The sequence below is a fragment of the Peromyscus eremicus genome, chromosome 5, assembly GCF_949786415.1.
Source record: "Peromyscus eremicus chromosome 5, PerEre_H2_v1, whole genome shotgun sequence".
NCBI lineage: Eukaryota > Metazoa > Chordata > Mammalia > Rodentia > Cricetidae > Peromyscus > Peromyscus eremicus.
This window is the reverse complement of record NC_081420.1, coordinates 24,692,013-24,764,101: the sequence shown is the minus strand read 5'-3', so window position 1 is coordinate 24,764,101 and position 72,089 is coordinate 24,692,013. Positions and strand designations below refer to the sequence as shown.

Genomic DNA, 72,089 nt, shown 5'->3' with positions numbered 1-72,089 from the left:
CCGCTGAAATTGTAAGCCAGCGCCAATGAAATGTTTTCCTTAGAAGAGTTGCCTAGGTCATGGTGTCTCCTCAGAGCAGTAAATCCTTAACTAAGACAGAAGCTGATACCAGGGACTGAGGTATTGTTGTGATAGGCCTGGCCATGCTTGTGCCTGGAGGAATTTGGACTTTGGATTAGAGAAGCAGTTGAACACTTTAAGAGGGGCTTTTTGGACTGTCCTAGTAGGAATATGGAAGACGGTGGTGTTGAGGGGGATTTGAACTGTGGGGGCCTGGCTCAGGAGGTTTTAAGGCAGAAGAATGTTAGTAGGTGGCCTAGAGATTGTTCTTGGGATATTTTGGCAAAGAATGTGACTGCTTTTTGCCTTTGTGCAAAAAGTTTGCCTGAGGCTAAACTGAAGAGTTTGGGATTAATTTCCTTGGCAGAGGAAATCTCAAAATAGTCCAGTATTGACTCTCATGTGCTTATTAGTGTTCACTCTTATGAAGATCTATAATGACAAAGAGGAAAAATACAAAATGTCTAACTTGAGGAGAAAAGGAGTACCAGGAAGTGGAATGGAGCTAAATCCTGTATTCAAGGAGATAAATAGATTCAAGAAATGTCTGATGTTAAATGGAATAAAGGAAGTAGTGACCTCAGGGCAAGATTCCACCAGCTAAGCTTCCAATTTGTGAAAAGGGATTAAAGAAAAGCTCGGAGCCATGTGTGATAGTGCATACCTTTAATCCCAGCGCTCTAGAGGAAGAGGCAGGAGGATCTCTGAGTTCAAGGCCAGCATGGCTTACAGAGCAAGTTCCCAGACAGTCAAGCTTAGGAACCAGCCCAAGAAAAAGACAAAGGGAGTTGAAAATCTGAAGAGCGATTTGACATTAGACATGGGGATGCAGAGTTTGGAGTTGGCCCAGCTGGTTTCCAGTCTTGCTTTGGTCCAGTTATTCCTCACTATGCCCCTTTCCTCCATTTTGGAATGGCAATGTATATCCTGTGCCATTGATTGGTGGAAGTATGTGATCTACTTTTTGATTTTGATTTTATAGGGGATTACAGTTAAGAGATTGCGTGAATCTCAGAAGAGACTTTGTACTTTTAAACAGGGTTGAGACTGTGACAGACTATAGGGACTTTCGAAGTTGGACTGAATGCATTTCTGCATCATGTTATGTCTACACGCCTATGGGGGCCAGGGAGTGCAATGTGGTGATTTGCGTATGATTGCCCCCCCCCATAGACTTATGTGTTTGAATGCTTGACCCACAGGGAGTGGCATTATTAGGAGGTGTGGCCTTGTCACTGTGGGGGTAGGCTTTGAGGTTTCATGTACTCAAGCTAAATCCAGTGTGGCACACAGTGTCCTTCTGCTGCCTGCAGATCAAGATGTAGAGCTCTCAGCTCCTTCTCCAGCACCAGGTCTGCCTGCATGCCACCATGCTTCCTGCCATGATGATAATGGACTGAACCTCTGAAATTGTAAGCCAGCCCCAATTAAATATTCCCTTTGTAAGAGTTGCTGTGGTCATGATGTCTCTTCACTGCAATAGAAACCCAGACTAAGACTTACTAAGCTGTTAAGGAAAAATAGGATCAAAAGCAAGACTAAAACCCAGCAAAAAAGACAGTAAATCCTACAGGTCCATATCTGAAATCTGGGCATCATGATGGAATCATCTAGGCTTCAACAGCTTTGGGAAGCCCCATCCTTCTAGTTTTCCAGGGGTTAGCACATAGAGCCTCTCTCTTAGGCTGACTCATCTCCATGCCTGCAGCTTGCCTTTCTGGGTGTTCTATGGTCCTGTTGTCTCCAACCTCCTGGTGTTTTTACTGTAACGTGGGCTGCACATCCTCAGTGGCATACGACGGTCTCTCAGGACCTCCTTGTAAGGAGTACAACCCTGTCACCTATCGTCTGGCTTCAGGACCTTCCGGAGCCTCGCTGGAAGTTCCTGTGAGCACCTGCCTCACTCTTTTACATCTTTCATGCCTACAAAACCAATCTACATGAAGGACACTGCCAATTCTCCTGTCACTTTGAGAGGTAGCCTTGCCCTTTTGGGTCACAGTTGCAGTTGTCTTTGTGAGGCTTTGAGGCCAACCCTGGGAAAACAAGTCCCCAGGGGGTAGTTTTGCCAGTGGGGTATCCCTGCAGCAGCCTTCTCCGCAGTGACTCCCCTCTTTCAAATGAATTTACATTTTCACTGGTTGGAGCCTTTGATGGATGGATCTCGCCCCGAGGGCACCTTTCCTATTGTTCCAGCACAGAACACTAGGTTTCCCTTTAATGGGGATAATCTATTTAACAATTACAGCTGCCTTTCCACAGTCTTGTCTGTAACTTTAACTTATTCATGCTATGTCTTTCTGCTCTTACAGAAGACCCGAAGGAGAGCAGCGAACAATAGCCCTATCATAGCCTGAATGCTGTGTTGTCTTGAAAATTTCCCAACTTAGTCCATTATTTTTGAAGTCATCCTCACTCAAGTTCTCAAGACACTAGCAGAATACAGCCAGACCTTTGGTCAAAATATCACAGGAATGACACTAGCCTGCTTCCCACTAGTGTCCTCCCCTAAAACCTCAGGAGACAGTCTCTACTTTCTGTTTCTTTTGCTAGTCTACATACCAACTCTCTTTCTCTTCGTTTCTCACTCTTCTCTCTCTGATTTATTTATTTTGAGATAGAGTCTCTCTGTGTAGTCCAGACTGTCCTGGAACTTGCTGTGCAAATCAGGCTGGCCTCCAACCCATAGAGAACCACCTGCCTCTGCTTCCTGACTACTGGGATTAAAGGTGTGCGCCAGCATGCCGGGCTCATACCAGTTCACATTTTTTTAAAAAATCATTTATTTTTTATTCATCATTTATTTATTTATTTATCTATCTATCTATCTATCTATCTATCTATCTATCTATTTATTTATTTATTTATTTGTCATTTACTGTGAGGAAATACTTGACCAAAACAACTTAAGGGAACAGAGTTTATTTTAGCTTACAGTTTAAAGAGACACCTTATTGTGGTGGAGAAGGAATGTGAGGCGGCAGGTCCCACCACATCTGCAGTCAGTGAGCAGAGAGGTGATTTCTGCCACTCAGTTCATTTTCTCCTTTTTAATCAACACGAGATCCTAGTCCACTGGATGGTACCACCACAGTTGCCCACTTAATGATAGTTAAGCCAGTCTAAGCTTACAGAGATCTTCTTGGATACTTGGACATTCCTGTGACTTCTAGGGCCATCCAGCAAGGATCTCATTTAGGGCAATTCCTGACTAAGAAGGACCAGGAAAGAAAGAAGTAGCCATGTAGACAGAAGGGACATGGGACTGCCTACTGTCCCCAAGGCTTTTTTTCCCCCCTGCTCCCCTGGGAAGCAAGTTTGAAATTCTTGGTCTTGGGCTCTTCTGTAGAAATCAGTGTTCTGGTAATAAATCTGCCCTCTACCTCTCAAAGCCACTTAAAACTAAGCTACTTAAATGTGACTTTGGCGCCACAATTCCTTATCTGCATATTTTAGCTCAGCCAACCATTCTGAAATTTAGTCAATTTTAACTTTTTAGGTGTTTTTTTGTTTGTTTGTTTTTCCAGCCAGCATCCCTTCATCTGCTCCCTGTCCAAAGCAAATCTGTATAATTCACTCAAATAATTAGCAATATGTGCAAATCTGGCCAAGTCTGACTATAGATTGAACTTTAATGAATGTCTAACCTCAGCAAATGATCTGGCTCAATTTCCAACATGTGTGGTTGGTTAAAAACGAAGGGCTGGTTCAGAACACACATTTCACTGCAAATCCATCACCAGAAATCTAATTAAAATGCTGAGTGAGTACCGGCTGGTCATGTCTGTGGGGGGAGTGAATCGGTTATTTGTCACATCTGTTGAATAATTTATACCCACAAATGCCTAACAGTGATTCCCAAACCTCACTGAGGGCCAGGGAAGCTTTGTAAACACAGATTCCTAGGCCCATTCCAGAGCTGTGGGTAAAGAACCTGCTTGAGATGAGGTCTGAAAATCAGTAAATAATTCTTCAGGTAATGCTGAAGACCAGCTTTGAAGACCATTATTTTAGAATTCATATAATATCCAGTGGAAATTTTATAATTGAAAATGAGTCCAATGAGTGTAGGAAAAATCGTATTTCCATATACCCACAGTGCACACTGAGAAACTGAAGTTAGTAGGAAGTATAACTACAACAGATTCCAAAGCCACAGCTGGGTCTAAATCTAACGACACACAATACACACACGATGAAAGCAAAGAAATGCTCATGAAATTGAAGGAGGCGCAAATATGTGGAGAGACAGACAATGGCGAGTAAAATAAATTCAATAGTGTTAAGGAGACTATGTTCCTTAAAATTTCCACTCAGTCCCAATCGAAATCAAAGCAGCATTTTTTTAGGATAGAAACTGAAGAGATAATTCTATAATTCATATAGAAAGACAAACTCAAATACCCTGAAAACCTCAGGAGAAGCAGAGTGGATGTACAGGATCTACCAGGTTATTTTAGGACTTACAAAGCTATGTGACAGCACTGATTTACACATAGATACGTGGATGGAAGAGAAACAGTACAGAGGTGGATCCATGTATAGACCACTGGGAAGTTTAATAGAGAAAAGGATATCTTTCCAGCAAATGATGCTGGAACAGTTGAATATGGACGTGAACATCAATGAAGTTTGAGCCATACTTTATGTCGTATGGAATTATTAACTGCCCAAATATAATAGAACTAATCCTAAAGCCTAGAACTAAAACAAAATTCTAAAATTCATAGAAGAAATTTGGGTGACCAAAAATAAGGCCGGTATGTTTTAGAACTCACCAAACCAAGTTTCACAAAAGAAAAAAAAGGTAATTCAGATTTCATAAACATGAAAGGCTCCTGCTATTTGAAAGGCACAAAGAAAATGAAATCAGTGGCCAGAGATATAACTCAATGGTGGTAGAACCCTTGTCTGCAATTTACAATGTACAAATACACACACACACACACACACACACACACACACACACACACCACAAACACAAACACACACAGAGGCCACATACAGGGATAAAATATTTACAAAACAAATACACGTTTGTTCAAGAAGGAAACTACTCAATGAAAACTTAGCAAAAGATTTGAACACAGGTTGGAGAGATGGCTCAGCAATTAAAAGAATGTGTTGCTCTTGAAGAGGGCCTGGGTTCAATTCCCAACACCACCATGTTGGCTCACAAACACCCTTAACTCTAGTTTCAGGGGATCTAATGCCCTCTTCTAATCTCTGCTAGCTCCAGGCATGCACATGGCACACAGACATATGCAGGCAAAACATTCACACATATAAATAAAAAAATAAACATCTGAACAAACACTAAGAAGATATACGGATGGAAATTAACCTCATGAAAAGCTACTCAACATCACAACTATTAGGGATGTGTATATTTAAAACTGCACTGAGACACCCCGCACACCGATTAGAAAAGCACATTTTATGAATCTTACATTGTCAAGTGTTGGTGAGAATGCAAAGCTACTAGAATGCTCACACATTGTGGCTGGAAATGGGATGTTTGGAAAGCAATTTGGAAGATTACTGTAAAGTAAAAATATATAAAAAACAACACACTAAGTATTTCAGAAAAATAAAACATGTTCACATAAAACATTGTCTAAGAGATACTTAGAATAACTTAGTGCACAATTTCGAATATTAGAAACGCCTCTCATGTTTATCAACATGTGACATGAGATAATAAACTATGGTACAGCAATCTAATGGAAAGTTACTGAGCACTGGAAAGGGACACTATTGCATACACCATCAGTATGTGAATTTCAAATGCATTATGTCTATTTATATAATAACATTCTTGAAAAGATAAAACTGTAGAAGCAAAATAATGTGTCGGTTCCTTTGCAGGAGCTGACAAGACAAAGGGGCTGAATGCAAAGGACTTAGGATAATGCATGATCCATTCCTTTATAGTTGGTAGGGGCCAGGCTGGTCCAGGATTTTTCCCAGGGGCCCTGATAGATGAAGGTTAATTGTGATGAGGCTATACATTACACTACTGTTTGCCACAATTTATGGAATTATATACAAAAAAATGTATTCCACAAAATCTGTCTAAAAAGAGAACTACAATGTCTTAGTCACTCTTCTTCCACTGTGAAGAGGCACCATGACCAAGGCAAGTCTTTTAAAGAAAGTCTTTAATTGGGGGCTTGCTCATAGTTATAGGTGGTTAGTCCATGATTATCATGGGAAGAAGCAGATGAGTATGGCACTGCAAAAGAAGCTGAGAGCTTTACATTCTGATCTGCAGGCAGCAGGCAGAGAGGGAGGGAGGGAGGGAGGGAGGGAGGGAGGGAGGGAGGGAGAGAGAGAGAGAGCGAGAGAGAGCAAGAGAGAGCGAGCAAGAGAGTGGGCCAGGTATGGGCTTTCAAAACCTCAAAGCTGACCCCTGGTTACATACCTCCTCCAACAAGACCACACCTCCTAATCCTTCCCAAATAGTTCCATTAACTAGAGACCAGATATTCAAATATATGAGCCTATGGAAGCCATTATCACTCATACCACCACAATATGTATATCCATATCCAAATACATATTTAATAACAATGAAAAGGAGCTCATGAATTTGAAAGAGAGCTGGGAGAGGGTATATAGGAGGGCTTTGAGGGAAGAAAGGGGAAGGGAAAATGTCATAATTAAATTATAACCTCAAAAAATAGAAGTAATTAAAATGAGTTGGGAGAAAAAAATAATAATTATGCTTTCTTACCAAACATTGAGAAATATTTTGCTGATTTCTGGACAATATATAAAATCAGATTATATCATTGCATATGGTATACATGTGTCAAGTTTTCAAATTATTTATGAATGTCATAAACTTATATACTTAATAATAAAGGAGGAAAGATCATAATAACAATTTTATATTTAATTTAAATGCAAGGTCTATAAGCACCTTCTTGAAGTTGTTATAGTTTGGATCCTTCAAGAAAAACGTCCATCATACCTTTAAATCAAGTAAAACTTTAAGTTAATGAAGAAAAAAAATACCAAGCTACATTCCAACGACTTCACTTTAAGTGGTGCTGGGAGGTCCTCAGCCAACTGTCTTCTGCACACATCTGTGTCAGAACCTTGATGAGAAAGGAGGGGCCTGTGTGCTGCCTGTCATCAGGCATTGAGGTAATATATTAGCTAATCTCACAACTATCAACAAACTTTCCAGTGTGGAGGTTTTCAGTGACTACAAGACAACATTGAGAATATTACTGAATTATTAAGACTTATATACACTTACTGTATTTAATTCCAGAATTCTCCATCACCCTGAAGGATCTAAGAAAAAACTGAACAACTTTTCCACAACTAGTAAGCAGCAGGGATTGTACTTAGACTCCAGGAACCTCTGCCTTGCTTAAAGAAGAACAAAAACAGGTCATTTTCTTACACGGTGCACTTTGCATTTTCTCCTTCCAGGAATGCACAGTAAATACATCTCTCATTAAGGGATGTGTGGGCCAATGAATGACCTTGGAAAACACATTCAAGTTCTGACAGACACAGAAATGCCCAGGGAAGATAGATGCCTGTTGTCAATCACCAGTTCTAAATAGTAGCAATGCTGACGTAGTGTTATATTTCCTACAGCTGGACATTATAAAATCTCCATGGCCCAAACTTTCTGTGTTTTGCTGTTGGGAGTTCTCCAGCATTTTAGACTGCAGACCCAGCACAAAATAATGCCTTATCTTGTTTGTGATGTATGACATCACCGATACCAAGGAGTTAGCGGCTTATTTATCACTATTTGTTTGGAATAAATCATTGTAATATCAGTTTAATCAGGTGTCCAAGACCCAGATGATCACAACTGTCAACACACCACAACTCACAGACCAGGAGCAGTGGCATATTGAGAACAGTTGAATGGAAAATAAACTTAAGGGGATAGGATCCAAGTCCATGTGGAGATACAGTTAAAGTGAAAAGAGAAATTCCATTTAAATTGATGAAAGTAGGATACTTCTCTTTGACAGGTAACAAAAAAGGGAGGTGCCTGTGTTCCAGTGAATGGTGCCAAGGGCTGTGGTTGGGGTGGGTATGGTCAGACAAAAGTCCTTATAGGATGGCATTCATATAGCAGTGTTTTAAGGTGCTGAGAATCTGTTGTTGAGAGCAACAGACCTGAGAGATTGGAAAGATGCCTTGGTGGCTTCCTCCAGCTCCACTACAGTGCAATGCTTGAAAGCCTACTCATTCTCTGAGCCACAATTAGTGGAAGGATTTGTAGTTCTGGGACCATTTCAGTCTCAGTGGAGAGGGGGTTTGCACGTGCATTTTCTATAACTAAGGCTGATTCCCATTAGGGTAGAAAATCAAGTGTATGATTCATAATAAGAGATTGCTGCCTTTGAAATCACTTCTCGGCCACTTCATTACAATGGTAATTAGAAAGGAAAGAACCAGAAATGGCCATTTGAAGGGAAATGAGTGCTTAATTTCCAAGACTGTTTTGTTTCAATGGATTGCCACTCTGGCAAGATTTCACACTTAAGTTGCAAACCCAAGGATGAAGGGCTGGTGCTTCCAATCTGTCTTCTAAATGGACAGCATTTAATGCAGCCCGCAATGATGCCGGAGTCTCTGATGCGCTGCGCATCGGGTAAAGTCACACGGACTGTGAAGGAAGGGTTTAAAAGGAAGATCTCTGCGTAGTTATATAACCAGTCACGGCTGTCATTAACCAAAGGACAACTGCCTTAGCATACACCAAGTTCTCTAGGCTCACCATTTGCTTCCCGAGGGCCTTGCAAATTCTCTCCCACATGTTACATCGATGGGTGCTATGAGGAAGATGCTGACTGTTTTCTCAGTGCTGACTGTTGCTGTAGTTTAGGTCCCTGGATTGTCACTGTTCTCAATCGTCAGTTAAGATGGGACCACTCATCTGAGTGGACTTGTGTCACAGGGCTAAAATAAAGCCATTCGACTTCAGAGCCACTTCATCCAAATAGTCATACAGATCTGAAAGATGACAAACCATAACAATACTGAAACTTTTTGCCTAGAAACAGAATCATGTAATTTGGCTTTTGAATATCATAATTTTAAATGAACAGGACTATCATAAAAAAATTGCTTTATGGGACTATATATATATATATATATATATATATATATATATATATATATACGATTTATAATTTTTTAAAATTTGTGTGTGTGCTTGTGTGTGTGTGTGTGTTTGTGTGTGCATGCACGTGTATGCATGTGGGTGCTGGTGCCCATAGAGGCTAGAAGGCATCAGATCCTCTGGAGATGGAGTTACAAGTGGTTGTTAGTTGCTTTGGTGTAGGTGCTAGGAACCAAACTCAGGTGCTCTGGAACAGAAGCAAGAGCCCTTAGCCTCTGAGCCATCTCTAGCCCCGAAGCCTTTAGTTTTAATCATCTCTTTTGCAACATGGTAGACGAATCACATGTGGCAGTTTGTGGTAACTCCTATTCCATTACTGACAACAAATCAGATTCACGATTTATTATGGCAACAACGTTGGTAGGTTTCAGGAGAGTCACATGATATCACTAAGTATAACTTCCAGCCTGTCTCTCTCACCCCCAATCTTTAATTTGTTCCTAGTGTTCTTTTATTCCTGCCCTCTTGTTAGCCTTAGTCTCACTGGGGTCCCCTGCTGAGAGGATAACTTTTGTCTTGGAACTTTGAGTTTAGCAAGCCAGACCCCCTCATCCCTTCTCTGACCATGGAGCCTGTGTTCTCTGTCTGTGATTATGCATCTGCCTCTTTATTTCCAGTGGTGTCTCCTGTCCTGAAACCTGCCATGGTACCATGCCCAGTGCCTTCCATCATGTGGAGGTTCAGATATAGACTGGTCCTTTGACTCCATCCCTTCTCCCAGTATCCTTAAGCACCTCTCCAAGCTTGACCTACCATTAGGCTTCTCAAGGTGCCTGCCTGAAACACAGACCACCCCCTCTCATACAGGTGGACCTGGCTGTTTGAAGATAGATGGGAGGAAGTCATCCCTCCATTAGTGTTGTGTCTATCTCACAGGGCTTGCTGAAGAGACCAATTCTTTTGATTGGGAATTGTCTACAAGTCCCTGGAAAGAGTCTCACCCAGTTTAAGTGGTCCAGAGAAGACACCCGGTGTTAAGGCCTCTTGGAGAACAAGTAACTTGAAGGTGTCAGTCCTAACTTGTGTATAGTGTTGGGAAAGGGATCCTGTATACAGGGTTGTCAGATCCCGGTTCAAAAAATTCAGGCCCTGCATTAGTTATCTTTCTGTTGCTGTGAAAAATTAACATGACCCAAAGCAACTTTCAGATGAAAACATTTACTTTAGCTTAAGGTAAAAGTCCACCATGGTGAGAAGTCCTGGCAGCAAATGGTAGGAACAGGAAGCTGAGAGATCATATATCAACCACAAACAAGGAGCGGTGGGAACTGGAAGTGGGGTGAGATTTCAAACCTTCAAAGCCTTAAACCCCCTCCACCCAAGTGACATACTTCCTTCTGCAAGGCTCCACCTTCTAAAGGTTCCATAACCTCTCCAAACAGCGCCACCAAAACTTGGGGACCAAGTTTTCAAATACATGAGCCTATGAGGGACATTTTCCACTTAGAGTACCTCAGTTCTCTTCTGTCACTCACCTTCTGCCAGTCTTTTGTGCTTCTCTGCCGGAGGCCCATTACTAATATCTGAAAACCACAGATGATTTCTCGGCTGCCTGTTTAACTAGACCTCGTTCCATCGATTTACAGCAAGTTTGTGGACTCCTACAAGGTGTATGGATTTGAAATTATCAGAGCTTTATGATAAGAAACATTTTCTAAACTCTACCAATTAGGGCTCTATACTAAAACAATCTTCCCTAATTAGCTAAAAATATGAATATCAACTTCTTTTAGGAGAGAATAGCTCATATTTCTATCACCCAATTTTTCTCTCAGTTTTGAAATCTTTATTCAAATCACAAACATTAAAACGCTGCTTACATCTAAATCCTACCAAATTACATTGGCAAATGAATCTGCATCTCTGAAATAAACTGAAGCAAGAGAGCAGCCAAGAAGCTCCCTCGTTTATATGTATCAGGATGGGAAACCTGAAAATCACGAGTGTAAATCCTTGAGACGAAGATTCAGGAGAAGTTCTAGTTCCAAGAACCACCCAGAGAAACTAAGACAGAGGGAGAGAGGAGAGGAGGAGGCCTGGTGAGAGGGACAGCAGAAGAGGAGGAGAGGGAGTGTGAGAAATGGAGACAGGAGACAGGAAACAGGGCAGCGAGGGAGAGTGGTAGAGGGGGGAGAGGTTTTAGTTCAGTTCCTGTAGCTGTGAGAAAACTCAAGGGCAACTTGAGCTGGAAAGGGTTAACCTGGCGCACATGTCCTGATCACAGTCCAGCACTGAGGGAAGCCGAGGAAGGGACTCAAGCAGGCAGGAATGATCTTCCTGGTTTGTTGTTCATGGCTTGCTCAGCTTGCTTTTGTATACAACCTAGGACCACTTGCCCAGGGGTGGCAGCACCACTGTGGGCTGGGCATGCCTACATCTATCATTCAAGAAAATACCTCCCCCAGATGTGCCCCCAGGCCAATCTGATGGAGCCAATTCCTCAGTTGGTGTTTCCCCATTCAGGTAACACTAATTGGTGTCAAGTTGACAAAGATCAACCAGCACAGAGAGAATCAGGGAAAATGGAGTATAGGAGGAAGGCTAGGAAAGTTCAGAGACAGACACATCAGTATATTCCAGGACAAACTAAGACAATACTACTGAGAGGTCCTGGAGAGAGCAGGCTGACCTGCATGATCTGCCAGAGACATTGAGGAAAAGACTGGAGGGAAGCTGCCAATGGTTATGCTAAGGTGGATAATTACTAGAGAACACAACTAATTGGACAAAAAAATCTGCCACTGGAAGCAGAATGATTGAAGCAAACCAGGAATTTAAAATAACCCTAAACTCAAGGACTTAGGTAAAAATGCTGGTGACATGAAACATGTAGAGGAAATCAATTAAAAAGTCCATGTGGAAATATGAGACGAATGTTTAGCAGTGGGGGTGTCGGAATCAGCTGCATGGGGAATGGGTGCACAATGGGGGTGTCGGAATCAGCTGCATGAGGAATGGGTGCAATGGGGGTGTCAAAATCAGCTGCATGGGGAATGGGTGCAATGGGGGTGTCAAAATCAGCTGCATGGGGAATGGGTGCAATGGGGGTGTCAAAATCAGCTGCATGGGGAAATGGGTGCACAGTGGGGGGTCGGAATCAGCTGCATGGGGAATGGGTGCACACTGCGCTGCACAGATGTAGAACAAAGTAGGCTGACAGAATGGACTAAAGTACTCTCTCCACATCACCAAGGAGCATCAGGGTGGGAACAGCCGAAAGACAGCCCAGAATCAGAAGACAGGGCTGCCAAGATGCAGAGGTAGAGAGAAAACTGTTAAATGTCTTTAGGAACTTTGTAAATAGACGAGTCTTTGGAGTCATAACAAATATATGAAACAACAACAACAACAACAACAACAGCAACAGCTATGTGCATTTCTGAGTGCCAAGCTGCTAAGAAATGGGTGTGTAATTCCATGGGTGATAGGAAGGCTAAGAGGCAGAATTTCAGTGTGTAGCTTTTACCGCCTTCCCTCCCTTACTAGGAACCTAGCTGGGTCCGAACCACGCTCGCTGGGCTGCTGTGCAGCACTATTCCCATCATGCTTTTCTTGAATCCATCGATAACTTCTACTAAACAAGACAGACCTGTCTATGCCACTGAATTGTCTTCCATGGCTGAATGACAGGTGCCCAAACACCCAAGTGGTCCCGAGACTTCATAGGCTTGTCTTGCTCAGCACAGATGTTGTAGGCCAGCATGATCAGGTAACACAATTAGAAGCCAAAGATGATTACTTACTCTTATGAATTTCTCTCATCACATGCAAAAATAAATTTCACACTTAGGATATAGATAGATCAACAATGAATTTTTCCAGAAAATATGAAAAATTCATTTGCAAAATGCTTAAGTAAATTTCTACATATTATATATTGCTGAGACAGGAAGGAAATAGTCTTGATCAATAACTGTATTAGGAGAGAGAGAAGAAATCCAGACTGTGATCTATGATAGTCAGGACTCCGGTCTCATGGTCATTATCCATTGTGATATTATCCACACTTGTTTCTTTATTTAAATCTTATGTTAAAAACAATTAAAATGACCTACAATGTTTTAGAGCCTGGAAGTATTTTAGGATTGAGATGTTTAATTAAACGTATTTTGTGACTGACATTCAGAGGTCCCCTTCCCTTGTCCCTGTAACACACAGTGCACTCCGCAAGAGCAGCAAACCATCCAAGTGAGCATTTTCTTTATGTCACCACAACAAAAACTTATTTTAACTGCCTGCCATGGAAGTAAAGCAATATACCACAACTGGGAGGGGATCCAGGATTTATCTTACTCTGATAAAGATTGGAAAACAGTCATCTTCACGGGGATGTAATGAACATTAACCTCTCAAACGTCTACCATGATCAAGGAACCTTTTACCCCCACCAGAAGCTAACTTATTATTTTTACTTCCAACAGAGATTCTGAAAGAATTTATATAGAACTGAGCCAGGGGAGGTTTGGAAAGCAAATAGAAGATCAGGTGAGAATTATTCAAATAACTTAAGGTATTCAGCCACCGGAAATCATCTGAAGCTGGGGCCTGCAATCTCAGGTAGTCTGAGGCCAGCCTGTTCTACAGAGTGTGTTCCAGGACAGCCAGGGCTACACAGAGAAACCCTGTCTTGAAAAACAAAAATCAAAACAAAACAAAATAGACAATCTCCTAATGCAAAGACATCAACCCAGTTTCCATGATGAGCAATTCTTCCCAAGACTGGTAAGAATGGGGTTCTTCAGAGTAGGGGTGCTCTCCCCTGACCCCTTTACCCTGAATCTTGAAAATCTAGAAGAACCAATACCCGGCTCATCTTTCCCCAGTCAAAGAATCGGTGAACAAATGATATCATGAAATAAAGCAGTTATGCGAGAGACATTACAGTTAACACAGGTAAAGAGATGGCTGGTGCAAGGGTAAGCGTCTTTAATCTAGAAATAGACCACAGAAATGACAAGCATTAGATCACTGCCCAAAGGATGCTAAGGGCGATTTCACAGCTGTTGACTAGCATGGAGTCTGCAGCACAAATCTGACCTCACTCCCTTTCATGAGAGCAGTTCCACAGACACTGGCAAGCTTCAGCCTTCCCAGGCCCCTCACAAGTTCAGGGGTTCTGATGTTCAAATCACTAAAGAGTTCTCAGAACTCCAGAGAGTATTGCACTTCCCCTCAATTTCCTTATAAAAGGCACACATTCAGACCAGCCAAAAAAAGCCTATAGGTAGATTTGGGAGGGTTGTGAGGCACTCTTATTATTTAGGAAATTTCAAGGATTTAGAGGCTCCCTGCCAGGCACTGAGGATAATGGCCAATCCAATTTCTTATTATACAAGGCCTTAATGAGAATTCTGACCTGTTAAATCTTACTAACATAATTTACAGTTCTTGGAAAGATTCTGCTGTTATTCTTCTATATTAAGCCAAAAGAAGAGCAATGTAACAACCAAGGTCTCAATTTCCCAGTATGTCTTTGGTTAACTGAAACGTATTTATTGACTGCCTATGTAAGACAAGGGCATAATGTGAACACAGCTGTAGAAATAGTCTATCTACATCTGGCGTAAAACAGATAGATCTACATGGAAATGTCACAAATGATCCTGACATATTTGTTGCATACATTTTTTACTTAATACTTCATCAGTTACTGTCTTTATCAGATCAGGCTATCATGAAACTTCTCTCAGTTCTGGAGGCTCAAGTCCAAGGTCTGCTGAAGGCCTTCTTCTGGGCTTCAGATGGTCAGTTTATTGCACCTTCATGGGCTGAAATAAGGGAAAGTTTTCTGAGGTCTCTTAACAAGGACAACAGTCCCATTCACGAGTGTTGTTGCTATAGTTTAACACTTTCCCAAAGGTTCCACCTCATAGACCACTGCTTCGGAGGCCAGGATTCAACATATTAATTTGGGAGAGGGCAAACTTCAGCCATAGCATTCATCATATCAACGTGGGTACTTAAACATTCATAGCAGAGCACAATGGACTGAAAATGCTCTGGAGAATGAAAACAGGCTCTGAAACCCACTCAAGGCACTGCAGTAGTGTGATCTAGAGCTACTGAGTACTAGGTCAGCCTTTGTGGCTGTGAAAGGTGACACAAGACAGACCAGAGTCTAGGACCAGACTGCTTCAAAGGCAGCTCCTGTTACACGAGCTAGCCACATTGAGGAGCATCGATCACTCCCGCACATCTTCCTTACTTGTAGGATGATACTTAACCTCAGTGACGCAGTCAGGATAAAACAAGCCATCACATGTAATAGTCCCTGGCACCCGACACACACTGAAACATCTACAATTATATTTTTAATTCCTTATCTCAGTGGTTGGAATAAAATAATAAAAGATATTAGAAAACTTGGCTCAAAATATACATTCCAGATCGTCTTCTTAACAAACTTTGTTCTGTTACTTTAGACTGTTCATTCATATAAATGAGGTGAAGTTTATCTTCATCTGATGGGGAAGAAGGGGAGGCAGCACAATGGCTGCAAGTGACAAGTGGTGACTTTAAATAATGCTGAACTCTGAAAATCAAGGCTGGGACGCTAAGCCGGCAGCAGGCAAAGGGTACTATCTAAGGGGAGTCGGAGGGCAGAAGGAGGCTTGAATAAGCCAGGGTGACTTTTACTCGGGACTGGAAAAGCCAACGAGCCTGAAGCACAAATGCTACCATCTCAGCAGCTCAGGACAGCACAATGAAGCACAGACCCACATTCAGGAGGAGAGAACTATAAAACCACCACCACCACCACCACCACCACCACCACCACCACCACCACCACCACCACCACCACCACAGTATTTGATGAATAAAATCCAAGCACAGCTCCTTAGCTGAGCCACTCCCATGATTGCAGGTTCTGTGCTTGTGGGTCCGGCAGAGCCTGCAATTCAAGAGTAATCCTAACAAAATAGGACGTCACCTATAGCATAAACACTAAGGGTTTTAATCATATTGATTATGCTGAAAATGAAGAGTAACAGCTTCTATACACACATGCACTCGTGTGAATGTGTGTGCATGTACACACACACACAAGTGAGCAGATGCATATAACAATTACAAAAATCAATGTTGAAAGGCACCAAATCTGACTCAAAACTACCCAAGTAATATGGCCATGGTCTGAATGTTTATGTACCCTATCTATAGTCGCCTGTAAAAATCCTATCTCCCTAGTGGCAGCCTTAGGAGACTGAGTCACAAAAGACCCCATGATGGGATTAGAATGGAACACTGGAGGACACAGCGAGAAGATGACATCTAGAAAGTAGGAGGCAGCCTTGTAGGTTTGCTGGCACCTTAAGTGTGGACTTCGTAGCATCCAGAACTGCTGGGAAGAAACCTCAGTATGTCTAAACTATCCAGACCATGAGATTTTACTAGTCTCAGAAGCAATGCTGTCCACGTCTGCCAGATCTACCCAGGCTTCTTAAATGCACCCCACTTCATCTCAACCCTTCAAATCAAATTTCATCATTATAGGAAGAATTAGGATAATTTTTTTAACTTAAGATGTTAACTTCTGCCCTTCAATTAAGAAATTCAAATTAAAGCCAAACATCATGGCACACTAGAACTCTAGCATATTTCTCTTAAGCACTTCACCCTGTGCATACAGACAAGGATGCTTTAAAAATATTTTTACATTGTGAGTGAAAAATCCAAGTTTTAAAGTGCACGTTAAGCCTTCCCATCTCCATTTCCTTCAGTAACAAATTTTATTAAAACATCATTTAAAAAAAAAATCACAAGATAATTTTATTTATAAATGAATTCTATTTTCTCTAGACTTTAAATCATCGGTTCACTCTTATAACAGAGAAGCAATTTAAATAACACCACCAAAACGGAACGGAGACGAAACAGTGTGCTACTACACAGCACCGCGCTGCATGTGGGAAGGATTTCCAATCAGTCTTGCACCACGGTCCATTTCCAGTGAAATGTTCAGGACACTGCTAAGAAGTGCTTTCCTTCACACTGACTGTACTGAAACAAGTCCTAGGTGTGGCTCTTGACTGCTTCGGAGCTGGTCAAGCACGTGCTCTGCAGAGGCTGACGCCACAAAGTGCTGCTCACACAACAGCACCCTTCAGATCCTTTGGTTTTGATCACAAGCCTTTGGAAAGTGGACTGATTAATGACTGTCCCCTTAGAGTTCCATTTTAAATAGGCTACCTCAGTGCCTACACAGTCTCTGCCAACGTCCTTGACTTTTTCATGTCCATGGCTTTGTTCATCAGATTGTACACTGATGGCAATCTTACTTTATCCATATTTTTGCTGTAAACATTGAGAAATATGCCAAGGACAACTAGCAAGCCAGACCATACATACCTAAAAGAAAGAAATGAAAAAGTAGATATTAAAATTCACAAGTTAAAACTTCACTATTAATTATGACATGTGGTGGTAGTCAGTCCACAATAACTTCAACCAAATAAAAACTTGCTGTTAGCTGGGCAGTGGTGGTGCAGGCCTTTAATCCCAGTACTTGGGAGACAGAGGCAGGTGGATCTCTGAATTCGAGGTAAGCCTGCTCTACAGAGGGAGTTCCAGGACATCCAGGACTACACAGATAAGCCCTGTCTCGGGGGAAAAACAACGACGACAAAAAAAAAAAAAAAAAAAAAAAACAAAAACAAAAAAAAAACCTCAACCAAGCAAGCAAGCAAGCAAGCAAACCTCGCTATCTCGCTATTAGAGGTCTAAAATAATAGCACTAGAATCATATGTTGAATGGAGTGTGGGGGGCGGGGGGCTCACAAAGCCTGTTCCAGTTTGCTTTCCATTGCTATGGTATAAAAAGCAACTTGAGGTAGAATGGTTTTCTTTGGCTTACACATCCTGAGTCCCATTCAACAGAGGGAAGCCAAGGGAGAAACACTCAAGGCAGGACTGAAGCAGAGAGCACCGAGGAACACTGCTTACCTGCTTGCTCCTCCTGGCTTGCAGTTTGCTTTCTCCTACACCCCAGGACTATTTGTCCAGGGATGGCATTGCCCAGTGAGCTGGGCCCTCACACATCAACCATCAGTCAAGAAAACGCCCCACAGGCTTGCCTACGGGCCAATCTGATGGAGGCATTTCTCAATTTAAATTTCCTCTTTTAAGCTGACTCCAGATTGTGTCCACTTGTCAAAAAACATAAGCAATCAAAAGCCCCACCTAGCTAAGGTATTGGCCACTGAAGGATGCTAAGGGAGGGAGTGTCCATTTTCTTCAGAGATACAGTCCCAGGTAGGATGCTTATTTTCCCTCATGGATGGCCCTATACCCATGTACACACTAGCAGCACCAAGTAGACTCAGTGATTAACAGAAGGGAGTACATGAAGTTGGGACAGAAATGGGGAGGGGGCTAGGAGATGTATTTGCTCAAAACACATTGTTCACATGTATAAAGTCTCAAAAAGTTTATGCTGAATATATACAGAAGAAAGTTACACAAAGTGAGAGTAATTTAAACTTCAGGGCTACCAGCACATTCAAAGTCTAACCCTTAGGAAGAGACTTAAGATTATACTTAAAATGCCAGATTCCTATTTACTAAAGTAAACATTATACATTCAACCCAGCACTCCACCTGGTTGTCCCAGTAAGTAGAACATAGATGATAATCAGGGACACATTCTGCAGGAAGCAGAAGATCATTATAATTTAACTGCTATAATATATTATCACATGCATAAAGAAAAGTAACCTATGGACACAAATGACCTGTAATACATGGATGGAAATTTAAAATTTTATTTAAAATTATGTATTTGTAAACTAGGTTTGGAATCCTAATTACTGGCCCATAATGTTTAAACAAACTGCTTTCACACATATAATAGATAGCAAAAAGACTGCCCAACACCTTCTCAAAAAGCCACAAACTAAATCATTAGGATCTAATTTACAGAATACTTTTCTATTGTTTATTGTTGTGGAAAGAGTCCATAAATAAAGGTTTTACAAGAATGAATTTTAAACATATAATTTATACATTTGTATGTGAGAAAGAAAAAAACCTTTACTTAACACATGCACTCCACTCGTACTCACTCCCATCAGAAACACGCACTAATAGAAAGTCACACTGGTACACACACTCCACTCATTCATTCTGTCACACCGGCACACACACATCACCAATAGCCAGTCACACCAGCACACACACTCCACTAACAGCCAGTCACACCGGAACACACACTCCACTAACAGCCAGTCACACCAGCACACACACTCCACTAACAGCCGTTCACACTGGAACACATTCCACTAACAGCCAGTCACACTGGCACACCGGAACACACTCCACCAATAGCCAGTCACACTGGAACACACTCCACTAACAGCCAGTCACACCGGCACACACTCCACTAACAGCCAGTCACAATGGCATGTACACTTACCTCACAATCAGTTATTTTGTACCATATATTCCTTTCTCACACAGACACACTGCAACAAGACCACATTTCCACTGGGCTTTAGCTGGGCAATTTAAATATACAAAATGACATTCAAAGTAACAAATTATAAAGATTCTTAAAATAGCAGAAAACATTTAATAGATAAGAGATTAGGATGAAAAGGATTCTATGTAGAGGACAAAAGGCTAATACACATTAACATGTAAGTTAACACAAAGTAAAAGTTAGAAAATAATGCTGTTTAAGATAAAACATGAAATGGAGTATCTAAATTTTGAGAAACTTGTTGAATTAAGAAGTACTTACTGAAATGTGAATGGCTTGGCAAAGAATATAAATGAAAGGACTATGGTCATTGCTTTTCTTCCTGTTGTCACTGTGGGGGAAAGATAAAGATGCACCTTACTATCTTGGCAATATCCGTAAATCATTTATTCCACAAGTATTTATAGCTCTGTAGACGCCAGAACCTCTAAGGTGCCAGCGACAACACAACCGACTGCCCAACAGCCAACCAAGTTCATGCTGCTCATGGTTTCACAGAGAACTGGCACTGGTCCAATTCCATGTCTAAGTACAGCGGCAGTCAGTGTTCATCAGCGGTCACGGCATGCTGGGGCCACAACGAAAGGCTTTCCTGTGAGAGAAATGATTAGGCAGAGCAAGGCTAGCCTTTAAAAACAGCGAGAGGTTCACTAGTGTCCGGGTGGTTGGCTGTTTGGAGACAGGTCTTGCCATGTCTTGCCCATCCTGCTCTGAGATTCCAGGCATGCCCCCCACACGGGCTCCCAGGATTTAGTCATGGTGACCTCTGGGAATGAGATGGCAATTCCGACAGCTCTGCTCTCTGCACATCTGTCTTAACACTTCCTCCCGCTCTGGGTATTAGACTTTGACCTCCTTTGTGTTATAAGGCCTGAGACTGTCCCAACCCAGCCCAAGCAGCAGAGCAGCCACACACTTCTCCTTTCGGGTCTCCACCCTCACACAGCTTCTCTCAGTTCTCACTAGTCTCCCGAGTCTCACTAGACTGCCCTTGTAGCACTTACCATTCAAGTGTGAGTGAGTAACTCAAGAACTTGCTCTGGAAACACAAGTCGGGGCCTGCTCTGCAATGACTGCTTTTAGGATACCTATTTGAGTTGGGCCTATGCTCCTGCCTCCCCTACACTTAGGTGTGGTCCTATGCGCCGGGATCTGGCCAGAAAAATGTGGGTAGATGTGTTGTTTCGAGCAGTACAGCATCTGAGAAAGTTTCCACCAGAGGGTGTTACGTCTTTCATCTTCTCAGACTCCATCCTGCTGCCCAGCACAGCAGGATGCCATGGTAGGGAGGGTACTGAGGACCTTGGAGTCTCTCTCTCACCATGCCATCCAAGGAGGCACAGTAAAGACAACAGGTGTGGAGGCAGACAGCTCTGCCTGGAATCCTGAGTCCAGCAGGTTGTCACCCAAGTCAATAACCTTCCCAAGTTTATCTGAGTATAAATAAGAAAAACAACAGTGCCAGCTGGTGAGGACTGAGGTGAGACTTACATCCAGAATGACTGGATACCCTGTGACTAGTACACAAGAAGGGCTCTGTGTTAGCTACTTCTGCCTTTTATTTGACAGGGAAAACATTTCTGCCTGCATCATGGAGGCAGGTTTGCATTTACAGCTCTGGAAAGTGATGCCCTACACACAGTCCCTGGCTCCCCTCACTCTCCTGCCATTTCTCCAAACACATCAAATGCAACCTTTGGTTCTCTACAGTGTCAGGCATGGATACACTTATCACTGGTGAAGAGAGAAACCGTTTTGGGGCTGGTGTTAAGAAATATCCAAGTGAAAGGTTTGCAAACTATAAAATGCACCTGCCATGTTTTAAGTTCAAGAAGACTGGAATTTCAGTAATCAATTAAAAGTATACGAAGGTAGTGCTTTCCCTGAAGGGGTTTCATTCCATCATAGTTTTATAGCAAATTTTTTCTAATGTATTTAATGTTTTTCATGAAAACGTATATATTTGACATAAAAATGAAGCCTTCAGGGCTGGGGATGCAGCTCAGTGGTAGGGTGCGTGCCCAGCATGTTGAGGGCCAAGGTCTATCCTCAGCACTGCACAAAGGGAAAAAAGGAAATCTTCGAAACAAGAAATTAAGATCAAACACCATTTCCTTTAGAACTCAAAACAAAACAAGCTACCAAAGCGTAAGCTGGAGACGAGTACCTTTTTAGAGAAGAGGTCCTACTCTCCCGTTTGTAAAACAGCATCGGAAGGAAACACTGTTAGCACTTCCTTCCTAAGCTGAGCAAGTCTCCTACCTGTCACAGCAAGCAGCGCACCAAAGATTTTAATCAGGGCTAGAACGAAGGAGATCCCAAAGTATCCAGTGAGGGAAAAGAGGAAGGCGTAGCCATAGGTGCGAACAGGGTTCTGCAAGGAGTAAAATGGCCTGTTAGAAAAACACAAAGCAAGCCCTGAGGTAGCCCATGAAATCAAGCCACAGCTCTGAATCAGCCTCTTGAGCAAAATTAAGTCACTCCACAATGCAGTCAAGCAAACAATATTTAGTTTTTATTAATGGGAAAATATTGATGAAATGAAAAACCCTTGATTTGTACATTATGAACTTCTCAAAAATTAACTTACAGAGTAGAGAATGGATAAAAAAATTAAATATCAATCATTTCTGAGATCTTTCATTTCTAATCTGTAATGCTGTATTAGAAGAATTACCAAATTGTACCAACAATAGCCTTTTTTGAACTTGGCAAAAACTGTACAGAGAAAATTATCAAATGTAAGATGTTTATTTTTAAGAATGTGATTAATGCTTACCTTTGAACAAAATGCCACAGCAGGGCCTAGCCCACTAGTGCACGACAGTCCCAACAAGATGTACACAAAACCGATGGAGTAGGAATACAAAACCTGGGGGAGGCAGAAGTAAAGCAGAAAAATGACTGTCACACCAAAAGGGGAAACTGAACGGTTTGAATACATGCAATTAATCTACTCATTCAGTGCTGCAAAACAAAACATTTTCAAAGCAACTTTATCACTGCCCTATGGCTGATGTTTCTAGAAATAATGGCCAATTCTAGTGGCCTATGAATATATACAGTATTACATAACAAAAATCCATGGTCTATGTGGTGATATACTGTGTAACCTAATAAATTTGCCTGAAGATCAGAGGACAGAACAAGCCATTAGATTAAACATAGATGCCAGGCAGTGGTGGCACACACCTTTAATCTCAGTACTTGGGAGTCACATGGCTTTAATCCCAGCATTAGGAAAATTGAGACAAGAAATGATTTGGGTGGGCGGAGAAAGGTATATATGGTGTGAGGAGACAGGAACTAGAGGCTTTTCAGGCTGAGGAGTCCTAGAGGTAAGATGTGGCAGTGGCTTGTTCCTTTGTTTCTCTGATCTTTCAGCCTTTACCCCAATATCTGGCTCAGAGTTTTTTTTATTAAAAGACCATTTAGCAATTGGTGTTACAGGCCTATGGAACCTTCCATATATGTTTATATTTTACTCACTGATAATTGCTAAATTTAAGCAGATTTTAATTTTATCATTCTAAAAGCATAAATATGACAAAATCCTTGGAGCTACTTACAAAACATGAAAAGCATCCTGAACATTGGAGTTTGCAAAAGATACAAAAATCACCACTGTTTAATTTCCCTGCTCACTTTTGACTCCAGTTTACTAGTTCCTCACCCAGGGTACCTCCAGCTTCTAACAGAAACGCCTGTTGCAGGTTAGCTACACTTAGCTACACTACCCCTTATGTGGGCTACTCCCCTGGCTCTCACAGCTAACCCAATCTTAATCCCACATTCATTACCCAGCTATCAAAGACACTGACGCCTGAGGGTGTAATTTGCCCCACAGGAGAGCTACAGAGTAACCTAGGATACAACCTGAGGCTTCAGTTTAAAGCCTGCAGTCCTATGTGCTACCTTGAGTTTCTAGGTGACCTGCACGGTCTTAATTCTAAGGCCATCTTTACCCTAGCCATGAAGAGTAGCTACACTGACCAAGCAAAGATCTACTAAGATTCAAGTTCCTGTTACCGAGATGTCAATGCCCCATGCTGTGGCAGACAGCAACAGGAAACATACTCCTTTATATCTTCAATGCAGTGTGTTCTATCTGAACAGCAAAGCAAGTGTGCTCTCAATGTCTCTGTCTCTCTCTCTCTCTCTCTCTCTCTCTCACACACACCCCTATATAAAAACAAAAGCAAAGGATACTTTATCTGAAGAATACTTTTAAATCTAGTGGACATTTAAAAGGAAAACTTGGGGAGACTGGAGAGAGCTCAGGAATTAAGAAGGTGGATTGCAAGTTAGGGTCTCAGCACTCATGGTAGGTGGCTCACAACTGTCTGTAACTCCAGCTCCAGGGGAATCTTGGCCTCTACTAGTACCTATACTCATATACTCAGACATGCACACACACACACTAATATTACACAATCAAAAATAAAATAAAAATATTATAAAAAGACACTTGAAGAAAAGGAAAGTCATACCTTGATCTTAGATTGAAAGAATCAATATACAGATGCCATGCCCCTAAACTAACCTATAATTCAACTCTACCCCAGTCCCAGTCCCAGGGGGGTTTCTAGTCTATGTGAGGGTATAAGCGCCCAGGAGTAACTGCTGGTAGTCTTGGAAAGGAACAAGGTGGCTAGTGCTAATGATGAGGAATGAGTGCAGCTCTTCAAGTTTCTGTGGGCTGAGGCAGAAATCAATTTTAGAGAATTCTGACCCCTGTGCGAGGATGGGAGATACAGAAGGCATCAAAAAAAGTGGGGAGGAAGGGGTGTTTAGTAAACAGAAGTGGGGTTTAGCAGGATTTATTTAATAAAAATGGAAATAATAAAACTACTAGGCAACATGGGTGAAAAGCCTTTTGACACATAGCTAGAAGCCATCAACAAATAGAGAAGTTGGATTAATAAGAATTACAAATTTCCACACTGAGAGTAACACATAAAGAAATACAAACAGAAGGAAAACAATGTCACAAAGAGGTTTCTTTTAACAGATAAAAGACTACAGAAATCAATGAGGAAAATATTGATCAGTTATACAAGCTGTTAGCAGTGACAGGTCTCCTTCCAACCTTCCACAATATTGTTAGCACTGTGTTCACGAAAAAGACACAGTGGACTGAAATGCACATTTGGTCTTTGAGCCTGTAGCTATTTCATGAAATCAGCCACGCATCTTACAGACACCAGGGAAGCACTGGGTGCTCACCATCTCAGAGTTGGAAGCATTGTGCAGTTTCATAGCTTTCTCCTGAACATTCCCAATGACAGCATCTGCACACAGCGCCAGTGAGATAAGCATCACACCTTCAAGGAAGAAGAGAATGATCCTCTTTAAGCATATTAACTGTAAGCAAGGTTGACCAGAAGTTTAACTGAGCTAAAAGTCAAAAGCAGATTGTCAATCCCATTTGGCTGGAATGCTGAATATGCTGATCTATAACTCATTTTGGTAAGCACATAGGTAATGATATTAATGTAAAAAAGACAGACACTAATAAACTAATGCTACCATCAGAATCATACTTCAGCATCATGTCAAATAAAGTTCTACTTCTAACCTGGACTGTATGATGGAAGGAACAAGTATAGAAACTCCTAGAAGATCTATTGGGATTGGTGGTGACACAAAATATTTGAGAGGAAAAACAAAAAACAAACATTTAGAGAAAAATCATATACACAAAATGTCTTCTAAAAGGTTCATTTTAAAAGGAACACATGGGCCGGGCGGTGGTGGCGCACGCCTTTAATCCCAGCACTCGGGAGGCAGAGGCAGACGGATCTCTGTGAGTTTGAGGCCAGCCTGGTCTACAAAGTGAGATCCAGGAAAGGCGCAAAGCTACACAGAGAAACCCTGTCTCGAAAAACCAAAAAAAAAGGGAACACATGGGCATTGCCAAGGTCATTTCTATGGCACTGCTTCTGATTAGAACTCTACACATTCTCCTCTATCAACCACTCATTTTCAGTCTCCACACTTTCCAGGTAGTGTCTGTTGAGAAGTACAGCTACAACTTACAATTCTGGGAAACAATTGGAGTGTCCAACCCGTTTATAGTTTTACAACCCTCAATTCCATACTGTCTCAGACACACCTAATTCAATGGTGATTTTGTTAGCTTGCCAGACAAACTGTCTCAGTGACTGTTCACATAAGCAAGCCTCCCTTTCACATCCATGAGGATAACATGAACAATATTAAGTTGTCACATGCTGTAGTGACAGGTCCAATGGCATCGGGTCTGGGTGAAACCACTCACTCCTGGGAAGCAGCAGGCAGGTGTGCATGAAACAGGCCTGGCTGCCTCTGAGCTTCACATACAGAGGAAAAGTAGTCATGGTTCTATCTGTGGGTTTCATGGGCTTGCAGGCCTTCTTGTCTCAACCTTCTCAATATTAGGACCCTTTAATACAGTTCCTCATGTGTGACTCCCAATCATAAAATTATTTCATTGCTAATGTTATGAAATGTATGTAAATATCCAATATGCAGGATATCTGATATGTGACCCCTCTGAGAGGGTCATTAGTCCCAAAGGGGTCGTGACCCCTAGGTTGAGAACCTCTGCTCTAAAACCAAAGTGGGGACTGGTATTCACCAGTTTCTCTCACAAAGAATGTCTGGGTTCTAATTCTTTCAAAATGTGCCCACAGAACTCAGGAAGAGAGAAGACCCAGGTGCCCTGGGGTACACCTTCCCTGGCTGTCTCGTCTCTCTCTTGTCCCCTTTGCTGCACGTGGGTGTTCTCAGGTGACACCACATAAAGTAAGACAAAAAACAACTAACCCTTGGTGCCCTTTACCCAAGAGTGGGCCTGATTCATTCTGGAGAGTTCTGATCTCCTCTTTCCAACAAAGACCATCTTTCCCACTTACTAAACAGCACAACAGATAGGGCATTGAGAAGGGTGAGGAGGGTTGTCTTACTCTTTCACAGAGTCTCCTGAAGGAGACACTGCTTTTCTGACCCTACCGACTTGGAGCAGCACACACAGCCACTCCCAGATGTCATCATTCTACACCTGAGTGCTGCTTTCAACACCTTGCTATTTCCAGAGAATCGTCTGAGGTGTACTACATGCAGTGAGGTTTCCACGAAGCCGAGGCAGCAAGTTCCCTCAGGGACGTCTGTGGCTGTGAGAGGGCTGCCCCAAGAGGTCCAACTGCTTATATTTAAACACAGTAATTCAGGCTGGTTAACTAGGGCCAGTAAGACTGGCTGATAACTGGTCTGACTCTTGAGAACCATTGTGAAGCTAATGTAACCAATATTTTCATTGTAGAAATGGTTATTTTACACTTGTGCTTGCTGGTTTCCAATACTGCTTTTCCCTGTTCTCTTAGGTGTTTTCTTGTTTTTGTTTTTCTGATCTAGAAACTTTAAATGCTATTTTAGTGAAGATAAATGATGGGATGACACTGTGTTCTTAGTAAAATTCTTCTAGTAGCTAAAGGAAAATACTATATGTATATAGTAAATGCCCCAAATACCCCAAAACAATTTATCTCAGTGGTTCTCATCCTTCCCAAGGCTGTGACCCTTTAAAAATACAGCTCCTCATGTCATGGGAACTGCAACCGTAAAATTATTTTTGTTGCTACTTCATTACTGTAATTTTGCTAATGTTATGAATCATATTGTAAATATGATATGCCAGATATCTGATATGTGACTTCTGTGAAAGGGTTGTTTGATCCCCTAAAGGGATCATGACCCACAGGTTGAGAATTTGATTCATCTGCATGGTCATGAAAATAAACACAGGATTCTAATGCTTATTCTTATCCCTGGACACATTGTAATACTTACCTGGCTTTTGAAAACTCTAAATTTAATTGACAAAAAGCATAGAGCACAATGGAGGAAACTAAGTCACAGAGTTACAGCTCTATTCATGTTACCACCGTGACTTCCCCACATCCGCTGTGTGCATGGACAGGTCAGCACACACATGTGTGCTCTTGTCTTTGACAGTTAACCGGGAGCCTTTTGTCATGTACTCCAACACTGGTGCATCTCTAGAGCACTGACACTTTTCTATAGATTGAAAAGTCTGAAAGCCTTGTTAGGTATGGGACTCATCGACATCATAGCATCATTTAAAATCCTCGTGAAAACTTACAAATTCTTATTCAAAATAAAATGCTTATACAATTTAGGAATACAAATACATTCCTCACCTGTCAGGTTGAAGTTTGGTGCAACTGTACTGTCAGCCAGGGTAAACCAGATCAGGCCAAGGCTCATGCACACTGCTGCAGACACATCTGCAAGGTTGTACCGCTTTCCTATGTGAGACAAAGGGAAGCTGGCCTCATTATGCAAATATTTACCCAGCCTACTGTCAGATCATGGGGGCTTCACTAAGCAGAACAGGGATGTGCTATTCACATCTAATGCTCAAATCATGAAGAACACTCAGATCAAGGCACACAGCAATCCCAGGTTTAAGATTAAAGCAGGCACCACATGATCTTGTTAGATAGAAATGAGATCTTATTTTATCTATTATGACAAAAAACAAAACAAACAAAATCACACACATGCACTACTTGATGGTGAGGATATGCCCTGAAAATGCACCTGAGGGGGATCTTGTTGTCTGACGTCATCAGGACACATACACAGACTGAGATGGCTATGATGTCACTGGGTAATAATATCTCATGGGAGCATTTGCATACACAGTCTACTGGTGACTAAAGCTGCCTTACACAATGTATGACTACAATTTTGTGAAAACTGACAAAAGTAAAAGGTATACTCCCCAATTTTCACTATTTGTAAAAATGAGTATGTCTTTTATCTTACATATAATAAAAGGCTACAGATTTTCCTTTAGCTTGTAAGTTTACAAAGGGAAGAGAGTAATGATTCTGGCTATATAATACCATTTCAGCTTATAAATACTATGTGAAGACCATTAGGCAGGGGAGAATTCACTCATTTTCCTCTGCCTAATGTATTCTAACTTTCGGTAAAGATTCTAAGGAAATACACACGCCTAATCAGAATTTTTAATAGAGACTGAGGTAATTTTTCCACATGAACGACTATCCTGAAGTGTCCAATGAGGTAGCTGACACATTTCCACTATAAAAGGTCAACCCCAGGAAGGCAGCTTGATGCACACACTGAGAGCAGGCTGCACAACCCCTTCAGTGATGGGAACAGCCTCAAGACAGGGACCAAGCAACAGCTTGTTCCAAGGCTTGCTGCTCCAGCTGCGTCCTCTTTCCATACGGCTCCACGCAGCTTGGCTCTAAAGCATCAGAGCCGGTGCAGTCAGGGAAGACGTGGGTCCACTCAGACGGGCTTCATTATGTGAATATGGCACTGTGGGGGGGCATTAAATTTCAAAATAAAATAATAAAACAAAACACTGGCTTTCCTCTCTTTTGTCCAAATTATGAACCTCAAAATACTATAGTATGTTAGAGAATATCAGTGTTTTTATGACGCCCTATTTTTACCAGATACGATACTATCACAATGTCTAGAGTGCTCAAGAACAGTGTTGTGGACATTGACTGTTTTTCCTAATGCCAGATGCCACAACATAGCTGTGCGCTTCAAACAGTATAAAATGTCATTACTGTACCTTGAATAAAAACTCCTCCTAGCATAACAGGAATCAGTTTGCAGCACTTGAAGATGACTTGGGTGGGGTAATTCAGGTAGCCCAAGGAAGTGTTTGATAAGCCCATAGTACCCACAGTTAGAAAAGCTATTATCATGTAGGTTTTTCCTGGTATTCTGGAAGAGACAATTTTTAAAACCTTCATTGTGGGACCCAGTTTCATAGTACTTTAAAGATGATGGCTTACAATGTGCTTCCCTATTTCTGGTTAATGTTTCTGGAAATATACATTAAAAAAATCATTCTTTTCAAGTTGTAACACTGTTTACTTGTACATTGATAAAAATCATAATATACTTTTACTGAATCTTCAATGAGGAATCTCAACTGTGTGTTATAATAGCAAGAGACTTACTGAGATTCTAACTGATGTATAAATGGTGATCAAAGATTTTCTTACAGTAGTTCTAGGTATAGACTAAAAACTATCTTAATTTTCATAAAAAAGAGATGATTAAAAAAATACGGGCCTCTACTGGGGTAAAAAGGCACCAATTACTAATGTTGGAAATTAACTTTTAAATTGCTTTTGCTTCCTAATGTTTCCATTCAGCATTAGGAAAAAAACGAAACTACCAGAACAGGCAAAGAACTTCTCTAGAGAAAGCTCATGAGCTTTACAACTCCAAGCATGATTGTTACGACAATATTTTATAAACCACCTCTCTATTTCCCATGTTATAATAATAATCAGCTTCAGGTAAAGTTTCTGATGCTGTCTTTGTAACCTCTAAACTTTTAACTTAAAGTCACCAGTATGGGTATATGCTCACTCTGAGTAGTTACTAATGGTTTAAAATAATAATCTGACATACTGTATGATAGACAAAAAAAATTAGTCACATAATTTGATTATGCTGTGTACTTAGATGTAACCTACCTACATTTAGGCATTTGAATTGGTATTTAAATCAGGCACAAAGGCACACAATTCTTCCAATTTTTTTTTCTTCCTTCCTCTTTCTTTTCTTTTTATTTTTTTCTTTTGGAGACAGGATCTTTAGCCCAGGCTGGCCTTAAAGTTCCTACATAACGGAGGAAAACCTCGAGTTTCTTTCTGATCAGTATACGACCTGAGTGCTGAGATGACAAGCATGTGCCACCAAGCCTGATGGATGTGGTACTAGTGATTGAACCCATGGCCTTATGCATGCTCGGCAAAGACTCTACCAGATGAGCTATATCCCCAACTCTCTACATCTTTTATATGGGTATTTACACACTAAAACAATTTGTTGGAAAAATTCTATTGAAATGCATTATTTACCCTTTCAACTTTGAGGTTTTCCTACTTAAGTACTAATGTAGGAGTCAACATTTAAAACCCACTGACAAGAACTGGCCTGCCCATGGGGTGTCCTTCAATTACCACAATGTATTTCCTCAGTGTCCCTGGAGTCTGAGCAATCATTGCCCTTGTCAGCGAAAGAGGGAACATCACTTTCCTAGCTTAGGATAAAAACCAGTCATCAACTTTCCTCAAAGATAAACTGTAAACAATGGTGGCCAGAAAGGAACAATTCCAGTCAGCAAACTTATGAGGAATGGTTACGGCAGCAGGATACAGGCAGGCAGGAGTTGTCCTGAGGCTCAAGCCCCAAAGGAACTTGCTACATGACCTTATAAAAAGGTCAGCCCTCCTCCTGGTCCTGTTTCCTTATGGGTGAGGAGGAAGCTGCATTTCATCAGCCTGCCTCCCGGATTCCTGGTGTTTCTATTTTATTTAATTCTCCAATAGTTTCTCAAAGACGGTGGGGAAAATGCAATTGAAAAGGAATCCTTCAATTGCACAATCATCTACTTCCTATGCCCAAACGCAGACAATGGCTAAAAAGTTGTTACTCGGCGAGGGATGGCAGCACCGTGGTTCAAGCATGGGAGCTGTGATGTTACTCCTCAAACACACCGTCAACAAGCCCAGAGTTCAGAGACTCCCCAGGGCTTGACAGAGCCAGTGAGGGGCAGTGCCCAGACCCATGATCTTTACATTCTAAATCCGGTGCTTGTGCATCAGCATCACTTACACAGACCCAAGCAGAGGAAACAACTAAGCAGAGGCTAAAAGGAGTGGCAGTCAAGGAGATTCAGAAGTCAAGTCCACTCAGGACAAGGAGTCCTGGGGCTGGATGAAGCTCTCAACGCTTCAAGACAACGTCCCTTGTAAAGAAAAGGCTTCCATTCACAGCTACTCATTTTAAGTCTAGAAATTCATCTTTCAAAATCAAATGTTTAAATCAAATGCAAGTTATTTTATTTTCAAATATTTTATGGTCACATGGCTAGAAAGCTGAGATACTCTAGCCTGTACCACATCTCATCTGGTTGGCTGATACAGGGAGACGCTTCCTCCTCAAACTCAACTTCAGGAGCAGTACCCTGACTTCTATGCTGAAGCAGCGGTTTCCAAGAGATAATGGATCGTCAGCCCCTCACTATTAGTCTTGGCAATGATATTTACTTACTTTCTAGTCTATCACCCATGTTTTATCTTGGAGTTTTAGAGCATGAAAAAACAATAGAGATGATATTCTCACACTTGAGTACTTAACTATAACTGTTGTAAAAAATTACCAGCAATAGAATTCGGGAAGTAAAATTAAATCTATAAAGACATTTGTTAGATTCTTCCAGTAAAAATCTGTGTAAATGGATTTGAATGTTTAAAATTGAATAGTTACCTATGTATACACTTCAAAACAATTATGTAGAAAAGTAACAAGCTGTGATTTTTTCAGGCATTAAACATTTATACAAAAGATAGAATGTCAGTATTGTCTTTATTATCTTTTAACTGTCCCACAGTACATGACTATAGCCATCCTAGATGGGATAAAGGATAAACATGTTTCATTTACCCCCACTGCATGCCCACATTCCTAACTATCTTCTGTTTATGGTCACAGTATTACTGTATTTTGTTTTATATGCCATTAAAGATAAACCAAAGTATTTTTTCAAATCTATATGGTTACTAATTTAAAAGACTTTGAAATAAGTGTTCTGGATTTAACAAAAAGAAATGTGTTCCTCCAATATTTAGGAACATAGATTTCCAAACCAAGACTAGAATGTGGGAGATGGACTTGTAAGGAAGAAGGGAAGCTCACAGGCTGGGAGAGAGATGAGGAAGGGTGGGGTGAGAGAGTGTATACACACACACACACACACTGTGGAAACTGCCAAACAACAAACTGTATCAATTACAAGAGAGAAACCTTGGACTCCCAGGTAAAGCAGCTGCCTCTACATGCCTTGGTGAAGAAACAGGTGTATGAAAGGACTTTGCTTTAAGACAGTGGATACACCAGCAAGAATGGAGCTAAGTCAAACAGTTCTGGCTGCTGTCTGGTGGGGGTGGGGGTGGAGGAAAAGCCTCATCCAAAAGGGAAGTCAGTCCTAGCGTAGACACAGGCAGCTCTACCCTCAGGACAAAGCCAGAAAGAGCCTCCAATTTAGCGGTGGGTTTTGGTGAGACTGATGTCTCAGGTAGATGGGTCAGTGCTGGAGAGGAATCCCACTCTGAGGGCAGTGGCTGGGTACCAACCTGATGGAACTGACTGTTTAAAACTTATCTACCTGGGGTGGCCTAAAGACAGGGAACAACGACGACGAGCCAGAGAGTCTGCCGTAGGACCTGAGAACTCTGACGGCCCAGGAGGCTGCTTGACAGCCACAGCTGCATCCCTCCAAGAGGGTGAGGAGCACTCAGGTGGGCTACAAAGGACAGACAGGTGCTTCGTCTGCAGATGGCTCAGTGCCGTGTGTGCCACACTCCCAGCACACGTGTTAGCCCCTTCCAAGCAGAACTTCAGTGACACCAGGGGATACTATGTAAAGAGTCACAGGAGGGTGAGGGTTGTAGAGATTCTGCTACATAGACAAGCTTCTAAACTGAACACAGATACTTGTTCACCACCACACAAACCACAGCAAAGACAGGAGGCCACAAGGCCACTTGCCTCTGCTAGCAAGAAACTGGCAGGACTCACAGGGAGATGGCCATAGTTGCATCCTTCATCCCCCAAATTTCTCTTTCTTGGGCACATTTAGTAGTATTTTTACTTTATTGTATTAAAAACTTATTAATGTTTTTACTTTTCTCCTTCATACATTCATCTAATGCTGCTTACCCATGTTTCTTCATCACTAGGCAAGCATTTCTCTTTTCTTTTTTTTCTCTTTATGCCTCTTGTGTCTTTCCTCCATTTCTTTTAGCAACACTCTAACTTATTTTATTTTTTTTGGTGTTTTGAGACGGAGTTTCTCTGTGTAACAGTCCTGGCTGCTCTGGGACTTGCTTTGTGACCAAGACTGGCCTTGAACTTACAGAGATCCACCTGCCTCTGCATCCCAACTGCTGGGATTAAAGGCGTGTTCCATCATGCCTGGCTTGACCTTATTTTAGAAAACAAACAAACCCATCCTTTTATTTTTTTAATTCCCTTTCCTAACATATGTCTAAATTTGTTTTTGAACTTTCTCATTACTGGAAAATTGTGTTTACTGTTATTTCTTCTCTTAATTTTTTTTGTTTTTTTCTTTCCCTTTGTAACACTCTCATCTATTCTTCTCTTCTCTATCACTCCTCCTTCCCACGCCTCTTCCATCGCATTTCATTCGCTATTTCCAAATCTAGCACAGTCAACCTACATTAGCTTCTGCCATTTTTTGTTGTATCATAGGTGATGTGTAAGCTGCATTCACTTTTAAGTGTATTCTATATCCTCTTTGATATTGCTGCTGTCATAGCTTTTTGTTGTTATCTTTTTGTTTGTTTGTTTGTTTTAACCTTTTTGAATTGTACTGGGGATTGAGCCTTCAAGAAAAGGCTGCCCAATAAGTTGAACTCCAGATGGAATTGGAAGGGATACCCAAACCAAGAGATGTGTAAATAGCTACAAGGAAAACACACACACACACACACACACACACACACACACACACACACACACACAGAGAGAGAGAGAGAGAGAGAGAGAGAGAGAGAGAGAGAGAGAGCGCAACGTGACTTCACAAGATCCTAACTCAATTATTGAACTCAATGATACTACTGAAATGGTAAAATGCCGAAGAGACATCCAGTGTGTATTAGTAAGAATGATAAGTGACCTTAGAGAGCATCTATACAAGCAGCAGGACAAAATCCAGGACTTAAAGTCAGCAACATAGAAAAGGTTAAAATAAAAAAAAAATAGGGGGGCGGGAATGAGAAACTCTGCAATATGGATGAGAAGTTGGGCAAGGGGGGAAATCATCAAGGAAATTGAGATTTTGGGGAAACAAAGTTGGAAACAAAAAAATTCAATGAATCAAATAAAAACACAATGGAAAGCATCGCCAAGAGACTTGACCCAGCAGGAAAAAAGGTGTTTCAGGGATGGAAGGCACAGGAGACAAACGCTACATAAAACTGATAAAGAAAACAATGAAGGGTATAAAGCCCCAGAACTCGGGGGCCAAACAAGGGTAGACGCCGAGTTAAGAAGGGCAGACACACAGCCTGGAAAACCACAGCAGCATATTTCACAAACCTAGAGAAAGAAACGGGCGTCCAGACACCAAAGGGCCAAGTCCCAAACAGACATGACCAGAGAAGAATGTCTCCATGGCACACAGAAATACAAAAAAACAAGATTAAAAGCTGAAAGAGGGAGACACGAGCTCGCCTATAGAGATACACACCTCAGAGTAACATCAGATCTCTCTCTCATCAGCAATTTTAACCCAGGAAATCATGGAATGATACAGTTCAAGCCTGCTGACCAATTTGCTATATTCAGTAGCATTATCTTTGAAAAATGATTAAAAAATGCAAATATTTGAAGATAAGCACAAATTAAGGCAGTTCATGATCACCAATTTAGCATTCCAGGAGATACTTATAGGAATACTATACACAGAGAAAGATGGAAAAACAGTCTCAATCACAAGATAATAATAAAGCACAACTTTCATGAGAGGAACAGACAACAAAGGAGAACTCAGAAAGAATTCATCAGGTCCAATGCAGTAAGCCAGCAAACCCTTAACAGGAGGGAGAAAGAACAAACAATAATCTAAGCAAAGGTATTACGGTAATTAGTAAACAATTTCCAAAGATAAATGACCTCAAATGTAGATGACTTCAACCCACCAATAAAGAGAAGCAGACTGGCTGACATATTAAAATCTAAATCTAGCTAATGTTGTCAAGAAACATTTCTCTGGAAGATACCCACAGACTGAGAGCCACAGGATAGAAGTGTGAACCTACCAAGCAAATGGAAACCGAATACAGACTGATATAGCTTTTTGGTAGCTGATAACGTGAAACCAAACTAAGACCTAAGTAAAAGAAGGTCGGCATATAGTAATGAAGGGAACAACTGAGCAGCAGCTATAACTACTGTAAATAAATATGCACCACACACTGTGGCTCATGATTTCACTGAATATTAACAGACATAAAAATCACTTCAGTGTGAGTCCAATAGAGTGGGATTTTATAGCCAATTCTCATCTTTAGACAGGTCATTCAAACTAAAAATCTACATGGAAACTTTATAACATTGGTCAATGGATTTAACAGATATACCAGCTTCAGTTGACTCCATATACACAAATCAATGTAACACACCACATCAACACTCTTAAGGACAGAAATCACAAGATCGTCTCGATAGGTGTAGAAAAGATCACAGGCAAAGTTCTATACCCCTTCATGGTTAAAACTTATAAGAAACTAGGATCAGAAGACATCCACATCAAGAAATTCAAGGCTCTAGATAGCAAAAGTTATACTCAAAAGCGCTCAAAATCTTAGCTAGAGGGCCAGCAAGATGGCCCGCAGTAAGGAGTGACAGACAGGGCGCACAGTGTAGGCAGAGAACTGACTCCTGCAAGGTGTTCTCAGACCTCCTCACACATGCCCACACACATGACACTCGAGCTTTCTCCTCCTTCCTCCCACCGTTTCACATACACAATGCAATCTGAAAAATTAAAAGAGCATATTCTCTATGTTAGAGCATAAAGAGAAGAGGAAGAAATAAAAGGTACACAAATAGGAAAGAAAAAAGTCAAATCATCCTTGTTTGTATCCAGTACAACCCTATTAAAGAACTTAAAAACTCTACCAGAAGATTCATCTGATTAATTTTATATACCAAAACCAAGTTTGCTAAGGAAGAAATGAGGAAAATCCCACTTATAATTGTTTAAAACAAAACCAAAACAAAACACACAACTAACCAAGGAATAAATGTAACCAAAAAATCGTGAAAGACTGCTCTAATGACACTTGCAGCCACCAAAGAAACTGGAAACACTGGATTATATAACACTGTGAAATAGCTGTATTATTAAAAGTCATCTATAGATTCAACACAATCCCATCATGACTCTAATGCAGTTTTTACACTAGATGAGACAATCCTAAAAATCATAAGCACAAAGGACCCCAAAGAACTCCTAATAGCAAGTACAGTGCTGGAGTTATCACAGTGAATTCTACTATAGAGCCATATTGATAGCCCCACCAGACAGAGACCAACAGAACAGAAGATCTAGAGAGAAACTCCCACAGCTACGTACAACTCATTTTTGACAAAGGTGTCAAAACATACAATGGGAAAAGACAGTCCCTCTCAACAAACAGTGCTGGCAAACTGGATACTCATGTAGAACCAGATCCGTATCTCACCCTGCATAAAAATGAATTAAAAATAGATCAAGACCTCAATAGAAGACTTAATGTTCTCAAACTCTTGGGGGAAAGCACTTCAAGACACAGGCATAGGCAGTGACGTTATGAAAGGTGCTCCAGAAGTGCAGGAGAATCCCAAGAACAGACAAACTGTATCACATAAAATCAAAAACCTTTTGCTCAGCAAAGAAAACAGACTGAAGAGGCAGCCTACAGAATGGGGCTAAAGTCTGTGCTAACTATACACAAGATGGGGATTAATATTGAGAATATATTACCCTCCCCCACATTAAACACCATAACACAAACCACGCAGTCAAGAAATGGGCTAAGAAACTGAACACACAATGCTAAAGAGTAAATGTAAATGGCCAGAAGATATTCGGACACCTGGGCAACATCCTTAGCCATCAAGGAAATGCAAATTACGGCAATACATCGTTTCTGAAGAGGATGTGGGGAGAGAGGAATGTTTGAACCCTGCTGGTGGGAATATAAACTGGTGCCACCCAATGGAAACTAGTACGGGGTTTTTTAAAAACTAAAGAACATGTCATAGCACAGGGCCCAGCTATGCCACTCCTCATCTAGAAAGGATGAAGTGCACAGAAGTGTCTGCACATCCCCGTCTACCGCTTTATTATTCTCAAGAGCCAGAGAAGAGAGCTAGCCTAGACATCTAACAACCTACGACAGATGGAGAAAACAAGGTGTGGAGCTTTATTTAGCCATGAAGAGAAATGCAATCAGGACACCTGCAAGGAAATGGATGGAGCTGGAATTCATTATGTTAAATGCGCTAAGGGAGAAACAGAGATACAGCCATATGTCCCCCAACATAAGGTACCTAAACTTACATATATGAAACTTACCAGGAAGTACCTGAAATTAGAAAGGGACAAGAGGGAAGAAGGAAGAGAGGGAGGAAACGGACAGGGTATCAAACTCCTGTGACATGAAAGCAGGGAAGGGGACCACCTGTGGGAAGGGAGCAGCAAGGGTGGGGGCAGGTAAATGTAGGGTGCAGTGTGGGAGGGGATGAACTAGAACATCCTACGATGACACGCACATGAGAATGCCAAAGTAAAACCCTTATTATCAACTCATTAAAAAAAATAAAGAATCCAGATCTCAACTACCAGACACTGTAACAACGTCAGGGGATACAGCCCACAAAACATTAACTTGACACTTCAAAAACTATTAGAAAACTTGCCACTAGCCTTTCGCTTACCCACTGTGATGTTGGCGCATTTTAAATCTTTCACTAGGCATGCCTTGGTCAACTCATGGAAATGTGTATCTGAGCTCTCTGAGAGAGTGTGCTTAACCATAAACTGACTCATGATCTATTTCATTTTTGTGACACTGTATTAAAAGTGCACAAAGGAAATAAATAGATTTATTATTTTAAGCAAGAGGTTCACACTGATAAAAAACTCATGATCAGATGTTAGCAGGAAATGTAGAATCATGCACAGTCAGCATGCTGACTTTATTTTTTCATATCCAACTGATGCAGTAACCACACCACATACCTTCTCCTTTTGTCCTGAATGAGCTGAAGTTCTATTAGGCCAAATATGGAGTAAAATGCAAACTGCATTAAAGTAAGGTACCAGCCATAGGGCTTAAAGCCTTCCATTGAAAATATCAACTCCTGTAAAAAGACAAGGAATGCTGTTAAATTCAAGGCAGAGACTGACTTTCAGTCAACTGTTCTAAGCACATTTTAAAAGCAAGCAAGCCATACTCCATCCAACTCCACCCCACTCCTGCCAAATCACTAGACTTCCTAAGACAATTTAGGCATGAAAATCAACAGAGAAGTAACTAAAATGCAACATCTTCTTACGCTTCTTCATCAGAAACCATGTAAGTATTCACAAAGTCAAAGCTACAATCTGGCTGGGCGGTGGTGGCGCATGTCTTTAATCCTAGCACTTGGGAGGCAGAGGCAGGCGGATCTTTGTGAGTTCGAGACCAGGCTGTCTACAGAGTGAGATCCAGGAAAGGCGCAAAGCTACACAGAGAAACCCTGTCTTAAATCTGAAGGTTTTATGCAACTAAAAGCCTTGCACATTTTGTTTTGGATGGAAATCTGGTAATTATTCAAATAGAAAAAACATAGCTAGTAACATTTATAGACTGTGTAGCAAGAGCATGAAGTCCTAAGTCAATGCGTATTGCTGAGATAGACAAGGCCATGCCAAATACCCCTATACCTCAACCGCATAGGAGTGCCATGATTATGGTCTGAAGCCTGCTCCCCTACAGAGAATGCTTCTACCAACACTAGCTAAACCTGCCTTCCTGTTCAGCAGTATATTGTAAACCCAGCCTCCTTGTCCAAGCTGTAATAACCCCGCCTCCCTGTTCAACTGTATATAATAAACACGCTGAACTTCTGGGGCTGTGGCTTCTTGATCTGAGAGCCCAGTCCACCCAACCCCAGCTTTTCTGTGTCCATGTGGCTGTCATTTCTTCATGCCCTCACTACTTCAGTCGGTAAGTCCCTGGAGCCTTGCAAAGCATTGCAAGGTGGCTGCATTACTTTCCTTTGCAGTGGCTACCTGTCCCCCCAGGTCATTTGGTTTTTTTTTTTTTTTTTTGAGACAGGGTTTCTCTGTGTAGTTTTGATGCCTGTCCTGGATCTCACTCTGTAGACCAGGCTGGCCTCAAACTCACAGAGATCCATCTGCCTCTGCCTCCCGAGTGTGCCACCACCACCCGGCTGCCCCAAGTGATTTGTAACAGAGGCATTTTGAAGGGAAGAAAATAATGCTTCATAACAAGAAAGATTCTACTCCTATTTCTAACTGCTGTGTGATGTGATACCTTGCTTTTTTTTTTTTAATCACCCTCCAGCTAGGACTCAAGTTACAAATCATATTCTACAGTATTTTTACATAATGTTCTTCAGGACATTCTCTAGGATAACTAAAAAAAGAAAGTCAAAATTTTACTTATATGTAAAAAGATGTAATGCATCTCTATAAGATAAATGGACAATAAGATGTTTTATGAGATTTTTATGCATAAGTAAAGTCACCCAAATGTGGTGCTAATGAACAGCAATAGTTTATGTCCCCTCTTAAATTACTGAGGTTCTCAGGTATGATGTAGTTGAATTAAAAACTAAGTTGCTAATGGTTAAAAATATGTATCAAGTCAATGCACATTAATAACACTGGGTGCCATTCAAACATGCATGCTCACAATGGACTGCACCTTCACCCATCCAGCCATGGTTCTGAAGGGTAGGAATTTGCTGGTGGCCAAAGGCATCCAACCACCTCAAGCTACAGAGCAAACACTGGACAGGCTATTGCAATGTTAGATACAGTGAAACAAAACGGAAGACTACTGCAAAAATGGATAAGAAGAGAAACAAAACAAGGACAATATCATAGGCACCGGGAAAAAATGAATGACGCAGCCATCTCAGGATTAGAAAGCTGTGTTTAAAGGAAATAAAACTGCCTTGTAGTAGAGAGGGGAAAGGCAGAAAACATTTTGTTGTTTTTTTTTTGTCAGACTTATTTTGTAAAAATGGCCTTTTACACTATGTGGTGAGTGTCAATAATCCTAAGAATTGGAGGGATGAGGCAGGATTTTGAACATGAGGTTGGTCTAGGCTACAAAAAAAGACTCGTTCAAAACGCAAGAAAATAAAAATAACCTTTTATCAATGAAATCCAAGAATCAGAAATAAACTGTGCTATTTTCAACTTTATTATAAAATGATCTTCCTAGACATCAACCAATGCTCGACTCATAAAAATCAGCACGGGTGTGTGTGTGTGTATGTTGTGGCTCAGAGGTTAAAAGCACTGGCTGCTGCTCTTGTAGATGGTCCAGGTCCACTTCTTAGCATCTACACAGCAGGTCACAACCTCCATTAGCTCCAATTCCAGGGGATCCAATGCCTCCTCTGGCTTCCTTGGGCAACGGGCACACACGTGGTATGCTTACATATATGCAAACAAAACACTCATACACATAAAAAATAAATGAGTAAGTCTTTAAAGATAAGGACGGATATCACCTATGTTTGTTAAATATTTACAAGTTACTTTTATAACTTTAACTTTCAAGATCACCTTTCTTTTCAACTTAAAATATTGAACTTGGAGAGTCTGATCTTTACTCTTAGTAGTCCTTTTAAGAGGCTATTGGTCTACAAAAATCTCAAGCTCTAAGTCAACTATTAGCCTGTAAATAAAAACACCACGGTGAAAACAAGTAGTTGAAACCAACATGGACATCATGTGCTAAAATAACTAACACTAATATAAACAAAGGACTACTGTTTACCTGTAAGTATCCATAAATTAGGTAAAACACAAAAACTCCAGCAACACATATGAAAAACTGTGTGAGCTTGTTAAACTTGCTGAGGTTCATGCCCAGCACCACAATGTCATCAACTGACTTGATGTGTGGTGACATTGTCTGGGTTTTGGAGGGCACAGTGATGGAGACATACTTCCTGGAGTTGTTGAACTTGAGGTCCATTGTTTTTGCTTTGCCACATTCAAGGCCTGCAACCTTGTCTTTGCTGGTTTCCACTGTCAGGTTCTGTGTTTCCTTTGCTGGCTCCGCCTAGAAAAGGGAATAAGCAGTTATGGCAAATCATACAGTCTATGAAGTATCAGATTCAAATAACAATCCAAAGTACACCATAAAAAATACAGGCCCAGCTGAGTCTCTCTGGATATCAGCATCACCTCCCACACCCCAAACACCAAATACAAGACCCCTCACTCCTTCATCCACCATTGGATAGCATCATATTCATCTCCATAGTAATCAAAACTAGGACTACACATGGTAGTATGCTTTTATCATCTAGTACATATCTAATTCTAATAAAATGTAAAATATTTTCAAGATGCTTAAGGGTTGACAACCATACAATCTAATTGCCTGTCAAGCTTTAAAACTAAAGCCAAACAGGTATGAGATTTAGCAACAGCATTCCTTAGGTTGAAAGAAAAAGCTGTATGCAGCCCAGGCTGGCTAGGAAGGGACAAGCCTCCTGCCTAATGTCTTGAGTACTACAGTTACAGAGCATGAGCCACCAACCGTGACGGAAAAGACTTTCTTTCCTCGTGGAGAAAATGATTCAAATTTAAAGTCTTTGGAATGTAAAAGACAGAAAAATGTGTCTTTTTTTTTTTTTTTGTAAAAGTTGTGAAGACAACTGTCAAGTTTCTCCTTGCATTTCCATAAGCTGAAAATGATGAATTCCATATAAACACTAAGGAAGTACAGAAATCCTGACAGCACGCAGGAAGGAAGGACTGACTATCTTCCTAGACTGTCTCCCTGCTGGCAATCCAGTGACGTACATCCTGACTCGGAGGCCAGGAGAGAACAATTCTGACAGGGATTTCACTTAAAAAACCATCAGAAAAGAAACTGTCTTGTGAGTGTTTGAAATGACAAGAACTAGAGTCACCTCTCGGTGACTGTTCCTAGTTAGCTGAGCTGCAGACATTCAGGAGAGCTCATTAGTCACAGCAATGGGGGCAAGGTGCTGGGTACACAGCTATCGATACGTAGGCACCCAAACATCTATTCCGTGGGACACCCGCCTTATGTCTAAATCTTTAAAAGTACTTTTCTTGTTTGTGTTCCTTTTTCTTCACGCTTTTCTTTATTCTGGCTTGCCTTGCTGTGTTTCAATCACTCTTATGTCCTTAAGATTGTTTTATGCCATGTTGTAGGACATCCTTGACATACAGTTTTCATGATAAGCATGTTTAAACTGCCCTCCTCCTACTGTCCTGTGTTTCAATACTGAAGAAAAAAATGCTCTGGTCTATTTCCTATGTTAGGCACAGCAACAGCGCCCAGGGCACTATTTAAATAAACATAGGTGCTGAGCTTCTCGTCCCTGATTTATTTCAATAAAAGGCCTAACCACTCAGCCATTCCTGAGAACATAAGACTTCCAAGTGCCTCGTGTTCTGTTCATGGTGTCCTTTCTGCTTGGTGGTTTCTTTGGGTCATATTTAAGTTCAGAGTTGATGGCCACTTCTTTGGGACACCTCTCAGAACCTTACCAGTCTCTGCATCTTGGTATCTGGCCTGGACTTTTATGCACACCAAAAAACAAACAAATCGCCATGCCTACTACACATGCCTCCAACTCCAGCTCACATCCGTCTCACTCGGATACAGTTTTGAAAGGACCATGGTGTTGGCAAACTTGATCAGCAAAACTGAAAATCTACACTAGATAAGAACTGGGAGGAGAGTGCAGATGATATACTTAGGCACACATGTGCACAGAGAATGAGTCTTTTTTTTTTTTTTCAGACAGGGTTTCTCTGTAGCTTTGGAGCCTGTCCTAGACTAGTTCTGTAGACCAGGCTGGCCTAGAATTCACAGAGATCCACCTGCCTCTGCCTCCCAAGTGCTGGGATTACAGGTATACGCCACCATCGCCCGGCGAGAATGAGTCTTATAAAATCAATTTCCTACTTTTACTGACCTTGGGATATTTCTCCAGAAGGCAACTCTTTCCCAACATTGCCCTCTTCTGAAATGCTTACAGTTAAAAGCCAAGCACACAGTACCAATTCAACTACAGCGAACAGTACAAATAAGCAGTCCCCATGGTTTGGAACTTTGAGGTCTGAGCTATGATACAACCTGAGAAGTCTCGGGTAAAGTAATCTCTCTGCATTTCAGGTTCTTTATCTCTACTGGGAAAAGTAAAATGTGCTGATTAAAGACTTTCTGTGGAATCTATGAGATAAATGTGAAGTGCACGGCACACAGTATGACAACTCATGTACATTAGCTTTCATTATTCAACTTTTCAAAAACATTGCTGAAGTGAGCTGAAGCTGATTCACCTTCCTGACATGAAGTAGGAAACAGGGATCTGGCTGTCCCACCTAGCCTGCCCTACAAATGTCTCTTCCATTGCCCGCTGTAAGCACACTACAAAACCCCAAGACACTGAACCGAAGGACTCTCTTTTCTCTTGTAAACATGTGCTCAACAATATCCTACTCCATTCTCTTCCATCACTTTATCACTCCCACACACTCCCAGCAGCCCTATGAGCTGCAGATCTAGGCTGCATGTGCAGGTAAATACCCTCAGCAATACCTTTTCTTAAATGTGTGCAACACACTACTCATCTCTCCTGAATTTCCCATGAAGCACTTGTGATGAACAAGGAAATGGATTCACTGTCACTGATTAAACGATGCCTCACTACCACAAAACCTGCCCTTTAAAAGCCTAGCACTTAGTGTGCAGTTTGGCATGACTGAATGGCACTGCACTAGTCAGAAAGCATGACTGATGAAGGCCTCTGTCACTCTCAAACTGTGACCCCTGATGTCTGTCCCTCATTTGTTTCTAATATTAATAATTGATATTGTTATCTAAAGAATCAGAGCCATGGCTGGAGAGATGGCTCAGTGGTTAAGAATGTTTATTGTTCTTCCAGAGGGTTCCCAGAACCCATGTTTGAAGGCTTGAAATTGCCTTCAGCTCGACCTCCAGGTAGGAACCAGACCCCTCTCATGCATATACCTACTTATGCATAGATGTACACACACACACACACACACACACATAAATCTAAAAAAAAAAAAAAAAAAGAACCTGGGACAAAAAGTCAAACAAAAGTCCTTATGTTACAGGGGAAACTCCTAAACTACGTATGGAATTTAACATCAGCCTAGGCTACAGAGATCTTGCCTCAAAATCAACAACAATGCCCCCCCTTCCCAAAGAAACTCCAAACAAAAAACTCAAGAACAGAATTAAAAGTAATCAAATAAGCCGGGCAGTGGTGGCGCACGCCTTTAATCCCAGCACTCGGGAGGCAGAGGCAGGCGGATCTCTGTGAGTTCGAGGCTAGAGCCTGGGCTACCAAGTGAGTTCCAGGAAAGGCGCAAAGCTACACAGAGAAACCCTGTCTTGAAAAACCAAAAAAAAAAAAAAAAAAAAAAGTAATCAAATAATTAATAACTTGCTTTGCTTTAGAAATTCTAAACAACTTCTGAAACTAAAACAGAAAGAAATCATTAAAGTGGATCTCTGCCTTAAGTCTTTTCTTAAACTCAACAAACATTTAATTTCAGCACATTGAAGGTAGAAATAACAGCTAAAATGGAATTAAAGGAAGTCCTTCCAGTTCTAAAAAAAAGAAAAATCAGAAACAGGTGATGTTGACTTACAATGACATACTGAAATAAAAATTATCTGAGCTTAGTTCTTTAAAAAACAAAACAAAGAAACAACCTGTGAGTATATGCCTCAGATCGCAGGAGGAGGTCAGAAGACATTCTCTCCTTTCACTTTGTGGGTTCTGGGGACCAGGCTTGGGGGCAAGTGCTCTTGTGTGTTGACTCATCTCACTGGCCCCAGCTTAGCTCTTAATCTAGTTCTGTTTCTAACATGAAAGATGAACGCTTTCTATTATCAAAAGGTGGACTTTCTAAGCCTCTCATGTGCATAGCGTGGGAAAGACCTAACTCCGCTCATAACTTGCCACACTCAGGTGACACTCTTGTCTTCATGTCTCAGTCATACTTTGGATAAATTACAGTGTGTGGAATAAGATCATAAAGCAGAAAACAAGATTTTGATTTCATCTATACTTCATCTCACAAAGTGTGAGAGACTGGTGATTTCTTAAACTCTTTCCCCCTCAAGGGCTAAAATTAGGATTTAATCTATACATTAAGCAGAAGTAATGCTATCTAAAATATTTTCAAATGCTAGCAAGTGTCTTTTTTCCCTAAGTCTCAAACTATTTCAATTCACTTATAAGAAAAATATTAACTAAAATTCTGGATTCTGATAATCTACTGTAGAAGAAATGAAGATGTATTTTTTAATACAGAAAAAAAACTAAAAACAATAACAACAACAACAACAAAAAACTCTTGTTGGCATACTAACAAAATCTTTCAGGTTTTTTTTTTTTTTCTTTTTTTTTTTTCTTATTGAAGGAAAAAAAAAAAATACGAGGAAGAGACTGCAGTTGCAAAGCCGGAAAGAACACACAGGTTTCAGGGACATAAACTTAATAGCTCTTCAAGAACAGTCACTTCGTGGCAAGGCAAACAGGCGCGGGGTACCGGAGGACCGGACACAGACCCGGAAGTAGCTCTGAACTGCAAAAACAGTCTAGGGAATCCGGGAGACCATCCGAACCCTGACAGCGGGCTAGGGCAGTCCGGGCGGTGGTCTCGCGCCGGGAGGGGAGGATGCTCTTCCCGGAAGCGCTCGCCCGTCACCCCTAACCGGTCCGCGCGCGCCCCGGCCACCCAGACGGCGGCGTCCACCACCTTCTTTGGCGACACTGTGTGGGCGCCCACCCCAGTCCTGCCTGACGGCACCTGGCCGCGCGGCGAGACCCCTCCCAGCTCCGCCGCTGTCACCTCCTCCGCCTCCTGTCCTGCTCCTGCGCCGGCCACCGCGGCCGCCACCTCCCCGGAAGGTCTTCACACCGCCAGACCCCTCGCACCACTTCCGCCTATGGGTCTTTGTGCGCATGCACAGGCACGCGGCCCCGCCCCTTCGCCCGCCCTCTGGGCCGCTACCTCTCGCGCATGCTCTTCGCTCTAAGGCTGAGCCAGGACCCGGGTTCTATCCATCTTTTGGGGTCCACGACCCAGGTGACTTCACATCCGTGGCCGTGAGCCCATACATGTGAAGGCGGCCACATTCAGAATGTTCGAACCGGAAACAGCCTGAGGCTCCCTCTCCTCAGCCCGCGTCTTTTGATCCAAAGAAATGAGATCGCTTCTCAACGCCTTCCTTGTCCCAGTCTCTGGATTTCTGCTCTTCTGGACTAGATGGACTGAAGAAATGCCCAGGGGGCCCAAGTCACATGCCCTTTCAGTGACGATGGTTTGTAATTGTAATTGTAAACGTTACCAGGATTGTATTGAAGAGGCCATTCACTGCTTGGAACATAAATCCCTACTTTGGGGTCTGACAAATATCAAAACATTTATGGTTTCCAAATATCAGAAATTAACCCCCCCCCCGAATTGAGAACTATACCTATAATTACTGAGATACAATGAAGAAAATACCAAGATGGATTTGGGGACAGGAGTTATTGTGACCACCATAACCGATGCAGTATTTAAGAGCCTGCTTTAGTAGGGAAAGGGGTAAATAGAGTCAACAGAAACGTTAGAATCCAGTCCGTTACGAATAAGTTTTAAAATTTCACCAGAATTATACAGAAAGAGAAGCATTTGTGCCTTGGTTGTGGTGGTGGTGGTGGTGGGGGAGGTCCAGTTAAGACATTTTTTAAAATGCCAGACTTGTTAGGCCAGTGTTGTATGAATGTTGAAACTTAAATTTTTTTTTTCCTAAAGAGAATAACAAAGCCCATCTAGTGATATCATTCTATCACTCAACAATAGCAAATAGAAGCAGTAAAGCCCTATTACTATTAGCTACTGAAGTAACATATTTATCAAGCACCTGTTGAACAGGTGTATGTGTAGGTAATATGCGTAATTTCTAAGTAGAGTTCCCCACCCTCAAGGAGTTACAGGGCACAGGTGAAAAGGTAAATGGTAATATAAACCTAGAATACAAGAGGTGTCAAGGTCCATCCACTTTGCCTGGGCAACCATAGTAGCCTAACAGGGTTCTCCACTTCCTTCTTATTTCTTTACAGCCTGCTTCTGCTCAGCAGTGGGAATTAGCCTTTTAGGATCTGATGCTGTTGTGCTCACACCCCTTTAATGGCTTACCATCTCATTGAAATCCAACACCGTTCCATGGCTTGCAACTTGTCTTGATGGGTCATATCCAAACACCATTTCAGAGTTCATCTAGCCCCTGTCAAGCACAACATGCCTCACGCTTTGCATTTACTGTTCCTTTTGCATGGTACACTGCCCTCAGATGTGTCCACTGGGGATGAAAATGAAGCAGTGCCAGATGTTACCGTGGAGTTAGGGATGATATTAGTGATAGGATTGCAGGTAAGAGCAGCCCTGTTCACCAATAGGAGCAAGGTGAATGCAGTTATGACCAGCCACAAAGCTAGAGCAGAAACCTGGTTACTGTTGCCTGTGGACTCATGAAAAATGCATGTTCTTAATGTGAAGACAGATGTGCAGTCTCAGCATGTTGATTACTTTGATTAACCACAAAACAAACAGAAGAACCAAGGAACGACTTCCCCCCAAATAACCTCACGTGCAAACTCTTCCCTTGAGGAAGAAGCAGGTCCCTTGACTCTTGATGAAGAACACTGTGTTACCACTGCAAGTACTTTCAGTAAGTGTTCAACTCCCAAGGCACCTGAAGCTATTTGCGCAAGGTCTTATTCTGTGGAAAGCAAATTACTAAGTCATGAAGGGCCATTGGACACAGATCCTGAGTTGACACTGATGTTAAAGATCAAAGTGGAGGCCAAGTGGTGAAAGGGATGCTGGCCTGTCTCACAGGGATGTCCGTGAGGTCTGTGAAATCCTCCAGGGAATGAGTGATATTCATCTGTTTAACAACAGAATCTCTGATCTTTGCTGACTGATTATGATAGGAAGGGGCAGGTGGAAGCTCTTGAAATTATCTACTTCTTAGGGCACAAGGTAGGAAATTAGACACTATTGAACCTACAGGGAATTTGAGAGATTTCATTACTAGGCAGACTTGAAAAATGTACAGAAAGTCTTCTCTCCTTCATGGTGAGGCTCTGACATCAGATGCTAATTTTGCTTAAGAATTTCAGAGATAGCATTGCCAACAAAGACTTTAAAAATTTAGGGATGTTGATGTGTTTGTTTTGTCCTCTGCCATAGTTAGGTAAAGCCATGATGTGCATTTGGTGGGCTCTAGTCAGCTTATCCAAGCAGTAGCTCCAATAGCAGCTGCTGTGAAATATGTGAGGTTTTACAAGAATGCAAATTTTTATGTAGTTATTGAGATGGCAGATGCCCCATCAGTAAAGTGCAACAAAATCAGTTGGCTTCTCCATGAAAATAATTGGAGTGCCATGCATTGACTGTCTCCAGGCTTGTAGAAACTATCTTGCTTCCAGTTATGATTCAGTCTTGCGGGATTGTGATTGATGTAAAGGGTTGCAGGCTACCTTCTTGTTTTGCTCTAGTCTCGACATGCTAATCAGATCTAGAGAGGAGGTAAGAGCTATGTGTCTGAGGAAGATGTATATGTGAAGTAGGGTGGGAGAGAAACCTGTTTGGGGTCTGCCAATATTGTGGAAATCTGATTTGGAGAGCGTTTGTGACATAGTCTTACTTTGGTTTCTTCTTAACCAATGATTTGAGACAGAATTGTGTGGGTAGCAAAAGATAGATAACAAAGAGACCAACACAAAGAAGAATGCAATTCCAGAGTTCATTAGGGAAATTTTTGTCCTTTGAAGTGGGTGTAATTTCACCAGGACTGAAATTTCAAAGAATGGACTTCCTGTAAAGATCAATAGTTTGCCTTAAAGGAACTGATACCACTTTTGAGATGAATTTCCTCTGTTCACAGTTCCTCTGCCTGCACTCCAGTCTTGCAAATACAGTTTTCTGACAGATTGTTACTGACTGCAGGAAATACTCATGGCAAGATGGCACAATGGGGCATATGACCGAGGGATGCACTGATTCTGCAATATATTACCACCTGGAGGTCATCGGTCTAGTAGAGCATTATGAGCACCAGCAACATTGCTTCACCAGGACCAAAGACCTCAACAGGATGGAGATGCATGTGGTGATATATTGTGTCTCACAAAATATTGTACACCCTAATAAAGCTTATCTGAGAATCAGAGGAAAAAGATAGCCACTATATTAAACATAGAAGTCAGGCACACTCCTTTAATCCAAGTATTTAGGAGGCAGAGATCCATCTGAATCCTGTGAGTTCAAGGCCACAGTGGGGAACAGAGCCATGCATGGTGGCACATGCCTTTAATCCCACCACTAACAATAGAAGTCTAGAAGTCTGTGCAGATAGACAGGAAGTGATGTAGCTGGGTGTAGAGAGGAAGTGAGATGCAGAACAAAAAGGCATATAGATGTGGGTATACAGGAAATAGGTCTCTTTGGCTGAGGATTTCCAAGTGGTAAGAACATGGCTGGCTTCTTTCTGCTTTTCTGATCTTTCAGCTTTTACCCTAATATCTGGCTCCAGGTTTTTATTAAAAAGACCATTTAGCAATTCGTCCTATAGGTGCTATTGTCCAAGATACTTACAGAACCAATAGTTTGTACTCTCTAATACCTAGAGTAGTTGGCGCCTGAGATCCAAAACTCAGAAAAGGTATTGGTCCTTCTCATTGTGAGTTCCAATGACTCAGTGAGAGAATTTATGTTTCCTGTTTCTCTGCTAGATTAGAAGTTCTGGTCTCCTTGGAACTAGAAACGAATCATACTGCCCCACAAGCACCTGGCCTGGATAGGTTAGAGGTCTCCAGACTCACCAACTCCCAAGCCCACTTTTCTCCCTGTGAGCATCCCACCTGGACAAGTTAGACATCTCTGCTCTACATTCTGCTGACCTCTGTTCACTGCAAGTGGCCAGGCTAGAGTTCTTTATCCTTCCTCTGCACAATTCCACTGCCCTCCACTTACCCAAGGCAAACAGGTTAAAAGACCATGGACCTCCCACTTCCTATACACACTTCTGCCACTCTGTGCTTGCCCTGACTAGATGAGTTAGAATTTCCAACCCTCTTGTCTTCTGTGCATTTCTACCTCTCAGCATCCTCATCCTGGTCATGCATGTTAGAGATTTCAGGGTCTCCAGCCCCAACCACAGTTTCCTCCACCCCATGCCTACCCTGGCTGGGGAAGCCAGAAGAAAAACACTTCCTCACCTTCCAGAGCACACCACTGCCACTGTGTGTATGCCCCAACTGAGCAAATGAGGAGACACAAAACCCATCCACTACTGGCTCACATGAACTACACTCTTCCTGTCTCATAAAGTTAGAGGAAGCATGATCCCCAGTCCCTACACACATTCCTACAACACCTTATGAACTGCACACCTTGAGGTCAGAGGATGCATGCCACCCCCACTGTTGTTTTTATCTAGGTTGTTCTGTTTACCAGTAAAGAGTCAGGAATCAGATGTTGGGGTGAAAATCTGCTAGATCAGAGAAGTCAAGAAGCAACCAGCTGACCTTCCTTTTTGGCTGGAGACCCAGGAAGAGATCATCTCTGCATCTGTCCCCCAAAAAAGCCTGTGAATATCTAAGTCCCTCTCTACTTCTCCCTGTGCTTCTCTCCATCCATCTTCCTGAACTCTGTATAGCTAATGCTTGTCAACTAGTCGCTGGCTCTACTCCATAATCCTAGGTTAATTTTATTAACACAGTCTCAGAGCTTCACAGTGCAATCAAGTATCCCACAACACCTCACATGCTCACTGCAGTGATCATGGCTTATGAATTCACAGGCCATGTCTCCCTAAGTAAGACAAGATCACCCAGAGTTGCTTCATCCATGGATCAACCCCAGGTCTCTTCAGTGACACTTACTCAAACTAAGATCCCCAGAGCAAAGAAATACCAAGCACACCAACAACTGCTCATGGAACCTGAGTTTTCCAGGAAGTCCTAACTGATAAACTCTGGATAAACAAAATCCCAACATAAATACTGCCACCAACATGAAAAGCTAAGATTGTCTCCTTCAAAAATCACTAATCTCATAGTAATGGCCTCTAGTGACAGTAATACAGATGAACTTCCAAAGAACTATGGAGAATGGTTTTGAAAATTATGGTTAATGATCTCAAAGAAGATATGAATAAATGCATGAAGGATTTCAAAGAGAATGTAATGATTTGCAAGATTCTTTGTCTAGTGTTGAACTTCACTACAATCACCTTTCACAAAATAACCATTGTGCATGTGTGTGCATGTGTGTATATGTGTATGTGTGTATATATATGTGTGTTTGTGTTTATGTATATGATTGTATATGTGTATGCATTTATGTATACATATGTGTATACATGTATGTGTGTATGTGTTTGTGTGTATGTATATGTGTATGTATTTTTTCTCTTCACATTGTGATTATTTTTGATATGCATCAGACCTTAGTGACAATACAAAGCACTATTTCTGTTAGAAATGCCATGGCTGACTTGTATTCATTAGGTATTTAGGTTCTGTGGTATGGTAATATCGAATGAAAATGTCACTTCACATATCTTCTTATAATATCAATCTATTGAATTCCTCTAGAAAAATAAAGGTTGTTAGGATCAGCATAGCTTGGAATAAAGAGGAATGACAACATTGGGTTTGTTCCACTTCAGCATGCTGTGACATAGAAGATGGTATTATTCCTTATCATTGGTTTTCATGTTTTGGTCGTGTGTATTAACAGTTAATGAGGGAATTATTAGAGACTGCTAAGAGGTGCGGGCATACTTGGAGGCAGTTAGGCCATTAAGGGGACAGAATTGACGAGGACATAGGAACGAAGATCCCTTCATTCTCTTTGTATGTTTCCTGGCTGCCATGAGGCTAGCAGCCTCCTCTGCCATGTACTCTGATAGTGATGTACTGTGTTAGTATAGGTCCAGAGCGACAGGGTCAAGCAACCTTTGAAAAAATGTGCCAGAATAAACCTTTCATTTTTAGAAGGTGATTTTCTCAGGTATTTTGTGACAGCAATGGAAATCTGTTAGTAGACCGTGTAATACAGTACTTACCACACATGCTGTGTGATTAGCTTTTCATCACTGACAGTTCTTAATGATGTTTGACTGTATCTTGATTCAATTGGTGTGCTTCAGAAGAAGAATGATTTTTAAATCTTTCATTGCCTTTTTCCAGGTTACAAATTCCTGGCCTGCCTTGGTTTGTCTAGGTAACTCCATTGTTTTGTGGCTTATTGAATTATTTGATAGCCTTTCCATGTTGTCATATTCTGATCCTAAACAATGGAAGAAAGTGTAAAATGTAAATACTCATGAAACAGACATTAATGATGCACAGTCTAATTTGTTATACCATTAACCCATTCTGATTATTAATCTCACCAGACGATCAGACAAGCTCACTACTGTCATTGCTAAAATGACCAATGATATCATAGTTTTACATTTTCTTGAAATCTCCACTCAGGACATAACATACAGTGTTATTATGGATGAAATATGCAAAGGAATGAAAATTTAAAGACAATGATATTAAATATAGATGAACAGGAGGTTTATTTTACTTCTGTGTCTGTACATATGTAGAAATATGTCTTGGTCTGCCTGTCACAGAAGAGAACAATTTAAAGACTGAATTAAACTCAGATTATTTCATCTTCCTTGTGGTCAATGAAAAAGCTGTGAATTACGCTAAAGGCCAAAGAGGATGCCACAGCCATGCTCTAGCCATTTGTGAGATTTTTATTTGAGTTTATATTTTATTATCTTCTTAGTTTATCATGCTATTTATAATTACAAAATCCAGTATCGTAATTAAAAATTAAGTCACCAAATCATAAGTGGTAAAAATTTAATCACACACTTAATTCTTTTAGTTCTTCAGTCCTATGGCATCTGATGGCACTTGAAGCTTAGTATTCTTCCAGCAATAGCACATGCATAAGAAATGCACCCCCCCCCAATGTTTTTCCTTTTTCGAAGCTCAAGATGGTAGTATAAACCTTCTGCATCTACTCTTATCTAATGTTACATGTTTTGGATTGTTTTTAAGTTAAAGTTAAGGTAACTGTTTAGACTCTGTAACATGTAATAAGTTAAATTTTTGGTCTATTTATATACATTTATGTACTATTTAGAGTTGTTCTTACTTTTATATTTTCATGTATATTTACATTAGGTGTAGTTTTGGTGTAATTGGTTGTTATGCATGTAGTTGTGACATTCAGTTTTATCAACTGTTTGAAACTGGTGGTGGAGAAAGAACCAAAGGGCAAATGTGTTCAGCCACTGTATGAATGTAATAAAGTATGGTATCATATTTTGCTAGGACCAGGGAAATATAAAGAACAATCACGGAAAGAAAGGAGTGTGCAGCTATTGTCCTCAAATAATTAACTAAGCATCACAAACAAAATAGATTTATATGGCTCCTAAGGCAGAGCTATAACTAAACTGAGATATGGACTTGTTCTTCTGGGTATACAGTAGTTTTCCAAAGCCAAATGGGCTGTCTCGTGAGGTTCACAGCCAAGTGTCGAGTGTGCATTCTCTAGGATGCTATTGGACATGGGACCCTGGACTGTGAATACTAATTGGAGATCCCCTCAGGATTTCTGACCTTAAGATACTCTGAGTCCAGCAAGGGTTCTTTATAAGGCCATGCCAAGCCTTGGGGGCACCTGATAGTTACAAGTCCGCTTGATACTCCATTTCCTATAGAAAAGGATACTTTTACAGGCCTACAGCAGCCTGTGACTGTGACCAGTGTGAGTGGTTATATACAGGTGTTTTGTTACAATAACAGAAAGCAGGCTAATATATTGTCCTACACAATATTCACCAATGGTAGTAGGAAGGAAGTCAACAGTAGTATTTATTCTCTTGGGTTTTCATTCATTTTGCTTCAGTTATGATCTTCAGTTTTTCTCTAAGTTCTGCAATCCTGCAAATTTAGGATCTAGTCTCTTATACTTTATTATTACTTATTTCTCATTTTGATTCAAATACATAAATACTTACTTCAAACAGCTTACACGTAAGTACCACAATTTTTTATGATGTATACTGCATTACATCTGTGTGGCTCACCAAAAGCGAGCAGACACTAAAGCTCAGACATGAACCATCCTCGACAACTTCCCTTGCTCTTAGCACCTTCCATTAGTGTGCTGTTGATGTGACGGTTGTTGAGCCAGTGGGATTCATTGCTGTTGGCTCAGATCCACAGTTTACAAGTGTTACTTGCTGTTGTGCACTATGGGTCTGGAGAAATGTACAATGGTGTGTGTCGACAGGAGAGCGTTGTGCTGAATAAGTCCCTCGCCCTACATCCCCTCTGTCCTCCTCTCCCTTAGCCTCTGCCTGTGAGCTCTGGGCAGTAACTGAATTTTTAGCTATCTCTACAGTTTTACATTTCCTAGATGATCATGCCATTAGAATCATGCACTCTGTATCTTGTTTTTATTTCTTTCTTGGAAATACTCATTTAAACTTTCCAGTACTTTGTGACTTGTTCTGCAGATTAAACGTAAGGTCTCACACTTGCTTACAAACTCTACCACTGGACCATCTCTCAGCCGTCACTCTTATTTTTGCTCCGAGACAAGGCCACCCTAAGTTACCCAGGCTGGCCTTTAACTACTCTTTATGAGGCTGGACTTGTGACTAATACTCCTGCCTCAACGCCCTGAGCAGCTGAGGTTACAAGTCCGTGCTGCCAGGCCTGTGCCTTATTTGTTTCTACACTTGTACAATATTCTAGTGCATAGATGTACCCTGGTTTGTCTATTCACCCATTGAACAGCACTTCTAGTATTATTTAAGGAATGATTCTCCCTTACTTAATTTTAAAAGGTTGATTAAATGCCTGGTTAGAAATTAAAAGTTAATTAGTCTATTTACTTCCAGAAAGATTTTTCAAATGTGCTTCATAGAGGCATTCAGTCAAAGACTCTTGAGCTTCTAAGTCTGGTACTTATATTATATCAACTTTGAGGGGGTTTAGACACTAAAATAAAAATAGTTTTTATAATCATATTTTTTTTTCTAAAATTTCCTGCACAACTAAATTCTCTTAAAGCATAAGTAGAAATAAATATTTTCCTATGGATTTTAATTTTCTCTATATTACATCTCTCTCAAATATTAGATATTTTAAACACACATTTTGTTAAGGCTTCTCTTTTGTAGCAGTTTCTTCCCAGGCTCAAACCTTCCATCTTGGATGGAAACCTTTTAAGACATAGGCTAAAACAGGAAAGTGAAACAACAAGGTATTTTAGGATAGGTTGTTCACAAGGAGGTGAAACAAGAGTGTTCCAGGAGGAGGTGAAACACCCTATCCTACAAGGTAGGTTTTTAAGACAGGAAGTAAACAACTTAAAATAGCTTCAGGAAGTCCCTGAAACTAAGCAGTCTCACTAGGACCCTTCCTTATCAAAAGTATATAAGTAATAAAGACTGCTGCTAGTCTCTCTGAGATGAGCCAAGCAGCCTGGAAGAAGCAGAGACCAGGTGAACTGCCCAGGAGAAACAAAGACCAGCTGAGCTGCCTGGAAGAGGCCAGACCTACTGAGTCAACTGGAAAGGATGCTCTCCAACCTGTTGAGTGCTGTGGGATGATCCTTCTGTATGCTGTGAATGTGTATTACTCTCATTGGTTAATAATAAAGCTTTTTGAACTATAGCAAGGCAGGATAAAGTTAGGTGGGAAAATCAAATTGAGGACTCAGATGAAGGAGGATGGAGTCAGGAGAGACATGGTAGAGCGGCCCAAGAAGCAAGATGCCAGAGGACCAGTAAAGCCATGGGCCACATGGCAATACACAGATTAATAGAAATGGGTTAATTTACAAGTAAGAGCTAGTTAATAATGAGCCTGAGCTATCAGCTGAGCATTTTTGTAATTAATATGAACTTCTCTGTGTTTATTTGAGACCTGGAGGTCGGGACAGAAAAACAATGCCTCCGTTTACAGTTGAGCTAGCTACTTTCCAACTTGTTGAGCTGTGCACAGGCTGTGCAGTGTGCTCCAGGTTTCCAGCGTTTGTGAGCTGTTACCCATGCCTGGCGTGGGCTTTGGTGATGCGGTTGTCTTTGAGTCATTTCTGCTTCTCTTGAGTAACCCCTCATCTATATTCCTGTAAAGTAACTCAAATAAAACTCATTGGCTTATCAAATTGGACTTTAATTGTATCTGTACTTTTGTCTATTATGGGCTCCTTATCTGGGGTAAGTAGACTCAGTGTATGTGTGTGTGTGTGTGTGTGTGTGTGTGTGTGTGTGTATTTTGTTGTGTCTCCCCAGGAAAAGTCACACAGAGCGTTAGAGAAGTGGTTCTCAACCTTCCTAATGCTATGATCTTTTAATGCAGTTCCTCATGTTGTGACCACCAACCATAAAATTATTTTTACTGCTGTCTCATAACTATAATTTTACTAGTGTTATAAATTAAAGTAAATATCTGATATGCACATATCTGGTATGTGACTCCCATGAAAGGGTTATTTAACCCCCAAAGGTGTCGCAACCCACAGGTTGAGAACCACTGGTCTTAGAGTGTAAAACTATATCTAGTCAGCCAGTCTCTGGACCAGGAAATTTTTCTCTTATATTGCAGGCAGGCTGGTTATAGCTTACTTAGGTTTAAACATTTTGAATGACAGGGAAATTGCTCTGGGAAGTGAACTGGTTTCTTTTTCAGATAACTCTAGTCATTACAAAGCTCTGTCTTTTATTCAACTAAGCTCTGTTTTCCCATAATTTTTACTCATCCATTCTAATTCAGTCCCATGAATTATAAAGTATAAACTTAATCTTTTCCCTCACAGTAGTCCCTTAAATATTTTAAAGAGAACTGTAATGTCACTTTGCACATTAAACTTATTAACTACCTCATCATCTTAGACATCTTCCTCTGAGTGGCTTTGCTTTGTAGCTCTTTAAAAACATTTTGTGAATGCCTTTCACCACTCATTCCCATGTTCATTCACAACCTTTTTTTTTTTTTTTTTGTCTCTCTACAAGACCCTTAGGAATGAGGATGTGATCATAAACCAGCCACAGTGGGTCCTCCACATAAAATACACTAGGGAAATGAAGGAGATCAGTATGATGGGGGAAGCCACGTCAGGAAGGTGTTCAGGGACGGTCAGCCAGGGAATGCCCTCCAGACAGGCATGTGCATGTATGGAGGCACTGGAGACAGAATGGTTAGTGAACTTTAGGAAGTAGAAGAAGGTCCCAGTGACTAACAAGCAGTAAGGGCACGTGTGGTTTAAAATGTCCACAAACTCCCATCTAAATGAGGAGTAATTCTTAAACACGGCTGAGAGTTGGTGACTCCCTAAGTGAACAGAATGTGGCAGAAGTGAGGCTCTGTGACTGGTGAGGTCAGCTCCTGAAGGAAACAGCTCAGCCTCAGTTCTCTCACCCTTGAAAGGCCATTCAGAGCAGTCTCCTGCTGTAGTGTGAGGTCTGTCAGCAACTAAAGTCAGGAAGTAAGGCCTTTGCTAACAGCAAATACCAAACTGTAAATTGTGAGACATACTAAATTTCTTGTTGAAGTCCTTGAGTTTGAGGTAATTTTTTGCGCAAATAAATGAAGGGGAGGTTGAAGAGACACTAGCCACACAAGCATGTGGCTCCGGCAGGCCTTGCCCTTCTCCCCCATTCCCTCTGCCTTGCTAAAATCCATTAGACTACATTCCTAAAGCTAGCCACCAAGGTCTGTTCCCTTATTTTTTATTTTTTTTTGGAGCTGAGGATCAAACGCTGGGCCTTGTGCTTGCTAGGAAAGCGCTCTACCACTGAGCTAAATTCCCAACCCGGTCTGTTCCCTTATTTGGCCACTTCCTCCATTGAGGCTGACTACCAAGTCCCAGCTATCAAAGTATTAAAGTCCAGCAATCAGAAGCCCCCTTTGGCTCACCTAATTAACATGCTCAGTTAAAAGTAAACACCTCATTCTAACATAGGGTTTCCCATTTTACCTTTATAAACTGTCGTTTGCCTATGGGCCACATCTGTCTCCCCTCTATCCAGAGGTGGTCCTTTGTCCTTCTGAGACAAATACTCCTGCCCCTTTCCTCTGTTCCCTTCCCCTTCCCCCTCATCCTCTATATCTCCTTTACCACTACATTCTAGCCCAATCCAACACAGAGTTCCTTTGTTCTTTTCTTAAAAATTATACCTGCAAGGTTACTTGCTGCTGTTTTTGTTTGTTTGTTTGTTTGTTTTGCCTGAATCAGAAAGCAACCACTTCAACTTTTCTTCCCCACTTAATAAACAGTCTCTCTGTGAAAACAGGTGTTTGGGGTTGGTCTTTGCCTAATCAGGGATCTGAGAGGGAGGCCCTGCTGTGTTGTTTGTGGGGGTCTCCTTCAGAGGTGATGTGTCAGTCAGAAGATATTTAACTCCAAGAACATGAGAACAAATGTGGGATAATCTTTTTGTACACTGTGAAGGTGTCTCTGACGAGGCACCTTCTGATTGTTTTAATAAAGTGGTGGGAGAGGATTGGTGGGACTTTTGGGAGAGAGAGGAACTGGGGAAAAAGAATCTGCCATGAGAGATTTGCCAGCCAGACATGGAGGAAGTGGGATGCATGGTACTGAACAGAGTTAATGAGCCATGTGACAGAATGTAGACTAATATAAAAACAGGTTAATTTAAGTTTTAAGAGCTAGTCGGGAACAAGCCTAAGCTAAGGCCAAGCTTTCATACTTAATAAAAGTTTCCATGTCATTATTTGGGAGCTAGCAGTCCAAAGAAAGTCTGATTATATGAGATATACATATATATATATATATATATATATATATATATGTATATGTATATGTATATGTATATGTATATGTATATGTATATGTATATGTATATATATCTCCACATAGGGCTTGAGAAAACTGAAACATAAAAGCTCTGAACACGGAGCTGAACATGGCTTCCTAGTAACTGCGGTCTCTCAGGCATTCCCAGTGCTCATGGCATACAGAGGCTAGGCTCCTTTAAGAAGTCCTGCTGTGCAGCCTAGCACTTGATCAGCTGGTGAGCTGCTACTGGGCACTAGGTAGAAAGGCCTGCTGCAGCACAGCCTCAACAACTTCTCAGAGCTAGGGCAGACAAATACGGCTCCTGACCAGTCCTTGTGGGCATGAGGCTCAGCTCTCATGGAAAGGCAACCAGTGGTTGCAGCCCAGATCCAGCGGGGCAGCTTGCTGGACCGACCCAAGGGAGGAGCAGAGCCAACCACTAGTCACATATGTTAAGTGGAGCCATGTAGTGAGTAGCCTGGCCCTTTAAGGCTTGACTCACTGGGTCAGAAAAAAGCTGCAGGTGTTCAAAAAGCCAGACTGAGGAAACCTCTGTTCAGGTGCAGTATGCTTGAAAATGTGCCTAGACACTGGAGAAAGAAAAGTATAGACAGTCATAGAAAAAAATAGTTTTAAAATAATAAAGTCTTTAAAGAGAGAGTAAAGAAATATAAAAGGAACAAACCACATAAGGATGGGAAATACCATAAAACAGGGAGTCTGGACCCTATATAGTGCTTTGTTGACTTTAAACTTTTTAAACGCTAATAACCAAAAAAAAAAAAAAAAAAAAAAAACAGCTGCTGAGAAACATTGGATTGTTGGAAAAACTACTAAATTCAATCAGCCTATATATTTTAAGGATGTCTTAAATTCAGAATGGAAGTCAAGAAATATGTTGTGTTGGGGGAGAGATCATGCCTTTGTTTCCACAGGAAATAAAAAGCTATAGATTTCCTCAAAATTAATAAAGATCAGTTTTTACCAAGGAAGACCTCCTGAAAATCTTGGCTGCAGACATGAAGGAAGAAACAAACAAAAACTACAAGACAAGTGACATATAAGCTGATCCCTCAACATGGGAACAGCTCTGAGACTGGATGAGACATGATAAAGTTTGTTGGCAACAGAGTCCTCATGACTTATTATTACATGACATCCTTTCTCATATGGCAAGGATAGAAATTTATATTACAGTTTGGTTATGTTGTCCAAATGGACTTATAAAGTTGACAGATGTCTTTTACTTGCTAAAACATAGAGCAGAAAATTATCTTTAGTTAATTTATGCACACCACACATTCCATACGTGTGTTAATGCAGACATGTATGTTACCTTTATAAGTTTATATGTTTTCAGAACAAAAAGACCAGACAGCCACAAAGACAAGTAGCCCAGGTAATCCAACCTCACAGACTACCCCAGCCAGAACTTCAGTTAAGCCCTGTACTTTCCCATCACTCAGAGACTGGACAACAAATGATACAGCTAGCTCTCCTAGGACTTGACCATTATCCCATTTTTCTCAGGGTCCCCTAAAGATTCTGTCAACCCCAGACAATATGAAGTAATTTTAATAACATGATGCCCATATTCCAAAAAGGTGGGGTGGGTGATTTTTGGTCGTTTGATGGGTTATGGATGTTTGTCATTGTTTAGTGGGGGGGGGGTAGCTGCATATCACTATTGGTCATGGTCAGGGAGGAAACTAAACAAAGGAGGTTAGATGAAGGGATTTCTTTTTTTGTCCTTTTTCTTTCCTCTATCTTTCTTTCTCTCATATCTAGTGAAAAAGAAGGGGGGAATATAGGAATGATAGGATAAAAGAGTAGACTATTGAATCTACTTTTAAACTAAAAAGCTACTACTAGTCTCAAATATTTTACATTGGTATTGATTTTTGTGTATTGACACAAATTTAAGCTTACTTTTGTTATAACATCCTGTATATATGTTTCTACTCTTGCTTAAGGTGTTGTACCAATGCAGCTCATTTAAAAATGTGATGTAAAGTTCTAGTCCTTGAAAGCTATTATTACAAACTGTGTAGGGTAATTAAGAAATGCAGATTAGTAATTAGTCATCTATAACAATGAAATTTGTAGTCAGGTTAGGTATAATTTCAAGGTTAAATAGAAATATTTTAGATAAATAGGTGGTCCTCACACAGAATATGGCATTTAAGATGTTTTTAATAACATAAAGCTTTTTATGACAGTGAGATATGTCTGCTCTTGGCAGCACTAATCTACTTCAGAGAAGATGATGGGCATTAAAGAACCTCCATATGGAGTTTCTTTTCAATGTGGCAAAGCTAGACATTAGGCAAAAAACTGCCAATTGTCCAAATCGGACAAGCAGGGCACAAAAGAAGGTGACTGCTGAATTTTGCCAAGACAAGGCAGGCCAGTCCTTCAAAATTTTTGCTTCACAGAAAAGTCTTTCAGATATTCTGGGCATGTAGGCCAAAGATAGATGCCCCAGTGTTGTAGAGGAACCTCAGGTGACTGTCCAGGCAGTCAGCTGTCTCTGTCATTTCTATAGTTTTGGAATTTGCTTTTTCTGTACTTCCTGTTTAGTCAGCTAATATTTTATCTTTCTTAGGTCTCTGCTGTGGTTGAAGACTAGATAGTTATAGTTCTACAGTTTTCCTTGTTGCCAAAATCAAAAAAGAAACACATAAAAGAGATGTAAAGTTTATAAAGGTCGAAAGACATAAAATCTTAAGTTGTTTATCTAAGGAGATGTTCTAAGGTCTAAAAGGATATTTTTATTTTGGTAATAAACATTATGATAGAAAGTGATTTAGGCATTAAACTTTGTACTCACCAAGGTAGGTTAGGTAATAGAGTAGTTTCTACAAAGTTGTCAAATACAGGACATTGAAAATGTAATTATTATCTGGTAATTGTTCTTATTATATATAGTTTTACAATGTTAGAGTTAAAACATTTCCTTTTTATTTAGACAAAAAGAGGGAAATGTTGTTGGATAATCTTTTTGTACACTGTGAAGCTGTGTCTCTGCAAAGGCACCTCTGATTGGTTTAATAAAGAGCTGAGTGGCCAATAGCTAGGCAGAAGAGGATAGGCTGGACTTCCAGGGAGAGAGAGGAACTCAGGGGAAAAAGAATCTGGCATGAGAGATTCACCAGACTGTAGCATGAATCTTAAAACTTCTTATTAATAAAATCAAACCTGGAGCTAGGTATTGGGGTGAACTGGAAGATCAGAGAGACAGAACAAGCCACAGCTAACCTCACCTGGCCAACTCCTCAGCTGGTCTTGTTTCCCCAGACTGGAAGCCTCTGAGTCCTCATCCAGAATGAATCTCAGCTGAACTGTGCTGCTCAAAAGCCTGAAAGCTTAACCAGCCAAATGCTTCTAGTTTCTGGTTCTCACGCCTTATATACCTTTCTGCTTTCTACTACCACTCCCTGAGATTAAAGGCTCGCTTTCTGGGATTAAAGGTGTGTGTCACCATGCCTGGCCGTTTCCAATGTGGCCTTGAACTCACAGAGATCAAGAGGGATTTCTACCTCTGGAGTGCTAGGATTAAAGGTGTGAGTGCCACCATTTTCTAGCCTTTGTATCTAGTGGCTTTTCTGTTCTGTGACCCCAGATAAGTTTATTAGGGTACACATTATTTTGGGGAACACAATACCACCACACCAGACAGACACGGAGGAAGTGGGAAGCATGGTACTGAGCAGAGGTAATGAGCCATGAGGCAGAATGTAGATTAATATAAACGGCTTAATTTAAGTTTCAGGAGCTAGTTGGGCCCAAGCTTGAGCTAAGGCCAAGCTTTCATACTTAATAACAAGTCTCCATGTCATTATTTAGGAGCTGGTGGTCCAAAGAAAGCCTGACTCAAACAATTTACCAACATCTAAAGCCAGTGTGGATCTTGTCACATCATGTGATAACTGGCCCAGTCTGTTAAGTGCTTTCTACGCAAGCACAAGCACCTAAGTCTGGCACCAGAACTCACATAAAAATACAGGCATGGCTGCTGGGCCGTGGTGGTGCACGCCTTTAATCTCAGCACTGGGGAGGCAGAGGCATGCAGATCTCTGTGAGTTTGAGGCTAGCTTGGTCTACAAAGAGAATTCCAGCACAGCCAAGGCTATTAAAGAGAGAAACCCTGTCTCAAGTAACCAAAACCAAACCAAACAAATAAACAAACAAAATACTGGCGTGGTATACGCTTATAATACCAGTGCTGGGGCAGAGACTGGTGAATCTCTGAGCATCCGTAGCCAGGCAGTCTCACCTAATCTGGCAAGCCTCAGGTTAGTGAAAGACTGTGTCTCAAAAAGCAAGGCGGATGACACCTAAGGAGGAAGGACACACACACACACACACACACACACACACACACACACACAGAGTGCATAGGTGGAACAACTTTGGAGGTCAAGCCAATGTTCCAGTCACTCACTCAGGATATGTATCCAGTGAACCATTGTTGTGCTTGGTATTTGATGGTTAGTTGTGAAATTTGACTCAGTGTAGAGAGTCAAAGGGAGACTCAGTGAAGAATTATCTTGATTAGGTTGGCCTCTAGGAATGTCTGTGAGGGACTATATGTATTATGAGGGACTGTATGTTATTGGTTTGGGAAAACATGCCCACTGTGGGCAGCACCATTCCCTGGGCTTGGAGTCTTAGAGAGAATAAACAGTAGAAAGTGAACTGAACACTGGCATGCATTCATTGCTCTAATTGTTCCTGATGTGGATGTAATGTGACCAGATTGTTCAAGCTCCTGTCTCTGTGACCTCCTTGCTATAATGGACTGTCACCTGGAGTTGTGAGCTAAATAAACCCTTGGTTAGTAGAAGTTGCTTTTGCCATGGTATTTTATTTTAGCAAAAGGAAATGGAAACATCACAGCATTCTTACCAACTTTTCCTTATAGACCCACAGAACTGCCATAAGTTTCAATCCTACCCAGCATAGAAGAGGAATTTTCTCCTGTGTGTCTTTTCATAGATAAAGAAAAATCTCCTCAGTCACAATAGCCGAGCTAGATGAAATGTCTTTCCTCTGACCAGTGAAATGGACAGAGCAGGGGCTGGGGACATGGGCCGATGGGCTGGAGATGATGTGAGAGAGAGGAGCAGAGTTGAGGAAGATGAAGTTTGGGAGGAAGCAGTTGGATGGAAGGTCATGGATGGAAATGGTTTGTTGTTTTGTTTTTGGTGTGTGTGTGTGTGTGTGTGTGCATATCTGCATGTATAGAGAAGGGAAGACCAGGAGTCATGTGGGGAAGTCAAGAGTTCCATTTATATCATTCAATCTGAGAGGCCTATAAGACTTCCAAATTGGCACATCATAGGGAGCAGGCAGACATTCATATATGGACTGACAAGAGATTAAAAATGTGAGCCCTGGCTGGGATGCAGCTCAGTTTATAGAGTAATTGCCTCACACGGTTAAAGCCCAAGGTTCGGTCCTGTATGCATGGTACATTGGTGCATGCCTGTATTCCAGAACTCACAGAAGATCTTCAGCTATATGAAGAGCTTGAGACCAGCCAGGTGTACATGAAACCCTCTTTTGGTTGTTGCTGTTTTAGTATGCATTGATCAACATGTTCAAAAATATGGTTTTGAATCTATTGAATTGATGACATAACTATGAGAGTGGATGACAGTAACAGAGCGAAGCCCACGGAGGATGTAGAGCTTCAGTGACTGACAGCTGGGGAGAGGAGAAGAAAGAACAGGAAGGAAAACCAGGGGACATGGAGGGTAGCAGGAAGCAAGTAGCCAGGGAGGGATTGTCCAGGAAACGGGTGGGTAATTGTCTTGTTTGCCAAAAGTTGAACAGAATGAAGATATAAAGGTGACCTTTGGATTTAGCACAACAGTTCCTGGTGGCATGAAAGAGCAGATACCTCCCAGGGAGGTGGGGGAGGAGAAGTGGATGGAGCCAGCTAGTGAGAACTCAGAAGAGTCTACCTGAAGGGGAGAGCAGGACTGGAGGGAGGGAGGCTCAGGGAGAGGGTGGTTAAGGTAAGCTAATGCAGAGAGAAGGAGTATGCTAATGGCAATGCTCCCACACTGAAAAGAATGCCTGATCGTGCAGAGGAGTAGGCGACAGCTGGAAGAGTTAAAACTCCCTAAGAAAATGCGTAAGTATCATTTCAAGCACAGTTTTGAGATGAGTGGGTTTTAGTGTAGAGATAAAGTCACTAGGAGTGGTTTAAGTTTGTGAGTCTGTTCTTGAACGTGTGTGCATGTTCATGTGTGTGAGCGTAGGTGCATGCATGTCACATCACGCCTGTGGCAGTCATAGGGCAACCTCAGGTGCCAGTCCTCCTCCCTATCCCCCTTTGAGACAGGGTATCCAGTTCACCACGGTCATACAACAGGCTCACTAGCCTGGGAATGTCCAGGAAGTCTCCTGCTTTCACCTCACATCTTCCTGTGCTCTAGGAAGACTGACCTGCAATACCACATCCACCTCCAGCTTATTTTTCTTTTTGTTTTTAAGACAATTTTTAAATTTATATATATTTTGATGATATTCTTCCTCTCCTCCAAGTCTTTCCAGATGTCCCCATCCTTACCTGCCCAACTTTAAGTTCTTTCCCAAAAAAAAACAAAAGCCCAACCCAACATCAAATCCCCCGAACCAAGAAAACAAAATAAAACCACACCCCAAAAGAAGAAAAAAAATAAAACCACCAAACTAATCAAATAAACACACACACACACACACACGCACACACACACACACACACACACACACACACACACCAAACAACCCAAAATCTGTGGGGCTCATTATATATTGGTCAACTACTCTTTAACATGAGGCTTGTCCTAGAGTAGTTTAGGTACCCAGTGTCACTCTATTGAAGAAAATTGATTTTTCCTCTCTCAGCAGGTATAAGTGACAGTTCAGTTGTTAACTTTTTATTTTTGGTGGCTAGGTTTTCATTCATTCATTTTAAAAATGTACCAAAATAAAATATAATAAAACAAAAACTACCACATCAAAGTTGGACAATACAAACAAACAGAAGAAAAAGAGCCTGAGGAGTTACAAGAATCAGAGAACCAAGTTCACTCACTCAGGAGTCCCATAACAACACTAAACCGGAAGCCACAGTACATCCACAGAGGACCTGGTGCACACCTAGGCAGGCCCTGTGCTTAGTGCACCAGTCTCCGGGAGTTCAGATGAGATTTGCTCATGTTGATTTAGAGGGTTTTGTTTTCTTGGTTTCCTCCAACCTCTCTGGCTCTTAAACCCTTTGTGCATCCTCATCCATGGAGTTCCCTGAGCTCTGAGGGGAGGGATTTGATGGATACACTCCCTTAAGGCTGAGGGTTCCAAGGTCTCTCACTCTCTGTGTCACGTCTGGCTGTGTGTGGGTAAAGAGTAAGGGGCTACAGGGAACAGCCTGATCTCATTAGGAAAAGGAAACAGAATACTTATGGATGAATGGGGACTGGAATAGAGGGCCACATGGAGAGAGAGGGGGGGGGGGAGAGAGGGTTGTAGGAGGGAATATGGTGAGAAACAGCTAAAATGAGGGACATTTGAGGGGTTGGTATAGAAGCTTAATGCAGCAAAACTTCCTAAAATATATAAATACATGAAGGCAATCTAAATGAAATCACCAAATAATGGGGGAGACAGAGTCCCAACGGAACTTGTCACCAAACAAAGCTTCCAGCGCTGGAGTTCAGTTGCATCTAGTTGAGTTGTTGGCCAGATGGGTTCCCTAAACATGGAAATCCCTAAACAACCCAGGCCGTTGCCACGACTGTCTGTTGTTCTTCACAAACTGACAACAAGGCCCTGTTGCTGAAGACAATGCCTGTAAAACTCACAGGACACTGAGATGTTAAGCCAGTGTCTACAGAGCCTTCAACCCTACGTTCCAGGGTCTTTGGTATAGGAAGGCACTCTGCACACTATCAAAAGAGAAACTTGAACATCAAGCCAGCCACAGGTCCGTTCTCTTCGGTCCTGCAAGATACACTGAGGCAATGGTGGCACAAAGCTTGTGGGAGTAACCAGTAACTGACTTGATTTCAGGCCCGCTCCTTGAGATGGAACCTGTACCTGACACGACTTGAGTGACTAAGAACCTGGGACCAGATAGGTAACCCATGGGACCTAGGATAAAACCAAATAAGAATGCTCTTAGAAAAAGAAGAGAGAAAGAAAGTGTATCAAACAATGATTCCTAATAACATTCTGCTATCCCCATAGATCAACGCCTTGCTCAGCCATCATCAGAGAAGCTTCCTCCTGCAGCAGACGGGGACACATAGGGATCCATTCCAGGTTTGCTGGGCTCCTCAAGCTCCTGCAGCAAGCCTTTTACCCAATGAGCATCTCCCAAGTCCTGTACTAATTAACTATTGCTTGATGAGGAAAGTTTGCCAAGTGGCTAAGGACCCACACTCCCACAGACATATTTTGAGGAGTTTCAGATTAGCTAGCTGTGTGGCTTGAGGAATTTGTCTAACCTCTCTGTGCTGCAGCTCCCTAATTAATAAGTAGCAGCTACTTTATAGGATCTTTGTATAAGGCGACCGGCTTCATCTGTGTGACTTGGTCACAGTGGTGGCTGGTGTATGGTAGATGCTGTGTGTACCAAGAACCTATTTGTTAGTAGTTGCTTGCTTTGATTTTCTTAAATAACTTAGGCTAAAGGTGCTGCCTTCAGAAAACACTATTGTCTTAAACTTTAATCGGATTTTTACATTCATTATGGATTGTTATGTGTAAGACTTCACAAGTGTCATATCGAGGTCTAACCACAAGAGAGAAAATGAAAAAGACCTGAGCATTAGTAGTTAAGCATGGTCAGTATTTGATATTTACTGTTTTTTGCTTGCTAGAAACTCTCAATCTGAAATAAAACTAAAAAAAAAAAGTGAAAATATGATAGCCAAACAACCATCAGGGATATGTGGGCAGCGCAGCCCAGCTGCTAAAAAGAACAAGTCAGTGGTGGCGGGCAGAGGAGCCTGGCACACATCCTCTGGGTGTTTGTTCCTCCCGAAAGACCCTCTCTGCAGGACCCTGCGAAGACATGGTGCCTACAGGAGTTAGCGCACTGTAGGCATACAACACGGAGTCGGAAGAAGTCAAATCGCATCCACGCGTGCTTTCCAGTCACAGGTGCAAGCAGGTAACGGTATTGTGATGTTCGAGGGTGGAGTCCATTCCCTGACAGCGCGCAGACATCAGGGGCGCCCCTCGGTGTTCCAGCAAGGTCGCATTATGGGGTGATTTTTCCTTTACTGCCGTTTCCAGATCATCCCCTTCCTTTCACACACAAGGTTAATTCACTTCTTGATCACGTTATTTCCACACCGCTCTTTGACAATATAAAAATTCTGGGTGGACAGCTCAATCCCTCTTCCATCTCAGATTTGATTGTTATGGTATTGCCTGGCGTCCCTCAGAGGCCTCCAGCAGCCTTTGCCGCTCTTTATGACACTTAAATGGCTCGGCTACAATTTCTCCATCTATTCACGAAACACTGTTAATAACTCATTTCCAAAGAGGCCCTTCTTTATGTCCTGGCATTAAGGAATTTTTATTAGGTGCCAGGGTAGGTGATACACAGCCCCAGTAACCAAAGAGTTAATTAATCTGTTGAAATTTATTACATTTTATACTGCACTCAGTGTGACAGTCCCTAAGAGAAACAGACACTGTATTTACAGCCTGGGCTGAAATATTCAGTAATATAGTCTGCATACTGACCTCCTCCATCAGCGCTGCCTTCTGCTGGAACGTCCATTAATCACGAAAGACGAATTTGTGTAATCCATCTCCTTTCTTATTCTGAGATTCCAATAAATATTGAAATAATAATTTATTGATTACCTTGCAATATAAATGTGTGGTAAAAAGCACCCAAGACGTTTGCATGGTAATGCATTTTGGAAGTTCTGCACATTCTGTGGGAATGCAGGGACAAACCGGGAAGGGACCGGGATGAGTTTCTCAGAGTGCGACACCAATTTCTCACTGTGTGATCGAGGAGGCAGCCACGATCAGAGCGTCTTCCAGCAGGCACACACGCCGTTGTTGTCATGAGCAACTCACCCCCTTTGCTCTTTATCTCTACAATATTTTAGAGCGCTAACAATTTTCTTGTGCCACAGTTTCACCAGCAAAGCCACCTCCTGCCTGAACTTAGTATCAGCAGAGAAGGGTATTCACGTGTCTTCCCCTGTGAACACCAGTGAAACCACTTTGCACACTCTCTAGACTGAGGTGTGTGTTTCTTGGGGCCATGCTTTGGAGTGCTTTGGGCTGTTGGTCCAAACAGAAATTCCTTCAGAAATTTTCATGAGTTCTTATCCTTACCTATGATGGTGTTAGTTTCAGGACCTTTCCAGAATCCTAGTAATGCCTGCATCAAATCTGAGTTGATTCAAAATACTGGAGCTAAGGGTGAGGAGTATGAAGAATCACACAGAGCTTTGAGACACTCCTGCAGATCCGGCACTCTTATTGGTAAAGTCTCCGGAAGTCTGGATGTGTTTGTAGCTGAGTATTTTCAGCGTGTTTCTTCAGGGCTGGGTCAGGGTAAGCTGAGACACAGGCATTTTCGCGTCTGCACTTGCTCTACGTTCCACCGACTCCAGCACTGCACACCATGGCTTAACACCGGCTCTGCCCTTCCCATCCAGTTCAATCACACACAGTTAATGTAACCCATTTCTGGTCTCCATCATAATTTATCTCAGTTTTGTGCAGCACTTTATGGTCAGGATAACTCACGGAATGGATGATTTCTAATGTGTGGGGTTGGTTTTCTTGTGCTTTTCTGATAAGGTTAACCAGACAGGGAGATGTAATAGCTTGGGAGATCTAGCTTTGATATACGACAGCTGATCACCCTCAGAATGATAACGAAAATGCAGAAGGAAAAAGCTTCTGAAATAAAAAAAATATACTTTTGTTAGAGAATAAAGATGTTATAATTCTCACATTTAAACAGCTTGGCTGTATATTTTTTAAAGAAGACAAGTTAATTTGAAAATTTTATAAAAAAAATTTTACATAGAAAGCCTGTATGGCATTTTTAAATGAAAAATTGTAATTCTTATGTGCTCTGAAAGGGTTTACAATATGGATTTCAAAAGGAATGTTATGTTCTTCAATATTGTAGCAGTGAATGGCAGCAATTAGCTCACGTGTTTCTTCCATGGCACTTCATTTTGACAAATATTCAAGTCAGTGTGTACAAAGATACGCCACAATGAGATGACCCTGAAACTGATTCTGCCCCAACACTAGCTATTTGGACACATATCTTATTCTTTGAAGATGGACAAAACTCAATTTTTGTTTCTTTTGCTTTTTCCAGATTTGGATGACTTTAGCTGTGGACACAGATATTTCAGCAGCTCACAGGAAACTGTGTGGGCACAGCAGACAGCCTGTGCTGCCTGGTGATAAGGTTTTGCTGAGATGGCATACAGGCACGTGATGGCTATCATTTCTTTGGTTGTCATTACAGTGAGCATTAACGGCCGCTCCTCTCTCTGTTCATATAAAGTTACGTTCTGACTCAAGTTCTCCCTGGTGTTTGGCTAATTGGGCTATTCACTTAAAGTATGCTATGTTTTATTACTTTATCTTTCATGGTATTTTACATTTCGGAATGTCTGATTCTAATTCCTCTTCCACAGTAGCATAATTTCACAGTGGCACAACCTTGGGAATCCATTAAATTTGGCCTTTAAAACACGGCTTTGTTTTTTTCCCCATACAGCAGTGAAAAGCTGTGGCATTTCCCATCACCCAGGTTGCCTCTTTCCCTCTTTATAATAATGCAGCTTTCTCGTCCCTTGATTTACATCAGTGCAATATTATTTACTTCTAAAGAAGTCATTATCTGCCAAGTTTTATACTAGGTACTGAATATGTGAAGTTGAAGACATGTGTTCCTCTCTCAAGCTGTTCAAAATCAAAGCCTGTCATGTTAGACAGAAATACAATAAACAGTGGGTTGGCAAGATGGGTCAGCAGGTAAAGGTGCTTGCAGACAAGGCTGGCGACCAGAGTTCAAACCCTGGAACTCATATGGTGGAAAGAGGGAACCCATTATTGAAAATTATTGTCCTCTGACCTTTACACGTGCACACACATACACACACACACACACACACACACACACACACAGAGAGAGAGAGAGAGAGAGAGAGAGAGAGAGAGAGAGAGAGAGAGAGAGAGAGAATAAGTAAATGCAAAATCACAAGTAATTATTTTTTAAAATAATTCTTTCAGCTGTATCACACTGAGCCTTTAAATCTGGGAAACTGGAACCCAGGAAACTTGCTACTTATTGAGAGTTCATCCAGTGGCTAGTATTTCTATGAATACTTGAATACACATAGGGATTCCTGTTTCCAGGAACCCTCCAGATACCAAGGACTTAGATTCCTATCAGATAATGGCTCAGTATTGCTGGGAACCCACACATGTGCTTCTATCTGCAAGCATCGGCTCTAGGTGACTTGTAATAACGAACACAGTGGGAACGGTCATTGTTTACTGTACAGTTTAGGGAATACAGACGAGGAACAAAGTCC

General features: G+C 41.4%; 1 protein-coding gene across 4 annotated transcripts; it reads right to left on the bottom strand.

The window, feature by feature from the left end:
* Positions 1–16,934: 16,934 nt before the first annotated feature.
* Slc35b3 (solute carrier family 35 member B3) lies at positions 16,935–46,557 on the bottom strand. Of its 4 annotated transcripts, none has more exons than XM_059263139.1 (10): positions 46,465–46,557; positions 41,363–41,650; positions 38,584–38,705; positions 29,323–29,477; positions 27,902–28,009; positions 24,927–25,024; positions 22,480–22,572; positions 21,963–22,074; positions 19,962–20,031; positions 16,935–17,572 (listed from the first exon to the last, which is right to left on the bottom strand). In XM_059263139.1, the coding sequence occupies exons 2-10, from the start codon at positions 41,561–41,563 to the stop codon at positions 17,422–17,424; spliced, it is 1,110 nt and encodes a 369-aa protein (XP_059119122.1). In that variant the 5' UTR covers positions 41,564–41,650; positions 46,465–46,557; the 3' UTR covers positions 16,935–17,421. The 4 variants fall into 4 exon arrangements, with proteins under 4 accessions (XP_059119122.1, XP_059119125.1, XP_059119126.1 ...); XM_059263142.1 differs by having other exon boundaries at positions 41,535–41,650; XM_059263143.1 differs by having other exon boundaries at positions 41,535–41,650; positions 46,423–46,510.
* Positions 46,558–72,089: the final 25,532 nt, after the last annotated feature.

Bases quoted from the DNA above. Each gene is read 5' to 3' on its own strand.
- Slc35b3 (XM_059263139.1), bottom strand. From the start codon at position 41,563: ATGGACCTCAAGTTCAACAACTCCAGGAAGTATGTCTCCATCACTGTG. The intron at 29,478-38,583 runs GTATGTGGTGTG...TGTCTCTTCCAG, and splicing joins ATTCAGGACAAAAGGAGAAG to AATACCAGGAAAAACCTACA. The intron at 22,573-24,926 runs GTGAGCACCCAG...TGCCTCCCCCAG, and splicing joins ATGCTTCCAACTCTGAGATG to GTTTTGTATTCCTACTCCAT.